Source organism: Populus nigra, chromosome 6 (assembly GCF_951802175.1).
Source record: "Populus nigra chromosome 6, ddPopNigr1.1, whole genome shotgun sequence".
Classification (NCBI taxonomy): domain Eukaryota; kingdom Viridiplantae; phylum Streptophyta; class Magnoliopsida; order Malpighiales; family Salicaceae; genus Populus; species Populus nigra.
In genome coordinates, this window is record NC_084857.1 from 15236786 (window position 1) to 15308874 (window position 72089).

At 32.7% G+C, this 72089-nt stretch overlaps 5 protein-coding genes across 6 annotated transcripts; 1 reads left to right on the plus strand and 4 right to left on the minus strand.

Moving 5' to 3' along the window:
• Positions 1-8591: 8591 nt before the first annotated feature.
• Positions 8592-12251, minus strand: LOC133696391 (ATP-citrate synthase alpha chain protein 1-like). 2 transcript variants are annotated; one of them, XM_062118571.1, is made up of 12 exons: positions 12091-12251; positions 11867-11973; positions 11343-11681; positions 11164-11244; positions 10931-10982; positions 10736-10850; positions 10435-10516; positions 10149-10244; positions 9948-10049; positions 9532-9648; positions 9005-9121; positions 8592-8886 (listed from the first exon to the last, which is right to left on the minus strand). In XM_062118571.1, exons 2-12 carry the CDS (start codon positions 11963-11965, stop codon positions 8815-8817), a joined length of 1272 nt encoding a protein of 423 aa, XP_061974555.1. In that variant the 5' UTR covers positions 11966-11973; positions 12091-12251; the 3' UTR covers positions 8592-8814. The 2 variants fall into 2 exon arrangements, with proteins under 2 accessions (XP_061974555.1, XP_061974556.1); XM_062118572.1 differs by having other exon boundaries at positions 11867-11968; positions 12091-12222.
• A 4241-nt stretch (positions 12252-16492) lies between these two features.
• On the minus strand, positions 16493-22028 carry LOC133697106 (uncharacterized). The gene is made up of 9 exons (XM_062119466.1): positions 21758-22028; positions 20943-21294; positions 20515-20548; positions 20055-20285; positions 18557-18646; positions 17801-17866; positions 17621-17712; positions 17486-17533; positions 16493-16945 (listed from the first exon to the last, which is right to left on the minus strand). The coding sequence occupies exons 2-9, from the start codon at positions 21257-21259 to the stop codon at positions 16828-16830; spliced, it is 996 nt and encodes a 331-aa protein (XP_061975450.1). The 5' UTR covers positions 21260-21294; positions 21758-22028; the 3' UTR covers positions 16493-16827.
• A 466-nt stretch (positions 22029-22494) lies between these two features.
• On the minus strand, positions 22495-28029 carry LOC133697105 (CRS2-associated factor 2, chloroplastic). Its single transcript, XM_062119465.1, has 6 exons — positions 27285-28029; positions 27064-27191; positions 26717-26942; positions 26069-26196; positions 24986-25133; positions 22495-23146 (listed from the first exon to the last, which is right to left on the minus strand). Exons 1-6 carry the CDS (start codon positions 27928-27930, stop codon positions 22746-22748), a joined length of 1677 nt encoding a protein of 558 aa, XP_061975449.1. The 5' UTR covers positions 27931-28029; the 3' UTR covers positions 22495-22745.
• A 7622-nt stretch (positions 28030-35651) lies between these two features.
• Positions 35652-37293, plus strand: LOC133696438 (axial regulator YABBY 4). The gene is made up of 7 exons (XM_062118630.1): positions 35652-35732; positions 35828-35965; positions 36146-36281; positions 36381-36429; positions 36521-36596; positions 36778-36870; positions 37216-37293. Exons 1-7 carry the CDS (start codon positions 35652-35654, stop codon positions 37291-37293), a joined length of 651 nt encoding a protein of 216 aa, XP_061974614.1.
• Positions 37294-51761: 14468 nt separating this feature from the next.
• LOC133696328 (uncharacterized) lies at positions 51762-53037 on the minus strand. The gene is made up of 4 exons (XM_062118498.1): positions 52809-53037; positions 52547-52652; positions 52372-52449; positions 51762-52092 (listed from the first exon to the last, which is right to left on the minus strand). The coding sequence occupies exons 1-4, from the start codon at positions 52875-52877 to the stop codon at positions 52049-52051; spliced, it is 297 nt and encodes a 98-aa protein (XP_061974482.1). The 5' UTR covers positions 52878-53037; the 3' UTR covers positions 51762-52048.
• Between the last annotated feature and the right edge of the window lie 19052 nt (positions 53038-72089).

Consider the following 72089-nt stretch of genomic DNA (forward strand, 5'->3'; position numbering starts at 1 on the left):
GAGTGAATTTTAATTTATTTATTTTTTAAATACTTTTCTTCGTTAAATGCACATTTTTTTTTTCTGTATCTACGTTCAACAACTGGCTTCTTTACACTTTAAAACTAGAGCAGGAGGCAAATCACAAGCAGCCTGTGTAGTGTTTTCTAAGTTTGATCACTACTTCATGTTGTGTTGATTAAAAACTAAGTTTGATGATTTGTTCTGTGCTCGTTTCTTTCAAGTTTCCTCTTTTTTTTTTTTTTTTTTTTCTCACCCTCAATTCCATGCCAAATCATTTAATTTTTCAAACTAGCCTTTTAATTTACTTTTTTTTTTAATTTAATTTTTTTTTCTATTGATTACCATTTGTTTTATTCGGCATGATTTATAAAATTAAAATATTTTTTCAATTTCATCCATTTTTAATTTTTTCATCTATTGAACTTGGTTTCCATTCTTCTGACTATCTTTCTTTTTTAATCATTTTCTTGATTTATTTTAATTTTTAATTTCATTCCTTATTCTTTTATTTCATTTAATCTTAATAGTAGATTTGGTCCTCATTTGATTGCTCCTTTTTTGTGTGTTTTAATACTTGTTATTTATTTATTTTATTTTCTAATTTTGTCTTCTTTCTCTTGATTGTTATTTATTTATTTTTTAATTTTGGATATTTGAGAATTTTACTTCATGATGTTTTTAGATTTGCTTTCTATGGAGTAACCTGGTTTTATGATTGAGGTCACCGGTTTAAAAAATAAACTTGGTTTGACTTCGATCTTTTTTATGTTCATTTTTAATATATATATATATATATATATTTAACCTACAAAATTATATTATTGGGCTTGTGGCTTCATGAGTTTTTCCACTTTTAGTTTTTTATGGGTTATCTTGATCTTATATCTCGGGTTGCAAGTTAGTTTAGTTTACCGTGGTTGACTTGAATTTTTTTTTTATTAACTTTGTTTTCACTTTTGTCTTTTATTATTTTGTTGGTCTAAAAGTTGACCTCCATTATTTTATTCAATTTCTTTTGTACGAAGTTATCTTACCTTATAAGCTATCCACAAGTTTGGTATATTGACTAAAGTCAGGTTTTTTGTTTTTTTTTTAATTCATTTTTTAACATTTAATTTGTTGGTAATTTTTTTTAATTTTAACTTATTTGAATCAATGACGTGAATCCTAAATTTCTCTTATTATTTTAAAAATATTATCATGGCTTGAGTTTTTGTTTTTTTTTATATATATATATTAAGAAAAATTTAAACTGGATCGGAACACTTATGTATACATAACAACCGAGCATCAATGCGACCTCAAATGCAATTTTTAATGAAAAGAGGGCTCAATGGTGCTGTTGCCATGTGCACTTGCACGACTATGTCACGGCCTCATGGGTTGAAAGGCTGGAAGAGAGAGGAACGCAATGCAATTTGAATGGATGGAGAGAGACAGAATGTGTTTCTTTTCCTGCAAACATATATGGTGTGATTTTAATTAGATGCAGAAATCTGAAAAGCTTACTTCAAAACGTATGGATTATTAAAATTAAATAAAAAAAAAACACTAAAAGCCTTAAACCTTTCACTATGGCATTTGAGAGGAATTAATGTGGATTCTTAATGTGTTTAATTTTTTTTGTCCTTGGTTTTTTTTTTAATTCAGTTATAAATATTTTTTAAAATTTTATCATTTTATGTTGGATTGATTAGTGACTCAGTTTGATAATTTATTCCGTGCTAGTTTCCTTCAAGTTTTTATAATCTTAAAAAATACATTGATATTGACTTGGTTCTTAATTTTGTAGAGAAGGATTTGTTCTAACTATTTATAAAAAATTAAATATAAGAGGATTGAAATTGAAATTGAAATGTGAGATGAAATCACATCCCTTTAATTAATGAGAAAATATTCCTTTTCTTTTTTCAAGTCTCCAGCTATCATGCTTTTTTTTTCCCTCTCAGTTAAACCCTTCCACGTTACATTGATTGATGATTTGACTCAATAATCTATTTCGTGTTGTTTAATTACAGAATTATAATCTTAAAAAATATCTTGATATTAAATTGATTCTTGATATTATAAAACATAATTTAATTTTGTTATTTGCAAAAAATAAAAAATTAAGGGACCAAAATTAAACTCATGACATGGCAACACCCCTTTTTTTTAATATAAAAATGGTGTCAATGCCTTAACTTTAATATTTTGTTCAAATTCATTATTGATCTTTCTATTTTGAAAATTATACATTCTACTTCATGATTTTATTTTATTTATATTTTAGTCACTGAGTTCGAAAAAAGAAAGAAAAAATCACTTGATTACGACTAGTGAAAAAAAGATTGTCGGTTGACCACATTTTAATAACAAAAAAGATCAATCTTGATGTAAATGAGTTCTCATTCAATGAGAAAAGTTCCGTTAAGGTCTTTCTAAACCTTTATCTTGCCTAAAAAAATATATCAAAGCTATAAGAATTTTTTTCCTGATTGGAGTTGCATTGTTAAGCCATTTTTGGGGTTTTTTGCATGGTTATCAAACCTGACCCAGGGGTTGACCCCGCCAAGAGGCCGGGTTCCAGGTTTCATGGGTCAACCTGGATCAACTCGGGTCAACCTGGAAAAAATTTAAAAAAAATATTTAAAGTTTTGATTTTTAATATGAAAAAATTAAGAAAAAAATTCATATGAATATAGGTTATAAATATTGTAAATAATGAAGTTTAAAAGAATATTTTAAAAAGTTTTTTATCCCATATTGAAAAGATACTATGTTATGCTTTTAAGTTGAAGTATTTAAATCAAAAAAGTTTTTTATCCCACATTGAAAAAACATAACTTTTTTCTTGTGAACATAGAATATATATACAAAATGACTTCAAATCTCACATTGAAAAAATATTTTTTTCTTGGGAACATAGGAGTATATATACTAATGGGTTTCAAATTTCACATTAGAAAAACAATTTTTTTCATGGAAATATAGAGTATATATACTAAAGGGTTTTAAATCTCACATTAAAAAAATAAAACACTTTTTCAATATCTATATAATGAGCTTTAAAAAGTGTTAATAACCAATTAAAAAATATATAAAAAAGAGGGGTATAGGAGAAAAACCACATTTAAAAAAAAAAAATTGGGTCTCACCCAGGTCGACCAGGTTTGGCCGGGTCGTTGCATCAACCGATCTTTTGGCAAACCCGGACCGGTCCAACCATCGGGTCTACCCGTCAGACCCGTCCGGGTTTACTAACTATGGTTTTTTGGGAGGTTCTGGGCGTATTTATTAAGTTTTTTTTTGAGTAAAAATAAGTTTAAAATGAAATTTTTAGGCAAAAATAGCAGTATCATGCATCTGAATTTTTTTGCCTTTTTATTTTAAGTTTATCTCATTAAAAATTACATGACTAAATATATATTATATGCATATTTCTTTATTAACTTTTAAATTTGATTAAAAATATATTTGATTTATTGTTTTTTGAAATAACATTAAAATTTTAGTTCTTATTTGAATAAGATTATAATTGTTTTTTTTTCTAAGCAAACATTCTTTTAAAACAACCTATTTTTTTTTAAAAAAAATTGATAACTAGTATACAAGCACTTGTCTTTATTATTATGTAATTAATTAAAAGATAATTAAAAAAAAGTAATTAAATCAAGTCAAATCCATGATTTAGAACTTATTTTTTTTATGGATGAACCCAAGTTGACATCTATTTATCTAATATATTTCAATATATAAAAAACAATAACAAAAAAAAAATGAGTGAATTTTAATTTATTTATTTTTTAAATACTTTTCTTCGTTAAATACTTATTTGAGTGGTTTGCAGTCAATAATGGAATTATATATATATATGCGCGCGCGTGTTTTAAATGAAAAACTACTATAAATATACTAATATATATTTTAGATCGGGTTGAGTTAACAATATTCATACCTTATTAGGTAAAAATTAAGATATTTATATCATAATTATAAAAATTGGTTTGATCCAGTGCGTTTTAATTGAAAAAAAAATAAAATTTTTTTTTTGACTAACTCGATAAAAAATCTAAATTAACCTGATAACCTGGTTCATCTAGACCTAATCTAGTTAATCTTGATTCTAATTGTGACCCTAATCCTAACCGTGATCTTATAAACTCTTTTTATTTTTATTTTTAAGGATTTGAATGGATATCTACTGAGGGTGTATTAATTATTATCCAGTTGCAAAGAAAATTGTTATTGTTCTAATAAAATAAAACGCATAAGGAGATATTATTAAATTATTTTAATTACATGATGTAGTCATGCCACGTACGAACAAATCTAAAGCTTATGAATAAGTCTTTTACTTCTTTATTCAGAAGTTGTTTGTACCAATCTTGCTCTCGCCCAAACATCACATGCCTATCTCGATCCAGTCTCTAGCTCAATTATTGGCCTTAAAGACTGAGTCTATAAGTAGGTTTGGTATTGTGGTAATTGTTATGGTTATAGTTTGAAAAAGGTTATTTTATAAAAAATATTTTTAATTGAAATTGGTTTGAAAAAATAGGTGTTTGGTTAAAACTATGGTTAAAATTGAGATTGAAGAAAAAGTAGTTTAATATGTTTGATTAATAATGCTTTTAAAATTGAGGTTATAAAATAATTTTAAAAATATATATTAATATTGATGATTTTTAATTTAAATATTATGGATTTAACTATTGCTATTATATCATGTAATAAATCATACTTTATATAAAATATTTTTTATTATTCCATGAAACCATTTATAATTCCATTACATACGAAATACATCCGATAAAAACTACAGTTTCCATAATATTTTTAGCATATAATAAAATTAGATAAAATATTATCAGGTATAAAATTCACTCTAAACTAGTTTTTTTTTTAAAAATAAATGTTAAAAAAATTAACACACTACTTAAAAAAACAAAAAAGGGTTCACGCAGGCAAGTGAACAGTGCAAGAGAATTGCACTGTTCACTATTTTTAAGTGAACAATGCAATTCTCTTGCACTGTTCACATGAACAGTGTACACTATATACTGTTCATGTTAATTGCACTGTTCATTGAACAGTGCAATTAACATGAACAGTGGAAAAAGTAAGAATTCGCTGCTTTTCTTTCACTGCGTTTCTGACGCAGAAATTAAGTGGGGCCTAGTGAACAGTAAATCAATTTTTTCCTTAACCAAACGGCTGCAAGCCGCAGAGCCAAACGGCCTCTTAATCATGACATGACCTAGACCCAGCTCAAGCCCATGAATAAGTTTATTTTGAGTTTGTTTATTTTTGTATTTAAAAATATTTTTGAAATTTTTTTATTTACTTCAAAATAATTTAGAGGTGTATAAATAATCGCTGCTATAATTTCTTTAGAGGTGTAGAACAATCAGTCCCTATTACATTTCTTCTGCACATCACAGATTGATCATTTCTTTTTATGTACAAGAAGTCTTTAGTGTATAAACAGTTCAGTAGCTATCCACTCCAACATTATCACTTGTCTTTGATAGAAATCTAAGCTAACAAGTAACACTGTTTTGAGAAGAGTAGGAAATTCTAAAGAGCAGAGTTGAATAAAAAGATCAATACATTTAATTAATTAATTGAGAATGCCTATTTAAAGGCTTACAAAATAACCTGACAATAAAAAAAAACTCTCAACAAACATGAGAGATTATTAGACTCCAAATGATAAAATTTACAGCTAATCTTGCAGCAGAATCTGTTATGAAAACAATAACATTAAGACTGATTCAAACTTTTTTATGCACTTATCTCTATCTTCTATTTTTAAGGCAGATTCTCATAAACAAATTATAACAATCCTTATTGAGATTTGCTTTAGACAAACCAAGTTTCATCATTAGAAATTCTAGCTTTGATCTAGGAAGTGCTTTAGTCATTATATCAGCAAGTTGAATATTGGTTAGACAGTAATAAACCTTTATAAGTAAATTCTTCTCAGCGTCTCTTATGGAGTGAAATTTCATATTGATGTGTTTGGTCCTGCCATGTTGGACTTGATTTTGAGCAATGGCAATGACAGACTTGTTATCACAATAAAGCTCAATTGGTGAGCTTTGTTTTTGGCCCAGATCAGCAAGCAACCTGTTTAACCATATAACTTGATTTGCAGCAGTTGCTAAGGCGATATATTCTGCTTCAGCTGTTGATTGCGCCACCACTTCTTGCTTTTTTGAATTCCAACAGACTGCACATGATTGTCAAGAAGTCTCATTTGATTTACAACATCCATTGATCTGCCAGAAAAATCTTTGATAGATTCATTGTCTTTCATCTTCATCAACTCAAATTTTCTTTTCAATACAAGGAGCCTAACAGTTTTAACTCTATTGCTATCTTCAAATTCACCTTGAAGCTTGTCCCATATTTGTTTTGGTGTTTTCAGGTTCATTATTTTGGTGAAAATAAAATCTGTAAGTCTAGAATATAGGTAGGTGATGGCTTTATCCTTCTTAAGTTTTTCTTCTTCATGCGCTTTCATCTGAGCAATTATAGGATTTGTTGTAATGGTGGTGGATCAAATTCAGACAATACAACATTCTATAAACCTTGAGATCTTAGATAAAACCTCATCTTAACAGCCTAAATATAATAGTCTTCACCATTGAATAGTGGAATTGCAGATGCGGTATTACTTAAAGTAGACATAAAACCTAAAAAAAGAAAAAATTACTAGTGTTTATACTCACTCTTACTATATTTAGCACTTAGAATACTTGCCTCACAACCCGTAGATATAAGCTATGATACCACTTATAGAAATCTAAGTTAAGAAGCAACAATGTTTTGAAAAGAGTAGGAAATTCTAAAGAGCAGAGTTGAATAAAAAAATCAATACGTTAATTAATTGAGAATGCTTATTTAAAGGCTTACAAATAACATAACAATAATAATAATAAAAAAATCTCAACAAGATTATTGGACTTCAAGTAATATAATTATAGAATACTCTAAAATGCGTGGGTTTTTCACTATAGCAGCAGTTTTTTTTTTCACTTTTGTTTTTTCTGTTTTTTACATATTATCACTGTGCACACAGTGCACAGTGAAACACTTGACTTTTTTTTTCATTTTTGTTTTCCTTTTTTTGTTTTTTTGGTTTCGCCTATGGGTTTTTTTTTCTTTTTTCTTTTAATGAATTTATTTTATTTAATTTAGTTTGTTAATGTGAATATTTTTTTTATTTAGTTATCATATTTTTATTACATAGATCTCGGGTTTGACGAGTTAACCTAAATTTTTTTTTTGTTTTTTTCCTTTTTAATCATTTTTTTCGTTTGACCCATCGATTTTTTTTTTCTATTTAGTTATCAAACTTTCATGACGCGAATCCTAGGTTTGACGGGTTAACTCAGTTGATTCAGATTTTTTTTTTCCTCATTGGTAATATGCTTATGTCTTTTGTTTTTTTAATTAATTTTTTTCGTTTAGTTTAGGTTGTTAATGTTCACTTTTTTTTTTCTATTTCTTTTATTGAATTTTTTTTGTTTAATTTAGTTTGTTAATGTGAAAAAAAAAATTTATTTAGTTATCATACTTTCATGACACGGATCTCGGGTTTGACAGGTTAACCTGGTTTAACGAGTTAACCTGAATTTTTTTTGTTTTTTTCCTTTTTAATCAATTTTTTTTCGTTTGACCCATCGATTTTTTTTTCTATTTAGTTATCAGACTTTCATGACGCGGATCCCAGGTTTGACGGGTTAACATGATTTGACAGGTTAACTCAGTTGATTCAGATTTTTTTCTTTTTCCTCATTAGTCACAGACTGATGTCTTTTTTTTTGTTTTTTTTTAAATTAATTTTTTCCGTTTAGTTTAGGTTGTTAATGTTCACTTTTTTTCTATTTAGTTATCAGACTTTCATGACACGGATCCCGGGTTTGACAGGTAACCTGGTTTAACGGGTTAACCCGGTTAATTCTGGGTTAACCCATCAATTTTTTTTCTATTTAGTTATCAAACTTTCACGACACGAATTCAAGGTTTGACGGGTTAACCCAGTTAATTCAGATTTTTTTTCTTTTACTTCATTAGTTTTTTTCTTTTATTGGTTTTTTTCTTTTTAATTAATTTATTTAATTATCATATTTTTATGACATGACCTTGCAGCCAGATCCATATTCAAGGCTATTGGGTCTGGTATTAGAGCTAGACCTACTGGGTCATGCAAGTTTAATATTATTATTATTATTATTATTATAAATATTACTTTTGAGTCAGGCGTTATAGTCACACCCAAGATTTTTAGATATAGTTTTGCAGAAAGACCTAACACTTTTAGATTTTATTTTTTTTTATACAAAAAAAATTAACCCGCAGCATCGCGCGGGTTATGTGACTAGTTTACAGCAAATCTTGTGGCAGAATATGTTATGAAAACAATAACATTGAAGATTGATTCAAACACTTTTCTGCACTTATCTCTATCTTCTTAAAATAAGGCAGATTCTCATAAACAAATTCTAACAAATTCTAACAGTCTTCACGGAAAATTAATAAAATGAGGCAGCCCTTGATCAACAGCTTATTCAACAACGCTCCCGCTACAACAGAGGATCGATAGCAAACACAGAAATAAGCAGCTCTTTATTATGGAATCAGAACCAACATCAGGTCAGAGATTACATTTTCATTTTGGTAAGCTTTACCTGGTCTATTATAGCTACCTTTCTATAATGGGATTTCTAGTAGAAAGAAAATGGTGCTAAGATCTGAGGCAAACTCGAAACTCGGTGTAAGAAACTGCAGGCAAAATACAGATTGATTCCTAGAGTTGATGACTTATGCAGCTGCGGTGATGCACTCGATTGCCTGTTTGCATATGCCAGTCATGGTTGCCTCCGGCCCGTAAACCTATGAGACGACATAGAAACAAGAACGACTGTCAGTTGTTAGTGTTGTTTGTGATGCTGCACTATTTTTTTACATGCACTGAAGGAAAAGGCCATGGAGATTTCCCACACATCGGTACCTCAATTGGGATTCCAATCTCCTCTCCAAGTGCCCTCATTTTTGCCAGGCCCGTCTGGTAATTAGGACCTCCTCTCCTCACATATATGCTCATCCTTGCTGCTTTCAGCTTCGATTCCTGATAAATGAAATACTATGATTATCAACAGTACATTCGAACAAGGAGATTTTAAAAAGACCCACAGCAGTTCAGTTCAAACCCTGTCTAACATACAAACCAAAACACAAATCCAGACATTCTTTATGTTCTCCATTGGTGAGAAAAATATTATGTTTAAAAGATTTGTGAGTTACAGACAGATTTTAGATTTTAAATGAAAATGTCTGGAATTTGCAGTTACAAGGTTGAGATTTCACAATAAAAAATTTGCGTTTGTCGAAGAAGGTTTTGAATTTCAATTGCAACGCAACCGAAGTTTTGGAACTCTTAAGTAAACGCAAGGCAATTTGGCACTGCATTGGTGTTGCCATTAAACTTGGGAATAAAAGAAGAATGAAGATAAGATAATGATAGCCAGACTAACTCACCTTCTCCTTCAGGGTTCGAATTATGCCATTAAATGTAGCAGCAACATCAGTAAAGTTTGCAATTCCTCCACCAATTACAAGGGCTCTCTTATGGCCATCAGGATCAGCAGTCGCACACTGTTGAAATGTCATGAGATTATTTGTACAGCCAAAATGAAATACAGAACACACATCTGAGGGTATATGGGCATCGGAAAATACCCTCCAAATCTTTCTTTTAAGATTGGTAAGCATCAATTTATTAAAAAATTCAAAAAGGAAACTAATCAACTATCCCAGAGCATTTTTATGCTTTGTTTTCAGAAAAAACAGTAACTTAAAACAGTATGAGGTGGTCAACTATGAAAATGGCAGTTCACTCTAGTGATGTAAAACAGTAACATGACACCTAAAGAGTGGAGAGAAAAGGTCCTTACATCAATTACAACTCTGGCATACCGCAAGACCTCCTCTTCATTGGGAGCTCCACTATACTCTGCATAGTTCCCAAGCTCGGAAGCATAGCCGAGATCTCCTACCTGATCAGCAAAAATTAATTGATATAAGAGGTCAATGCAAAGAAAAAAAAAATTGGTAGGGTTTCTGGCAATCCTGTAACCAAACATCTATAGCCATACCGTATCAGCATAGATGACACTTGCACCTCCTCCAGCCACCATAGTCCAAATTCGCCCCTTTGGATTCAATACCGTGAATTTCAAAGAAGCGCTTGTCTGAAAGAAAATTAAAGAAAACAATCATAAACATCATGATCTGACTGAAAATCATAAACATGATTAAAAAGTCTTAAACTCTAAGGCTAAAGAATAACCAAAATCATAACAATGAAATATGTTCTTGAATGAATTAACACAGATTTCAAGTGCAGTACAGGTCAAGGCATCTATCAATCTAGATTATTACCTTTTCATCTAGGCCATGAACAAAGCTTTCTGAAGGACTCATAACTCTTCCAAATGGCATTGGAAATTCAATGCTACCCCATCTGAAAAAGAATGTAGCTGGGTAAGATGATAGTGAAGATGGCAAGACATGTGTTCAATAAATTAGAGCATCAAATCACAAGGGCTTAAAACACTTGGTTTTATAAACTTTTATCCATGCTTTGTCTTGTGCATGTCTGTTCGAAACACCATCACCTCTTATTAATAAAAAAAGAAAGGAAAAAAAGAGAGTAAAGGTTCACTTAAGCAAATGAAAGTACTTTTTGAAGTTTTTAAAAGCTGCAGTGTCGTCCAGCTCGCCTCTCATATCCAACGGATAAGGCTTTCCATCAACAAAAGTGAAAGGGTTCATCTCCAGGAAAGTGAAGTCAAGATCTAGCAATAAAAGCTTAAGAAGTTAGCATAAAATTCTAATAGCCAAAGTATGTTATATTAGTCAGAGATCATCGGCATACCTTGAAAAAGAGCAAAAACTACTTGAATGAACTCCTCAATTTCTCCTTTTATCTGGATGGAAGAAAAAAATTCTGCGTCAATGATTCCACATCCAGAATAAAAGCCTAAACCAAAATGCCAACTACGAAATTAAACAGAATGATAGATAATACCACTGTCTATTTCGATAGCATACTTTCCGAAACAAAAAAAATATGGTGAGAAGGACCACTTTCTCGGTGAAAATTATTACCGCTGAAGGAAGGGTGGCAACAAGTGGAGCACAATCTCCCGACGTAAACGTTGCACTTGTTGGAACAAATATAGTCTTGACCTGTTCAACAACCACAAATCCCATTGTAAGAAACACAGCACTTAAGTACAGAACCAGAACAAGACACTTAATCTAAAATTCCCATGAAACAACAATACCTTATCCCAGTTCTCTTCGATTTCAATCCCTCCGCATTCCGAAAAGCTGATGCTGCACCCAAGTCTCTCCGAGACAATGTTTAGATAGAACTCTTGGTTGTGGGGGATAAAGGGTTCAATGATGAATGTTGTTATAGGTCCTTTGCATCCACCCATTTCAACCTCTTTGCCAAGACGCCCTTGGATAAACTCAGCAACTTGATCCAGATCCAGATCCAAAGCAACAAGGCCACTCTTCCCACGTTTCCCAAACAGCATGTCAGGTTTGACAACCAGTTTTGCCGATGCCAACCAGGGTTCCTTCTCTGCTAGCTCATTGAAATCAGTCGATTCCGTTACCTGAAACATATATACATAGTAAGGAACAGAAAAATGTAACCTCTGCAACATATCGAGTATGGGAATTTGTGTATTCAAATGCATAACATTTTAGAGATCTTCTGTAAGCCTTTGCAACATATCTAAACAATTAATGGATTAGTTTAAGAGGAAAAAAAGAAGATCGGGGCTAAGGAGGGACTGACTTGAGCAGATTTGATGGGCAAATCACGACCAGAAAACCTCTTGAAATGCTCCCTCAACAATCTCTTGGAGTCGTACTCTCTGATCTTCTTGCGTGCCATTTTCTTTTCTATTCAATACAACAGAGATATGAACATAAATTATTACAACCTCAATCACAAATACAAATGCATGGCGGTAATAGGGATTAAGGAACAACAAGCACACGGTAACTATTATTAATTACCTTTAAAATAGGAATGTGGTAGGCAGAGAGGATGACTTGAATATTCCGCCTAGCGCCTTTGGTCTTGAGTCTGCACTGCTTCCTGGTATTTATAGTTGCAAGTCCCAGTTTAACAACACAGAATTCTTAGTTAAGATCTCAAGTTAAATGAATGTTTTTTTTTTTTTTTCCATATATAGTATTTTTCCACCATATCTCCCGGTTGAATGAGAGAGCTCGAGTTTTAAAAATATTTTCGAAGAAATTTAAAATAAATTATTATTTTTTATTTATTTTAAATTAATTTTTTTATATATAGATTGTTTTAATAATTCTTTTTTTTAAAAAAAATATTTCAAGCAACAAAACTGAATAAACGAATGGGCAGATACGGCACCAGCCATCTTAGACCACAGTTTCAAACTACCCATATTATTTACAAGCATGGGGTCGTTTAGTTTATTAAATTCTCACAGATGTGGACGGTGATATCACAGAGGCTTGCTTCCATCCAAATTTTGAGAATTTTCAGTTCATGATTATGATATTTATGAGTGTGGTAGGATTATTTTTAAAAAATATATTTTATTTAAAAATATATTAAAATTATTATTTTATATTAATACATAAAAATAATCCACAAATTAAAATAAAAGTTTTAGTTTATTTAAGATATTGAAGCGGGACCTTCAACTACCTTTTAATGGAACACGTGGGCTGAAAAGAATCTTTTTACATTTCCAAGTACTAAGAACAAAAAGATAGCTTTCGGGCTATACGCTCCTTGACAAGTCAATAAAATTCATCAATTCAATTACATAGATCATATCAAATTCTGCTTGACTAGGAGTGAACGTAAATTTACTTTTTAAAATATTTTTTATATCAAAATATACTAAAATAATATATTTTTATTTTTTAAAAATTATTTTTGAGATCAGCACATCAAAACGATTTAAAACATATAAAAAAATTAAATTTTAACAAAAATAAATTTAAACTTTTTAAAATACGATATACACCCCATTTCCAAACAGACACAGAAACAGGATGCAACAAGTCAGTAGTCAAAGTTAGACTTAGTTTCAAGAACAACGTTGTTTGTAGTTTGACGATTCCATGGCCTTGTCCCTAAATGCAATGCAACTATCCTTTTTTTTTTTGTGTGAGCATGGGCTATGTTGTTAGGTGCAGAACTCTAAGATCAAAGAGTTTTAATACTTTAGGCAAAGTTCATGCATTTTCTTTTAGCTTAGATGAGAATATCATCAATTCCTTCTCCTATTATTAGTTTTTTGCGACATTGTAGTTCCATTCTTTATACATATAAAATAGTTTTTTTATTTGTTAGCCAACAAATTACCCGTCATCTAAAATTACTATAGCTCAATTCACGTGCTAATTCAAGTGTTTTACTGTAGCTCAATTCACAGTAAAATATGTCTTACGTGACAATAACATTATCTTTATGCCATTTGATCCAAAAATATTAAGAAAATTACCTTTTTACCCTTTCATCCAAAAAAATTATGCCTCTTAGATGGGGGTGTTGATGTCTTTTTTTTCATAATAAAATTACTCTTTTACCTCTAAAATCAACAAAATATAAAACCGTTGAGCAATAACTTTCTTGACTTTACATAAACTTTCATAGTAAAAATATGTATTTGCCTCTAGAGTCAAAAAAATATTGTTCTATTGGATAAAAGGGCTTTGGGGTTTTAAAATTTTAATGCATAATTACATATCCCCTACGACCTTGGCAATTACATCTTTAATATTGGAAGAGATAAAATATAAGCTTAGAATTTGAGGGTATTTTTATACTTTCATATGAGTATTTTGTGTAATTGTCGGGGTTGTTGGAAATATTTTGGTATTTTCACATTTGTTTTTGAATTTTTTAATGCTTAAAATTGTTGGAGCATGCTCGGTATATTTCAGCGCGTGAGTGGTGTATGTGCCATTAAGGCAATGCGCTTGATGCCACCCGATAGACTTAACTGGCCTTCCGTTGTCTTTCTAGATGCGTTGCTATGTTCTCTTCCATGTAAACTAGCGTGTGACAGTTTACAGTGGTTGAATTGTCACTTGTGGTCATTTGATTTTTTTCTCCTTTTCTCTCTTATAACATGTAATGTATATTATTGTCCTTTTTGTTTTTTAATTCTCAATTTCAATCCTCGTTCTATTACTTTCTTATTTTGTTTCTTTTTCATTTATACAAGTTTTTATTATTTTCAATTTAGTCCTTAAATTGTAATTTTTTATATGTTTTGTTTTTCATTTCAGTCCTTATTTTTTGAATTTGTAATTTTTTCCTTGGCACTTTTGTTGAAGTTTTTTTTCTTTCAATTTCATCCTTCAATCAAAATTTTTATTGTTTTAAGTTTGACCTCATTTTTTTGATTTTTTGATTTTATTAAAGCTATTTCTCAATTCAATTAAACCCTCCAATTAAAAACTTTTATCCCTCTAATTAATATTTTTTCTCACCCTCATTTTTTTTCCCTGTCATAACACAACCACAATGAACTAGCTTGATTTGGTCATGTATCTCTTTCATTTCCCTTTTATTATTATTTTCCCCGGTTGAGCCTTATTTGGGCTTGAATATATTAAATCTTAGACTAAATTAAAGAGTTACAAGAACAAATAAAAAGAAATGTCTACATGCGTGTAGGTTCCTCGTAGCTCCAATGACAACCTTCTGACGATGTCATTGGAATCTTCTTGGCAAAGGCTCTCATCTAGGGCGGCGCATGTTGACGACTCAACCACAACGTCATTAAAAGAGTAATTAGGTGTATTTGTGTAGGCTTAGGCTTCTAATAACTTTAAAGCTTAAGCGGCCGTTAGGTGTGTCTACCACTTTTAATGACGCTGAGAGCATGGGAGGATGCAAGAGAATACATGAACACCCATTTTTGTACCGAAGAAATAATTTTCTATATATATAAAGAAAATTACTGATAATTTAACTAAAATTAATCTTAAAAAGAGTAATTAATTACACAAAAATATTAATTTTGAGATTTAAAATAAAAATAAGAAGCCATGTCATACGGTGCATAAGCATTGGATGTTTTGAGAGAGGCTACAGAGTTGAGAAGTAAAAACTTTTAGTTCCTTGGCAATATACCAACCAGGCTTTTCTAAGTTCAAAAGGAAGGGTATTTGTGTGTAATTTTTGTACGGTAGGTAGTGTCGATATGATGTAAGAAAATGGTGTCTCCGGTTATTTGAAAGTAAATCGGTGTGCCGCATTAAAATGATGCTAATATTTTTTTTTTATAAAAAAAAGCAAGAAAAATTCACGAGTAGATCATTTATTTAAATGAATTCAATAATTTTGCATGTTGACTTTAATCTAAACCCCATGAAAAGAAAAATAAAAAAATAATTATGGAGAGAATGATATGACGCTTCCAACAATATCATAAAAAGTGACTTCCGAGTAACGGGAGGCGTCATACGTATTGTTGAAAGAGCATAGACACCAACCACTTTTGTTTTTTAAATTATTTATATATTTGTTAAAATACTAATTTATCCTATTCACTTTTTTTATAACTAAAAAGCCATAATAAAATTACAAAGAAATCCTTTAACGTCTGTTTTAATCTATTTTACTTTTAAGAGCAATTAAATCATTTCATTGTGTTAGGAAAAATATACAAACTATTTTGTCACTAATCAATTTAGTAATGTTCAATGGATCCCATGGAAAAAATGATATTACCTCCAATTTATCACTAATCAATTTGATAATGTTATTACCCCTGAAAACAAGCTTTGATGATTTTTTTTAAAAAATAAAACAATAAAAATATTGTTTCGTGTTTTGTATCTCATGCCATAATATTTTCCTGATGACTTGCGTTCTTGTTTATGGATGTAAATGAGAAGGGAGACTAATAGCACAATAGGAAAAACATTCAAACAAACCATTCTCAAGTCACATCTCCTTTTAGGACTCAAGTCAATTAAAATAATATAGTTTCAATTTGTTTTATTTTTTAAAAATCAAAACAATATCATTTTATAAAATCAACATATACACGATCCTGTGCGCAAACAAGATAGCATTAACACAAAAACATCATGGGAGGGTAATGGAAATCATCAAACAAGATGCATATGAGATTGTAATGAAAATCACAAAAGCGTGAGGGTAGGGCACCAAATTCATAGGTGATTTGGGGCACATGAAAGAGGAACAAGGTGCCATGCGAAGCCGCCTAAGGGGAGAAAAAAAGGGTATTGAAGAACTCAAATCGGGGTAGCTGATTACAAAAGCATTAAAGCAGGTTTACTGAGTGCAAAAATCCCTAAAAATGTCATAACATGCTGCACCATAAAAGAAAAACAAAACAAAAAATGATAGGATTGTGATGAATTCGGAAAGGAAAAGATCTCTACATGGCAGCAGTAAATTAGTGGCGTAGTGCCATATCGTTTCCTTGATGAATTCATCCAAGCACGTTTTGTTTAATACATCTCTTTCAAGAGATGCAAAAAAATGGTAGGTGCTTGACAATTTTTACATTTTTTTCTCCCAAAAATCTTACTATTTTGAGCCAAAAAAAAACCCGTACCGGTGCTGGATGCTGTGATGTCAAATCCACAGCTTCTCGTTCAAAAACAACAATTATACTATGTACCAAGCGAGGAGCCTGATTGATTACTCCAAAAAAACCCATTGTGTGCTAATAGCAGCAATGATAACGTCGTGGGCATTATGTACCGTCCTAATTCTCACTTCAAACCTTGATAGGAATCTGGAAATGATCTTGACAGCCAAATGTGCTTCAGCTTAATTATCAAAGCAAAGATGCCGTAGCATGGAACATGCATCAACCCCACGGCCATGTACCTGTACAAGTAAATAGCAGCAGCATGGATGGGTCAGTTCATCAGCATCAATGTTATACGCTGGCAGAACCAAGCAAATCTTTAATTGTTAATCGCAACAGTCAGCTCTGGACCTGCAGAAATGAGAGTGCTGCTGTGCTAACCTTCCGGAACTCTGCAATTCGAGATATCTAAGTAAACCTAAAACAGTTCTGCGAGTAAAATACCATGATTGCCCATTTGCCAACAATCACAATAGCTCGCCTACTTGAGACTAAGTCAACTAGAGCCAATGAACCTGAAGGTTCATATGACTTGAAAGTTAAAAAGGATGATTATTCTTTTTTTCTCAAATACCAAAATTGTCGCTTCCAGTTGCTAGTTAAGAAGTTTAAAGTCCAAGAAATCACATCCCCAAACGAAATCTCTTAGTTTGTCAAGGCATCATGGGTAAATTGTTTGGAGAAACAGCATCTTAAACTAGCTTGTACCAGGTTAGATGTTGGATGTATAAGCTTTGCCACATGGTAATAACAAAAATGATGAGTACATTATTACATACCATACGGGGGCATATGGCGATGACAAATCAAGAAAGGGGTACGGCCACCTGTAAGGACGGTATAGTCATCATGCAGAAAAACAAAAAGGATCATATGTAAATAACTAAAAAAGGCAAAATGACACAAGGCCTTACCACATTGAAACACAAGCATGGATGATCCACTGAGAAATGACAAATATGGATGTCCATAAAACAAAATATGCGATCCGAAACATGGGAAACCGCTGGAAGAAAAGGATAAATGTGAATTTGTAATTGACCATGAAGGAATTAGAATATAAAAACCACCAATGTTACAAAGGACAGGGTTACCATGCAATTCAAGACCGTGTCACCGAGGAGAAAAAAAGCGTTGACTGAGTGCATGCAAACATTCAGCTGCAGTTACAAAAGTAGACAATTTTCAAATGAAAGGAAAATATACTTGTTTTACAATACAGTGCAATGAATTGCAGCATATATTTCCTCAACACATGCTTTGATTATGGAGCGCACTTGACTAGCTTAATCTATAATCGAGACTTCAAATTTTATAAAAACTGCAACACAGGACTCATGTTATGTTAATTTCTTGAACATGTAGAAAACTAAAAGCAACTTCGTAGTTTAGAAAAAACTAAACAATTAAAGAATTTTTTAACATGTATCAAAGAAAATTGTTGTTATGCCAGAACACTTCTTTTCCCATTGTTCGGAGACAAAAATCAAGGGAAGGTCAGAAAACTATCAGAATTTGAAAAAAAAAAAAAAAAAACCATAAATTCTTTGAATTCATAAGCAAAGTAAATCATGTGCATTTAGAAAGGTTCACTTCTATTGGCCCTGTTCTTCCATGCAAATACAAGCATAAAAGCAAAAGTCAGGTGGTGTTGTAGCAAGTTTTCCAACAAAGAAATGAAACGCAGATTAATTTTCAGCCAATGAAGAAAATTAACTTGCCATCTTAGGTTATTTTTCATATCACCCATACTTGCTCCCTCCCCTTCTTCGCCCAAACCTCCCACCCTGCCACCATATGTACAACTCTAACAGAAGCAAAAAACCAAGTGGAGTGGTATGGATACTTACAAAATCAAGACTGAAATCTTTGGCTGATAGAAATGGATAAATAATGAACCAGAACACACAATCAGTGAGCACAACAGCACCTGCACACATCTGTTCATAGATAGAAAAGAAAAGAATAAGCAAGGCATTTCATCAGCTTACCTTTCATGCATGAGGCAACACCATTTAAAATGTATTTAAGACACTTACAGAAGCAGGCAGAAAATTAAAAAATTAGTCAAAAGAAAATGGGAAAATAATGGAGCACTAAAGTTGCATTAGAGCAAACATAACAACCATCCAGAATAAAGATAAGAGTAAACATAATAAACATCCAGAATAAAGACAAAAAGGGTATGATTATGTGCACAACTTAATCCAAACCGGTGGATTTCTGACCTGTGAGCAGGGTTAACAGATCATAGGCACTTAATCATCAGCACGCACCATCAAGGGTATATATCTTTGCATAATTCAAATCAGAGAGACTTATGGGTTCACCAAATACCAAGTACTTGTGTTATATATCCACAAATGAATCTTAGTATAACTTTTACTGTTTACAGACATGAGTTCCTGGTTCTTATAAGTCTAAACTAAGCCTAGCAATTCTAAAAAATAATCAACCGGAAGAAAAGTAATCCTATTCTAACTTCTCTTTGCCTTGGAGAAAATATAATTAGCTATGAAACTTCTAGTATGGATTGAGCCAACACCTTACAGATTAAGATTACTCATGGTTGAAAAAAGTTGTCTATTGGCTGGTAGTAGGTATGGAAGTACAGCACCAACCACAGCATTCCTACCAAATTTCCTTTCCTAATATCCACCATCAATAATTGGATCTCTCCACTTGAAGAGATGGATCAAGTTCAATGGTGGCCAGTATGCCTCTTCTGCATGTGCGTCAAGCATGTCAATAAAACAACATTTATTATTTCCCTTCTATCTATTTTTGTGAGAAATTACTCACCATTCTTTCACAAAATGACTGCGCAAGTGCTGTCACTTAATTACCAGAGCATTCCAGACCAAGAAATATAAATGGTCTGAAAGCTATCTTTGTGAATTTTCAACAATATGGTCTTTGCCCAACAAACTCAAAATCCCTTAAGCCATACACTTTCTATCTTTCCATAGTTCTGTTGAACAAGTGTCAGAACCTGACCCTTTTGGTGATGCTTTAGATCTTGATAAACAACTCATAAAGATCATCATACAATACTACTACTCTCTCTCTCTCTCTCTCTCTCTCTATCCCTCTCCATACATACATACATATCTATATACTTATCTATCTATCTATCTACACACACACACACACACACACACACATATATATATAGATATATATTCCTCATTTTCAAGTTGAGACTTTCAACAGAAACATATAAAGAGAATCAAGGCAAATTACCTCCTCATGGAAAGAATAAAAGAAACACGAGAGCCAAAAAATAGAAAATCAAATGTTCATTGTTCAATTGAAACTAAGGAAGCTGATTGTTAAACAAGAACTTACCTGAAAAGCAATTTGAAAAACATAGCCCCACGAACTTGCAATTTGGCGAGTGCGAGGTTCTTGGCTGGTATCTAAACTTTTGTCTGAGGTGGATATATTCACAATTTCTTCTCCAGGTGTTGGAGCTATGTAAGTGCCTCGTTCTGCATCTAAAGTCTCATGATTCACCTGATCACCACCCAATACACAGCGATAGTAGCAGCACCCATAAATGGAAACTGAAGATCCCATCTGCAAATTGAATTTCAGAGCATCAGTAACTTATGCAAACTGAGATCGATCAAATTAATCTTCGAGTAGCCACCCTTTATCCAAAACCTAATGAATTTTGGGAAACATTGATATATAAATGGCTCTTATACAGTTATACTGACACTCGTATGTTTCTTCAGGGTTAACTGAAAAGAAACTATTCCTTGGACATCATCAAAATGTATAAACAGATCTACAAGAGAAATACCGCAAAATAGATTGTCACCAAAGCAAATGTCCACCTGCACAGTGAAAGGAAGAAGAGGAAGGAAAAAAATCAGATATGCAATGAGAAACAATGACAACTTCTTTTCTTTTTCTTAGTTGCTTATAAGGATAAACAGCAACACCATTGTTGCCACAACTGTTTGTACATCTAGGGAGGCTTTCAACCCCACCTAAAGGAAAAGACTCAAAGAGTTGGATGACCAATAGAGTATGTTCTAGCAGATAATTGGAAATCCATATGTTCAACCTGTGCTCCATACAATTTACAGAACACTTAAACAACATTCTGTACAGATAACCATCATACCCGCATTTTAGAGAAATCTTCAAAATGGTTCTCCTATTCAACTTGTATTGAAATATCTTTGAGTAAAATTAAGATGAATGCTATAAAGGTCAGTGACTTACTGAGTATAAAAGAAAAAAATGCCCCCTCCATCAGTGACCACATTTGCTGTGATCAATGATAAAAGAACAAAAAAGGCGATAATCCTAAACGCAAGCAGCCAAGCCGGATGGATTGTTTTCACACAAGTATTCCAAGCTTCATCTTTGTACAGAAACCCTGGTCTTTCTTGCTGATTTTCTCTCCTATCCGATTCCTTAGACCCTTCATTTTTCCATATTAGAATTGCTGCTAAAACCATAGATATTAAAATAAAGAGAGCGCAAAGGAAGAATCTCCAGTTCAACCAGTAACCCGGTAAGGTTGTATCAGCAGTCATGATTGGCTGCCAAGTATGCGTATGCTTTGAGGATCCTGATAAGAAACTCAACAAATTACTCAAACTTGCTCCACTGATCATCATATTTTACGACTAGATTCAGTTTTGAAAATCAAAGCAAATTAGATGAAGCTGTAAGTTCCAACTTCCAAGATATTAAGATACGATTTCACATTTTGCTAAACAGGTAAATCACAAAAAGAAAAAAAAACCTAAACCCATCCATTGCAAGAAAACCATCGACGTAAAAAAGAAAAGGGACCACAAGAATCAAATGAAGGGAGATAAATTTGCTAAAATATTTTTGTGGGGATTTCAAATGTAGATGAAAATAAAGACTCCAAGCAAGGAATAAAATAAAATAAAAACTCCCAGCAAGCAAGGAATGAAGGATGCTACTACAATATATGGAAAAAAAAAAAACAAAGAGAGATTCTTTGCTTTATATGCAATTTAGTTTTTATTAGATCAGAAGAGACAAGCGTCTTTGAAACTTACAGCTGAGGGATAGAATCAAGAAGATTCTTAATTTGCTTATTTCTCCTCCTTATCCTCCTCCTATTCTCTATCTGCACACTTTCTGTAAGGACATGACATAAACAGCAGCAACGTAAAGGATAATCAGTTGGTCGTTTTTGCTTCGCTACTAGTCTCCTGTCTTTTTAATGGTCACGGGGTGGGGCAGCGTATGGAGAATCGCAAGGCGGTGATCGGAAGAGACAAGATTTTGATTGATTTAATTTTTTTCTCGCTCTAATAATAAACAAGATATTCTAGAGGAAAGAAACCCGGCACATTTAAGTTGTGATTTTAGTAAATTATGTTTTAGTCCCCAAAATCTGAAGCTAATTATAACTTAGCTCGTTTATTTAAAACTCCTACAACTCAATCCCTTTTCTTTTCTAGACCATTGTCTTATTAAAACATAGATTGGTTTACTTGGAAAAATCTTGAATTATTAAAACATAAATTATTAGATATGATAAGAGGATTTATCATGAAAATTATTCATAAATCCCACTATTATGTGAGAAAGGGGAGTACAATCCTTGATATATTGAATAATTTCTAAGTTTAGGGACTAATGTATAATTTACTCTTCTAATTCTAGACGGATCCGACCACCGGACCTCCGGGAACGAGCAGGTAAGGGAAGATACTAGTTTGACACGTTTTCTTTTTTCTTGTTCTCGTGGAAACAATACAACCACAAATAAATACAGCCATAAGAATCCTTTTTGGCTTAGAACTCCATTTTTATATATAGTTTAATAAATATTTTTCATCATAAATAATTTAATATTCCGTTTCTCTCTCTTTACATTGGGGGCAGCGGAACATTTTTAAGAGCAAAAGGAAAGGCTACAAATACACACAAGAGACATTCAGCTGAGGAGGAGGACAGCACTTGCCATGCAATAGCATTGCCTTGCCCTTGCGAGCAAGAAAGGTTGATAAGCACAGCAGACAGATACTTCTTCCATTTTCATTTTTTATCGAGCTTCTCTGGTATCAGATCAATGGATAATGATCCCGGAGGGGCTGAGGTTTCTAGCTCTTCAAAGGATTCGCTATCATAGTATTCATCATCACTATACATGTCATCTTCAGAAAAATTTTCACTATGAGAATCATCTTCAAATGTTGAGATTGAGTTGCTGCTACCACCTTCACTAGACATAACTAATGCAGGGTAGGAGTGTTCCGTGGCCTGCGAAATACCCTCAAACTCCTCTACTTTTGTCAAAAGAGCATCAGGACCAAGATCAATCTCATCTAGCAAAATTGCCTTGTTTGACTCAAGTGCATGCTTCCACAGGAGCATCATTTTAGGGCTTGAGCTCACTATTTTGGCATCAGAGTTATCACAATCAACATCAGATTTGCCTGAAAATAACAGTGAAATAAACAAAAAGGAGATATTAGAGCTGTAACATTGTGAAATTAGCTCCTAGACATGTAGGATTACTATTATTAAGTTCAGGGGAACAAATAGACAACGGCAATTTGCCAGATTATCAAGCAACAATGTCAATCGATTATTGTGGCTTGAAAAAGGATTGAGATGCATTTCAAAGATACAAAAAAGATGAAAACGACCTCCTAAAATGTGGAGAAGAAACAAAATACCATGTGAACCCAGATTCCAATGTTCACCAGCAGTTTGTGGCTAGTCAACCAATTCTATGGTTGCTCGATAATTAAATGCACGTCTGATCATTATTTGCAACTAGGGAGGGGAAAAAACGGGGAACAAAACAGATTGCAAAAAGAGGAGAGAAACTGCATAAGTGGGTTCCTCCTCCCTCAATAATATGATGCTTTCAGGAACGCAGTTTCTAGGAAACTGCTTTCTGACAACAATTGATATGGACCTTTTTGAATTTTTCAATAACAATTGTCTGCCAGATCAAGTGGGACAGAGCTTTTCCTGTAAATAACCAAGTTCTAGAGGCCATAAGAATTTTCCTAGATATTGCACACCTTGAAATCATCCTAGTATTCAATTACTGTTCATGAGATTCACTATCTTCAGACATTGCTGTGATAAGTCCCAACTTCCACGTACCAATTATCTGAAAAGCTACCATTACAGCATTTTGTTCTCCTATCTAACAATTGCACAGCCAACAGAATCAGTTGAGAGTTGCACTGTGAGATAGGACCATGAACCATGTCAAAATCAAGGCTTCCAATTTCAGTCAATATGCAAATCACATGTTCCAAAACTACTGGTGGAGATGAAAATTGATTAAGGCTTCCAATTTTAGTCTAAACTAGCCAACTTATTCCCGCCATGCTGCTGCAGGTAGGATTAAAAGTTAACTTCTAATGCATAAAAAGGAATGGACAAGCATTGTTAATGTGTTTTCTAGCATCATGAAAAAAATTAATTGTGAATCAAAAAGTTGATGGTATTTTTAATAAAATAAATAAAAAATTATATGCATTTCTTTTTTTTAAACAAAAATATTTAAGATGGTGATGATGAATTGGAGGCCAAAGAAAAATAAGGTCTAGTGCTTGGCCTGCAATTTAAGCCCATATGCTTGGCCTTCTTTTTCTTTGATAGGGCGGATGATTGTCCACCTTATTAAAAAAAAAAAAAAACGCAATAGACAAAATGTCGCCTGTGACCTGAAAACACCTTACAGACCTCAACAGACCCATTTTTAGTCCCAAAAAAATTGATCAATCTATAATACTTGGATTATTTAACTTAACTCAACCTGTTAAAGTCAAATAATGTGAATATTACAGATGATAGCAGATTAAAAAACCCAATAAATGGATATCACGGGTCGGGTTTTTAAAACCCAGCCAACTCAACCCAACTCATATATCTTTTATTTTTTTTTTGTCTTTATATTTGATAGTTTAAGAATTCAACATTTATTTTGATTTTATTTATAAATGTTTTGGTTCCAAAGTTTTTGTTAGTGGTTTTCTATTAGACTTCTTTAACGTAAAAAAATGACATGTTTCTTTGCTAGAGGGGAAGGGAAGGTAACTATGACGGTGCAAAGTATGAAAATTAGACTTAACATTGAGGTACCATGACACCTACAATCTATGTTGTTCGTCTGCCTCTAAATACTGACCTATTAGAAATTACTGTTGCAAAGTCTAGTATCCTTGTTCAAGTTAATAGGCAATATCAGTAGTTGTCTTCTAAAGTCATGCAAATGCAATGTGGCTACTCCCAGTCTCCTCTCTAACACATACCTGAATCATCAGAACCACTTGCAATATCTAATTCAGCAGGAAATGAAATGGAAGGTCGAGCTTCTGGATACATTGATTTCCAGTCTTGTCCCCTCCACATCAGTATCTGCTCATCTTCAAAAGACAACAGCACACAAGGGACCAAATCCTGTCAAGAGATGAAAAGGGTTCAGGAAACTTCAACCACATTATCCAGAGGCCAGAATAACTAGGACATGCTGTAGGTAAGGAAATCAAACATGAGTAATCGATGTTCAATATTCAACATATTTTTCTACACTTGCACAGCATGCTGTAAATTCATTGATGCTCTAATAAGTGCCCTACATCCATATGACCATGTCCATGTCTTTAAGAGGTTTGCCAACTCCATTAGAACAACAAGATTTGAAAAAAATTCCATGCCACTAATTTATCAGCTACAGACAAGCATAGTGGAGAAAAGCTTTCATGCAATGAGCAACTCCAACCAATGAGAAGATTGTCAGCTTTGCAACCCTGATTCAAGGCCATCGGTGGGCTCTGCTAATTTTAAATTTGCTTAGATCTTTATCTCATGAACAATCATTGCTTTTGCCAAATTGAGTGGCAAGGGTAGGCTGAAGCTTTCATACAGGTTCTATTCTCTACGACTAACAATGAGGTTAAGACCATATATTAATCCTACTGAAAAAAAGAAAAGAAAATAAAAGGTCCTCGTTATGAAATTTTGCAAAGTACTTCACAAAACTTAGTTCAATTATTGAATGCTATCACATGATCTTACAAACTTCACAGCTATCACACAATGGTTCACAACGATTTTAATACTTGACAACAGCAACTTTTTTCTTTCGAAGCAGAAAGAGATGCTTCCAATGAAAAGCTAAGAAAACAGGCATATCAAAGAAAATATGATCCTGTTTTAATTCATAGCCAAATTAATCAGCCAACTATTCATATTAGATTGCCCTTTACATATGATTTGTTTGCGGGAGGTTTCCATGTAAATGTCCTCTTTCCAGTTTTTATCTTCTTTTTTTTCAGTGCATACATCTTGTCCCTAACTTTATATGCAACAATGTTTTTGCTTTCATTGATTACCTTAAGCTTAGCACCCAACTTCTTGTAATCACTAGGTTCCATCCCTTTGCAGTCAACCTTCACCAATGGACTTCCTTCAAAAGCAGTCCTAACATCTCTTACCAATGTGATGTACACTCCATTTTTTGCTGCAATTTGCATAACAAAGTAAGATATTTGTAACAATTACTTGCGAGTGAAAAAAAAAATAGGAGGAGGAAGGGAGGTGGTATTGAGTTTCAGTGATGGACACATCAACTTTGTCTATAAAAGGTGCATGCATATTAGTATACTCCTCACAACAGAAAAAGTTCAGTGTTTATGAGGTATCTGCAAATGTAGGATACCTTGAGAAAACCATATGCCTCAGAAGAGAAATCAGAACACAAAAAAAAAATGCAAAATCTAAGAGAAAGTAACATAATAATAACTTTTTTTGATAAAAAAAAAAAACATAATAATAACTTTTACTTCTAAAAATCTTACATTAAGAAGGCAAAAATTCATATATGTATGGGAAGTGGAGTGCCATAGCCATCATTGCACCATTGCTTTCAAACAAGAATAAATTTATTTTGCCATTTTACACATTCAGAAAATAATTATTGATAACAAGGGCAACAAAGTAGCTAGGACATTCCAATATGAAAGATGAAATGGGTTATTTACCTAATTTACATATCGGCAGAAGATTCTTCCCTTTCTTCCGAAATTCATCTGCTTGAGCTTTTGTCAATCCTTCAGGAGCTTCTTGAATAAGTTTTGGGTAGACCGGAGCAGCTGGTTTCCAGAGCATTACCGGGTATTGCGGACGAGTTCGGTAGTTGTAATTTCTGCCACGAAAAAGATAAACTACGCCACCAACTCGGTGAATGATCTTTCCTCCAGTTTTTTCCTAGCATCAGAATAAAACAATATGCATAGTATCAGGCACTAATGACTTGCAAAGTTCATAGCAATATGCTTAAACTGATATTACATAGCATAACAACACTGACACTAAAAAACACAAGTACCTCCAAATGCCGGCAAACATTATCCATATCTACAGTAGGAACACCCTTACAACGAACTTTACAAACCCGCCTTCGCTTCCAATGTGAGTGTACTAACTCCAACATATTATGAGTCAATCCATCCCTCCCTGGGGGCCCGCCCACCAATTCAAATCAATCAATCCAAATGCAATACAGAGAAAGAAATGCTATGAATATCATGTTTTAAGAAAGAAACTCACCGAGATTAACCTGTCTATTATCAGACAAATGAGGCTTAATAAGCAGTTTAATCTCCCAAGTCTTCAAAGGTTCCCCGAGTATCTCCTCCCTGGATTTCCCTTCCTCTGGAAACTTCCCGAACGGGTAAGGGCCGGGCATTTCCACATACTTGACCCCTTTTTTACCTGCTGGAGGCGGATTAAACGAATCGAAAACCGGAATCTTCTTCTTGCTGGTTTTCAAGGGGGGTTTGCCAGTCCAAGGTCGCGGCATTGTGGGTGGCGCAAAGGGCAAGAAAGCCGGCTCCCGGATGGCCAATGGCTTCACTTTAGGAGTCTCTGAGTAGCTGAATTGGAATTCGAATGGAGCCCCTGGGAGAAGATAGGATACACCGGAGTCGCCAACAAGGACAGAGCGGTCACCGTCTGACGCGATGACCCCACCACCATCTTTAACGGGCTTGTAGTACTTGGTTCGAAGATGGGGGATTTTGAACGCAGGGCTGGCAGAATTTTTGGATTTTTTGAGAGGAGGAGGGTATTTGGGGATGGGAATGGGAGGTGGAGGAGGAGGAGAAGGAGAAGAGGAAGCAGTTGGGTCCTTTCCGAGTGGAAGCGAAGAGAAGAGGTTGAGACCTGGCGTTGGCAATGAAGCCACAATCGCCATGTATTATCTCTTCAAGGGATTAGATTACAGAGAAATGGAGAGGTTTTTCTTGGGTTTTGTTATCTGTTGCTGCGACCTGCAGAGTGGAACATAGAAAGCGAGCCAAGATATTATTATATCAAGATTTTATATATTTTAAAAATTCGTTTAAAACTTGGGCCTTTCATTTTATTTTTCCAATTAATTATTGTTTTATTTTATTTAAAGAAGAATAAAATGAATAAAAGAGAAATAGATAAGACTGTGATTAAAAAATTTTAAGAAAAAAAATAATCCAGACATTACTAAAGGTTTTTCAGCAGGAAAAAAAGTTAAAAAAGGTGTTGATTGATTTATTAATATTACCTAATTGATTTAATAGATTTAAAAATAATAAAAAGAATAAGTTGTTCCAGCTTGATATTGTCATGAATTCCTGACTATTGCACGAGAACAGATGCATCTTTGAAGTTTTTTTCCTTTCCAATATTTTTCTACCGGAGCTTCTCTCATTCCTTTTTTGTATAGTATAATGATGCAAATCAAACAATCATTAAAAATACAATTGGATTAAAGAAAAATTCAAAATGATTTTTGTTTTTAAAATATTAAAACGATAACATATTAGATCGACTCGAGTTAACTTGTCAAAACTATAATGTAAATAATGAGATTATGATAACCCCGTGTAAAGTAAATCAAAACAAATTTAAAGAATAATTTTCAATCAATATAATATCAAAAAAAAATTTATTAAAAAGAAATTAAAAAAAAACTCGAGTCAACTCAGGTTAGCATACCAAACTTACAAACCAAGTTATAAAAATGAGATAACTTTATAGAAAGTAAATCAAAACAAATTATGAAATTCAATTTCCAATAAACTTAATATTAAATAATGAATTTAAAAAAGATCAATGAAAAAAAAATTCAAAAACAATATTAATCAACTAAGATTAACATGTTAAATTCAAGACCTAGATAATATTCCAAACTTATATTCTGGATTGTAAAACTAAAATAATCAGTAAATCAAAACCCAAATACCAATTAACCAAATTTTTACCATGTCATTCTGGTCAATTTTCCTTCTATTTTTAACAAAACTCAATCCAATGCTAGATCAGCCAGCCGAATTAAATTGGGTTTTAAAACCGTACATAAGATCACTCAAATTTATATTTAGTTTGTTGGCTATTAGTAGGTAAAATATATTTTCATATTTGTAGTTTGATCGACATTCCATTTGCACCCCTATGATTTAAGATTTTTCAATTTTACTCTTATAAATTTTTTAAATTCTCAATCTTGTCCTTTATTACTGAAAAATTAACAAAAAAAACACTTTTATTCACTTGAAACCCAAAAAGAACTCACAAACCAAATTATACTGGATTGAATTCAATTCAATTCAATTCAATTCCAGATAAAATTAATTAAATTTAATTATATTGTTTGGAATAGCTGTAAAATTAAATTGAATTAAAAATCTTTATTATCTTTCTCTTAATTCAAAAATCATTTATCTTTGTTCAAAAAACATTTATTTTTGTTAATGTGAAAATAGAATCCATAAATTATTTTATTGAATTTATATAATATTAACTGTATAGTAATTAAGTTCTCCCTGTAATGAACTTATGCATTCAATTTGATGTACCATTATAAAAATATAAAATATTGTGTATTTATTTTAATGTTAGTGGATTAATAATTAAAACTATTATTATGGTGAAAACATAAAAACCATTAATATTTTTTATTTTTTAAAATTTATTTTTTATATTTACATGTTAAAAAATTCAAAATTATATAAAAAATTAATTTAAAACAAAAAATTATTTTTATTTTTATTTATTTTTTATTTTTTTAAAAAAAGCTTTCTAAACGAGTCTTGCTCACGTAAAAAAGACTAGCCTCCTTCAAACTTTTAAACACGTGAAAAGCCAGGTCAATTCGTTATCATTGATTTTACTAAATATGTGTTTGGCAATAAGATAGAAGTATTTTTTATAAAAACAAATATTAAAATAATATTTTTTAAAATTTTTTATATCAATACACTAAAATTATTAACAACAATTAAAAAAATAAAAATAAAAAACACTTTAAAAATATATTCAACCGCAAGAACAAAACACATCTTAAAGTGAAATACTCATCCATAAAAAAAATAATCAAAAAAGTTAAAGATCAATTGAAACTCTAATTAACTTTCCGTCAAAAGCACGACCTTCGTAGACAATGATTTTCTTGCAAGTGAAAATGGACAAGTATAAATGAAGTGGTAAACTAGACTGGTGGCATGGAATGAGTTGCTTGCCGGCTCAAGTCTTTTCTAATATAAAAATGATGATATCACTTTTAAAAGAGTAAAAATATTTGGTATCCGAAGCATTAATTCAAATATATTAAATAAGTTTGGAAAATTTAATAATATAATTATAATTTTTTTAATTTTAATAAAAAACAAAAAAAAAAGATAACAATAACCAATAAAAAAATAAATATTTTTCAATATTAAAAAATGATATCCTCTATTTTTAAAAGATATTGATGATTTTATTTAATATCAAAACAAAAATTCAATGAGAACAAGATAATTTCTTAAAAAAAATATCTAAAAATCAATTACCAATAAATAAAAGTTGAAGGATAAACTCAGAAAAAATCAATTTTAAAAAAGGATTAGAAAACCTGAATGTAATTTGCATGCCAAATTAGCGGTCTACTTGTGAGCTCGGAATAATTCTATATATAAAAAATAAATAAAACAATGGAGGTCAAGTCCTAAAATAACTAAACAATGAAAGATAAATTTGAAAAAAAAAAGACAATTAAAAAAAACACTAAAACAAACCAGAGTCAACTGAAGTTAACTCAACTATTTTGCGACTCGAGATATAAGATATGAATAACTTTATAGAAAGAAAAGCGACAAAAATATTGAATCCAAAGGCCCAATAATGTCAATAATTAAAAAATATATATATAAAAAAGATCGAAGTCAAATGAGGTTGATCATCGAAACTCGTGACCTGGATTATGAATCAAGTTACCCCACAAAAAACAAACTTGCAAAATTCATAAAGAAAAATCCTCAATCATCCAAAATTAAAAAAACAAAACAAATAGTAATCAAAAGAAAATGATGACCAAATCTAGCATAAAAATTAAATTAAAAAAACAAGGGATAAAATTGAAAAATAACATAAATCAAGAAAAAGATAAAATAACAAAAAAATAGCAATTAAAAGAGTGAAGATCAAATTTGATATAAAAATTAAAGAAAATAGTATAATAAGAGATGTAATTGAAAAACAAAATAAATCAAGAAAGTAATAGAAAAAAGAAGAATCAAAAGAATGATAACCAAATATGATAAATGAAAAAAAATTAAAGAATGATGAAATCGGAAAACAATTTCAATTTTATAGGTTATTTTAGATAAAACAAATAGATATAAAAAGAATATAGACCAAATCCAAATGAAAATAAAATTGAAGGGCTGCTTCAATAAATTGAAAGGCTTGACGCAAGAATTGAGAAGGAAAGAGAAAAACAAATTATAGACACTAATCATGTAGTTCATTCCATACACGCTCCTCTTAAGTAACAAGAGGCCATTGGGGAGATTCCAATGCCTCTCCTAAAGCTAAGAATTTTTAATAATATATATATTTATTAAAATATTATATTATCCCGTAATGAACCTGATATAATAAAAAAATCATGATGAAAATACGAAAAACCCCTTGAAAGCCAGTTCAACAAATTTTGCTTTCAAGAATACTTTAATCATTTTACTGTTTTGAAAAGGTAAAAAAAAAAAGACTAAAAAACCCCTATATTTCATTTCATTTTTTTTATTTTAAGAGTAATTAAGTCATTTTACTATGAAAAAAGGTAAAAGACCAACGTACCCCCATCCTATCTGATAATATCAATTGAACCACATAAAAGATTATTTTGCCCCTTGTTCTTCCATTGTAGTTTCTACTTTCTTGTTTAATTTAGAGCCTATTTGGTGTTGAAGAACATTTGTTTTTTAAAATGTCTTTTACTTGGAATGCATTGAAATAATATAATTTTTAAAAATATTTAACATAAGTTATTAAAACAATATGAAAATATAAAAAAAAATTAAATTATTTTAAAAGTATTCTAAATAAAAATTATGTATGTTAATAAACTACATATTGTGTTACGAGATAGAGGAGGCTTATTGGCAAGATAAGTGTGCAAAGCAAGTAGGCCCAAGAAAATAAGATATTAGGTCCAACAAATCAAGTTTCTTTTCAGCAAGTCAAAGCAAAACAATCCAAGAGAAATGTGAGTTACAAGATAAAGTGATAAAATATTCTATTATTATATTGAAATATTATTTTTATTTTTATTTATATGATATTTATCAGTATAAATATATAATTAATGAAAAAATTGTTATTGTTATTGTTATTATTATTATTTTATCTAGATTCACCTTACTTTTTAGAATAGCTTTTTAGCATAATTACAGTATTAGTATGGAATTAAAATGAGCTGACCACAATCATTTGATTAAGAGCGTGTTTGGCAGTGTGGTTGCGGGTGTTTTTTAAATAATTTTTCGTGTCAAAATGCATGCCAATGATTTTTTTCATTTTTTAAAAATTATTTTTGACATCAGCACATTAAAACGATCCAAAACGTACAAATCATATTAAATTTTAGCAAAAAAAAATTAAATTTTTTTAGGAACGCAGTCGCTGCCGCGTTCCCAAACACCCCCTAAACCTATTGTTGAAATCCAACAACATAATTAATAGGGGTGTTCACGGTTCGGTTCGGTTCGGTTTAGACTAAAAAAAACAACCGAACTGAATTTTACTATTTTGGAGAAATATTAACCGAATCGGACCGGAAACCGGTTCAAACCGAGCCGGTCCGGTTCGGTTAAATCCGGTTTTTTTTGGAAAAAACCGGGAAACCTAATCCCTTCATGAAATCCGGTTTATAAAAACAAACTTTACTGCTTCAGCAAAAGTGAAAATGCCAAGGTTCAGACAAGACAGAGCTCCAATCAACTGCACTTCTGCAATTTTTGTAAGTGAAGCATTACATTCAATAAAACCTACTTATCAAAGTGGTGTTGTTCAAAACTTCAGATTTCGAAACTTCACTTCTATCTCCAAATTAAAACTACAGCAGTCACTTTGTGTTCATATAAGCTGGAGCTATCAAAGATTCAGATCATGATTCGGACAAATGTTACTAGTGAAGTACAAGTGATGCCTCTTAATTTCTAAGGCTAGCAAGTGCATGGTTCATAGAAGATGGTTAGACCACATTGAAGAAGATTGAAACTAAACCCATATTTGAAGACACCAACAAAATGCAAGGGAGCAGGACTAACGCACACCAAAACATAGCCTAGAAATTTACAGTGATACACTTATCAATGGAGGAGCCTTGTTGTTCTGCTACAAGCCTGCAAGTGAAGAGAGAAGCCTGAGGTTTTCTTCGGGAGATGCAGAAGGGAGAAGAGGAAGGATGCAAATTGAAGGAAGAGAGTTAAGAGACACTGAGACAGATACGGAAGGGAGAAGAGGAAGGATGAAAATTAAAGGTGAAGGAAGGGCATCTGTGAAGAGACAGATGCGGAAGGGAGAAGACGATAAATCGTCTTTGGCTCTTTGCTTTTTGGTGTGGGCGGCGGCTTTTCAGTTCAGAATTGAATTAGGGTTAGGCATACTGAGTTACTGTGGTATTTATATTACCGGTTCGGTTCACCGGTTTAAGTGGTCAAACCGGAACCGAACCGAGCCGGCCAAATTTTATGGTTTTAAAAATGGTTTAATCGGTTTTCTATCTCGGTTCGGTTTTCTCGATTAATTTTTAATCGGTTTTCTCGGTTTTTTTTGTTAATTGGTTTTTTTGAACACCCCTAATAATTAAAGCCGATAAAGATTACTTTATTGTAGTGATATAACCTTTGATAATTATTGAGATATATATTGATATCTATAAAACTCATAAAAAAATAGTCTCAAGATAGTTTTAAGATATTTTTTTTAGTATCGAATAATTAAAAAATATCCAAGCATTTTCCACAATGATTTTGGCCTTACAAGGCAATTGATTAAACCTACTATTGATGGAAATGTAGCATACGGATACCTGCAAACTCTGTGTAATTAATACATAAATAAAACGTTAATCAGATTGGAATTAATATATCTGATCGAAGCTTAATATATATATATATATATATATATATATATATATATATATATATATATATATATATATATATATGTTTGAAAATATTAATATCGTAATGACTGGATATTGCCGATATTGTCCTATCATCTTTATGCTGAAAAGTGGTTGTTTTGTCGAACATATATTTACTTGCAACACGCCTATATGTGGAAGTATGGAGAGAACATATTCATTGTAAGAAAAAGATCCTATAGTAACTCACTCATGGACTGTGATATTTTTGTAAATCTTGAGGATGTTTTTATCTCTTAATTTAAGAATTTATGTCAATTAGCTTAATTTATCCTCTGTTTGTTTTCAATATATTTTTACAAGTAGTCTGATAAAAGGGCTGGATTACCGAATGACAGCAATATTGACATGCTCGGCGCAGGCTAGGAATAACAGTGGTAGCTGTATAGCAATAACTCAACGTATCATGACTTAATTTATTCGCCAAAAATTGAAGACTCAAGATTTAATTTCACAAATTTATTATCGAACGATCGATCACTGTATTTGTGCAGGCAATACAATTGTCCCATTCGTCTTCTATCTGTAAAATTTTTCAAAATTATTTCTTCCAGCTCCAAAATCTCAAACCCCATCTGCTAGAGCTAACGTGCAAGCACATGCACAGGTCACCAGCAAAAGGGAAGTTCGAGTTATATTGTGGGATAAAAGGAAAGGAAACTGGCAAAGTAGATGTGAGACATTAAGGAAGGAGCAGCTTGAAAGGAAATAAATTATGGGATGGGAAGTAGCATGAACAAAGAGAGCACAGAAAATGGGAGGGAACCCTTCTCCTTGTCAATTATTCTTACCTTCTCTCAGCAAAGCCAAATGCTAAGATGCCTCCTTTCCATCTCCATACACTCTTCTACAGACCTACCCTCCTTCCTGTAATGGTAAAACAGCTTGTTGCACTCTCACTCTCTCTCTCATGAATGATAGAGCTGCTCAACAGAGGTGGAGTAAATAACAAAGAAAACAACACATGAAACAAATAGACATGGTCAGTTCCATTTACTTACCATCATAGAAATTTGGACCACTCTCTCTCTTAACCTCAGATATTGAGGTTGAAGTTTCCAAGGGTTGTTTTTACTAGCGTTAAACTAATCTGAAATCAAGAAAAGTATGATCAGATAGGAATTCTTTAAAGTAAACGATCAGACAGGAGTGCTAATTATCCTAATTAAGAAGGTCAACAGACAACATTGATTTATTGTAATCTGTGGCAACAGCCTTATGGAAAGTACATTATGTACGCATAATGAGACTATGCACCTCAGTACATTTAATTGGCACAACTCATACGTTAAAAACATGTCTAAAGCCTATAAATTCTTCCAATCTATAAGAAGACCCCCGTACTTCTCTGTGCTTCTTCTCTCTCGCTCTCTCTCTCTCTCTCTCTCTCTCTTTCTCTCTCTCTCTCTCATGCACAGGGAGACACAGACAGCCACAAGCACCTAGCAAGCTAGTCACCTACTAAAATGTCAACATTGAACCATCTCTTTGATCCTCCGGATCAGATTTGCTATGTACAGTGTGGTTTTTGTACCACCATTTTACTTGTAATGCACTGCATCTGCATAGAGTTTCACTAAATATTAATATCCCGTGCAACTTTTAATTATCTTGTGTTTTCACTCTCTCTCAAATTTTGTAGGTAAGTGTTCCATGCAGCAGCTCATCCACGGTGGTGACTGTGATATGTGGGCACTGCTCCAGCCTCCTCTCTGTCAACTTGACGAAAATCTCTTTTCTCCCTTTCAATCTCTTAACTTCTCTCAGCCATGATCATGAGGTATATTACTTCTCAATTCATCAGGTTCTAGTAATTAACATATCCCAGTTGTTAGTTTTTCTTCTCTTCCCCTTTTTTATTTTTCCTGAGAATTTATTAGTAGCTAGCTTAATTTATATATTAGCATATTGAAGTTCTTTTATGTTCAGTGGATAAATCTTTAAACTTATTCCCCTCCAGCAAAAAGAACTGCTTAGTCCAGACGAAGTCAATGCTCAAAAAGGCTTAGACACGCAAAGTTCATTCATTGCAATCTCTTCTGACAATGATGAAGATATTGATAAAGTTAATCCAGTGAATCGTGTCATTAATAAACGTAAGTTTAACAAATTTATCGAGTCATATTATAGTAAATTTCTTGTTAATTTTTTCTACTTAATTATTAGCTAATCAATTGAAGTATTTATCTCTACAGCCCCGGAGAAAAGACAGAGAGCACCATCTGCTTATAACTGCTTCATCAAGTAAGAAATATTAGTTAAGATATTATATTAATTAGTACATGATCGATTTAGCCTTGATATTACTATGTTCTTACAAAAATATATTTAGCAGAGAAGAGATTAGAAGGCTCAAAACTGAAAATCCAAACATGACTCACAAAGAAGCCTTCAGTACAGCTGCAAAAAATGTAAGTTCATTTTCTGGAGTAACCAATAATGAGCTAGCTAGGTAGATTTCTGAGACTTAATCATGCACACAACCAAATCGAGGGAAATGAAAACGAGCTAGTAAATTTCGTTAAATAACTCAACTGATTTAAAGTAACATATTGTATTTTAATTCAAATTGTCGTGTTTAACTCTTTTCAGTGGGCCCATTGCCCCCATGTCCACTACAAAGATGATGGAGAGAGCATTGGCTTGGAAGAGGAGAACAGCACATGGTCCTCTGATGCAGCTGAGGTATATAGCTAGAGTAGCATTATACGTGGAATGTTTTTTCTTTCTAGGAATGAAAATATTGTGCAGAACATGCATGGCTCAGGGAAATTTTTATTAGGTTGCTAATAATTGTTAATACACACACACACACACAAGAGGAAAAACAGTTCAGTTTTTGAATCACTATTCCAAATCTAGTCACTTTCTAGCTAGCTAATTTCTCCAAGTTACAACTACATCTAAAATTTATGAAATAGCCTTTTGGGGTCATTTTGAACGCGCTGTAAAGACTTCTGTGACACTTGACTTTTGTAGTATTTTATGCCACTGAAGTGGATGCATGACTTTCTGTTTGAAAAGTTTCAGGTCAACATAGAAAGCAAAGGTTTCCATGAAAGAAAGGTTCCAAGGCATTACATGTGGGCAAAGACACCCTTTGAATGATCGAGACTTGTATAAACTGGAAAAAGAATAAAATTGTTTCTCTTTTAGGGTTTGGGTTGGGTTTAGATCTCATGTCCATTTAAGGTAGATGCTCTCGGGAATGAATTCACTGCAAGTTGTGAAAGACTGACTGACTATAAGAAACTTAAGGTTTTCAAGGTTTTTAATGATATTGGATCGATGCATGTTCTGTCGCAAGGACACCAATTCACTTGAATGTTGATCTAGCTTGCTCTCTGATAAGATTGACTAGCGATTTTTTCTATAAATTTTCAACTAAACCCATCACTCCTATACTCATCTGTCATCACCAACCTCCTCCTCTCTGGTTTGGATAGGGTCTGGCGGAGAAACCTTTCCGTCGTTCCGATGCTCGGTGCAGAGATCACAAAATTACGTCCATCCAAGAAAATTAGTGCAGAGATTTGGCATAATAAGTCACGTTTAAAATTGTGAAATTAAATTAAATATATTTTAAAATATAGAGATATGTCAAAATTAATTAGTGGTTTATAAACATGAATTATTTAAAATCTATTCTGTATTTAGAAATCATATAAAGAAACATGTGACGCTAAGGGTTGGCATGGTTATTAATGAGGTATACATGCTCATTTTTCTTAATGTTTTTGAATTTAAATTCTTTTTAATTCATCATATTGATATGAAAGGGGAGTATTTTCAAGGTCGTTTGAAAAAACAAATAGTTTTAATTAATATGTAAATTGATATACTCGATCCCATCCCACCTCTCTCTCTCTCTCTCTCAAAACCATCACCCTACGTGACATCAGTTTTGTCTCTAATTTTTTTTTTTTGCACGATTCTCTTTCTCTTCCTATTTCTCTCTCAAAGAATCACCACCGTATCATAAAGACATTCTCCGGCTAAAGAAAAGGTCCTTCTCTCTTTCCCTCTTAACAATTTCGTGATAATTTTAATGTAGGTTTTATGATTTATTATTTTGTGTAGGTGTTGCCATTATTCTGTTGATGTATTTGTCTATTTTTTTTTTAATATAGAAACTCTAAAGGTATTCTGTTTTTTTCTTGCATTTATTGAAAAAATCCGTTTGTCAAAAACAGTTTTAAGTTTTTTATGGAGCCTGTAATACATAATACTTTAATCGTTGAATAGACCTGGACGACCGACCCCCCCTTCCCCATTTCTCTTTTTTTTATGCATTCTTTATGCAACAAACAAACATCCCCAATTTTAGGACAACTCAACCTTTTACAACAAATTCAGCCACAATAACACTTAATTTATCAGCATCCGTGTTATGATTCAAATTTTATTGAGTGTTGTTATCTATTTTTGGGTTCCCAGATAAAAATAAAAAAGAATACAAAAAAATATATCAAAAACATATTTGAAAGAAATCCAAAAAATAATATGAGCGAGAAAAGGATACTGGAATGCTGAAAAATAGCCACAATTGGTTGAAGAGATTCAAAAATGCAAAAGAGAAAAATTTAACAGTATATTTTTGACTGATGAGAGCCTTGTTAACAAAGAAAATTCAATTTTTAAAAAAATATATTCAAAATTAGATGTTTATGGCCTCAATTAAATTTTATCTAAGGTTTAATTGAATTTATGGACTGTTTGATTGCAAGAAAAATTAATTTAGGCTTTTATTGGAAGAAATTAAAGTTCTATGGTTAAATTACAATTTTTAAGAACTGATTTAGTCAAATCATGGGCTTAATTGCATAATTCTAGAAGTTTGATGGCCAATTAGGGACTTGATTAAAACAATTCAAAACCAAGGACTAAATCGAAAAAGGAGCTAAAATCAAGGGATCCAATTACAATTCATCCGGGGGCTTGATTACAAAATTATCAAAACAACCTGGGACTGAATCAGAAATATTCATTTGAATTGTGAAACGACGCCGTTTTCTTAGACACTATTCATCACCATCTTCAAAGCAGTCGTTTCGGCAAATAGGAACCGTTTTCAGTAACAAATGCCATAGATTATGGTAACGTTTCACAACTACTATTTCTCTACCGTTACCACTGCAATAATAATGGTCCTGAACATTTTCATTATAAAAAATGCATGCAGTTTTGGCTATAAAAGGGAGAATAGAGAGGAGTTGGGAAGAGGAAAAGGAGAGAAGACGCGAAGAGGAAAAAAAAGAAAGATAGAGAAGGCATAACGAGTAGTACGTGAGGAGAAACAGAAGCACGTAGAAGGCAGGAGGAAGAAGAAGAAAATACAGAAAAAACCGAAATAGCGTCCCTCGCTTACCACCACCTGTTTTCCTCTTCGCCACAACCAGCAACACCGTTAGCACCAGCAACACCTACACGAAGCCACTACAGAGAGGCAAGAACACTGTTGATGGGAGAAACAAAATATAGAGGAAACAAACAGCACGACGAAGCAGAGGTGAGAAGAAAGAGAAGCAACGTCTGCCACCACAGCCGGCTGCCGCGACAACAACACCATTGTCATCTTCTCACCATCTTCCTCCCTCTACTGCAACACCTGTGAAGAAGAAGAAGAAGCCTGCGCGTCTACACATACAGGAAGAATAACAGCAAACACTGCCCACCACTGTAAAGAAAAGCCACCGTCTGCAGCCGCCAGTGCCACCTTAAACCACCATCATTAACGACATCACCACCATTAGAAGCAGAAGAAGAAAAAGAGAAACAGGAGACACAAGCGGGGAGAAGAAGGAACACAAAAAAAAAAACAGAACAGAGAAGGAACAGAACCACTGCCCAACATCATATAACTGGCAGCTCCAACTCCAGTAAGAATGGATGACCGCCAGGTAAGCCTCCCAAACAGTTTGTTTTTGTTTACTGGGTCGGGCAGTGCTAGCTCATAGACGGACCAACAACTAGAAAACACAACAAGATTTTAGATTTTATCAGGCAATAAAACAATGCAGCTTACCTTGGGTAGGGCGTATTTGGGGTGCTAATACCTTCTCTTTACGCAACCAGTCCCCGTACGCGATCTCTAAGACCAGTTAGGGTTCCTAGTGACCAAAATATTAGGTGACGGCTCCCATTTCATTTTTCCACAGATAAAAAACAAGAATTTCTTATCTCCTTATATTTTCTAGATTTGCCAGATAGATAGAATTTGAGGGTGGATGTTTTCGCCGCGACGCCGCACACGTGCGACAGAATGACAACTCCACTGGGAACCTTGTAGACTAAGCTTTGTTTTTGTCTGAAACTGGGCAGGTGAAGCTTTATGGTAAGGAACCAACATTCACGGAGGTTTCTCTTTACAAAGCTAGAAAATATCTTTACAAGGAAGAACAGTAGAATATTGATCTCTATTTTGAACCTGACATTTTGTGTTTCTCTATATAATTTTGTATCTTATTAAGGAAAATGTATTTTTTAAAAAACATTTGTTGGCTTATGTCACTTGCAATTTGTGTAGACTTGAAGCTGAACAAAAAAGACCGAAAAGGATAGGTCCAATGGCATACTACTCGGAATGGGTGAAAGCATGGAAGAGAGACACTTCATAAGAAGCTATTCAGAAGCATTTTGAAGAGACCGGTGAAGATGAAAATGCTCAACTAATTGCAATGTTTTCCCATCAAACAGATAGAGAATTTCGCATAATGATGGGGACCGATGTTCGTATTCGTAGAGATCTTTTAGCAATGCGAATGCGAGAGGATCTAATAAAGCAAAGTATCTAATCTAAAGCTGATAAGTTTGTGCTTTATCTATCTTTTGATTTTTATCACAGTAATTTATCTTCTTGATCTAGATGTGAAAATTATTTGTTTGTGTGTGCATTTCTCTATGATGTACAACAAGGGAGGAAAGCAAAAGAAATGCATAGAAAACCTAGAAATCCACCAAGTAATCCTTGAGATCCACAAGAGGCTTTCTTGAACCGAATCAACATGGAAATTAGGATTCTTGAGATCCATAAGGATAAGGAATATGCAAGTTACTCAACTTTAATACAAGAAATGTCTTTCTAGAACAACAAAAAATTGTACGCACACGTGTGACAAAATGACGACAGAATGAGCATACCTTATTAGTGAGGTATGCTCATTTTTCTTAATATTTTTGAATTTAAATTCTTTTAAATTCATCATATTGATATGAAAGGGGAGTAAATTTAAGGTCGCTTGAAAAAACAAATAGTTTTAATTAATATGTAAATTAATTGACTTGATGATACTTTCACGGTAAAAAAAGAAGAAAGAAACATGCACGCTAATATAATATTGAATTGTTTATTTATTATTATTAAATGACATATATATTACATGAACTTAAGAAAACTAAATTATTGGCATGCATTTAGTTATAAAGCAAAAATTAGACTTCTTATTAAAAAAAAATATGTGAGAAATCCAAAATTTCCCTTCAAGAGAACTAATATTCCATAAAAATTTCAAAATATCACCCAAAATTTCTCTAGAAAACCTCATTGAAGACAATTATAATTCAATTTTTATGTTTGCTGCATATCTTATATACTCCCATCACCACCTCTCTTTCTCTCTCTTTCAAAACCATCACCCTCTGCGCCGACGACATCAATATTGTCTCAATTTTTTTTTTGCACGATTCTCCTTCTCTTCCTATTTCTCTTTCAATGAATCACCACCGTATCATAAAGAAATTCTCTAGTTAAGAAAATGGTACATTTTTTTTAATTCCTTTTCTCTTTCCCTCTTAACAATTTCGTGATTATTTTAGAGTAGGTTTTGTGATTTATTATTTTGTGTAGATGTTGCCATTATTCTATTGATGTGTTTGTTTATTTTTATTTCTTAGAGAAACTCTGAAGGTATTCTATTTTTTTCATACATTTATTGAAAAAATTTGTTTGTTAAAAACAATTTAAGTTTTTTATGGAGCCCTTTTTATGTAATACATAATACTTTAATCGTTGAATAGACATTAATATTTGATCCTATTTTCACAAGTTAATTGATCTTAACCAATTGGATATTTGACTAATGAAAAAAATAGTTGAATTTTTGTTTTATCTAAAATATTATCTAAAATTGAATGGTCTTTTGTCAATGTGTATGTGTGATATTTTTACCGATAGAATGACCGATAAAGTTATAAATAAGATAATTCAATTGGTAATGTTGTCAGTAATATTTAATTTATGACCTGGGCGACTGACCTCCCCTCCCCTATTTCTCATTTTTTTATGCATTTTTTATTCAACCAACAAACATCCCCAATCTCAAGACAACTCAACCTCTTACAACAAATTCAGCAACCACAACACTCAATTTATCAGCATCCGTGTTATGATTCAAATTTTATTGAGGATTCTCCACTTTAAGTAAGCAAATCTATCTTTTTTTATTTGAACTCAATTTTAAAATGTTGATTATTTTTGCATATTTTTTTGTACTATATGTATTTTGTTTATGTGTTTACTTGTTTTATAGTTTTTTCTCATACAAATTTGTTATATAGATTTATGATTTGTACAAGTTAGGGTGGTTTTAGATTTTATAAATTTATATTTGTTTGTAAATTGATGAAATTTATGTTGAATTTTTTACTTGGATGTTTTGTGATAAAATAAATAATGGCTTATTTAACGATTCCGTTTTATATTTTGTCAATTTTATTGTTGAGTTAATTTTTTTGATAAATATATAGAAATTTGAATATATATAGATAATTGATAATGAATTAAAAGTACTATTAAAATAGATTGAATAATTTTGAGCTAAATCAATATTTTTACAAATTATTTAGTTAACGTAGTTTATTAATACATGTTGTTATCATTATTTTATATAGGTTTGATATAAGTAATGGATGATCGTTCATGGATATATAGAGATTCACCCTAAGGGTTGCGGGTGATGGATTATTGTAATGGGGTTCAAGATTTTATTAATTATGCACTATCTAATCTGAGAAATATTAGTGAATGGGGTATTAGATGTCCATGCAAGAGGTGTAAAAATAAAAATTTTCTCAATCCAGATGTTGTAACAATGCATGTTATACAAAAAGAGTTTATAGAGAAATACTTATGTTGGTATGCACACGAAGAACTATATGTTCCTCACGATACTATGGTAGAAAGGATGATTGAGTCAACTTCTAGTTCTAGCAACGTGCATGAAGTTGTAGATAATAATAGTAATCCTTATAGAAATATAGTTATGGATACGATGCGAATGAATTAGGGTTATGTCGTTCAATGTCCAATCATAGATAAAGAACTTAATGCAGATGCGACCATGTTTTTTGATCTTTTGAGAGATTCTAATGAACCATTATGGGATGATTACACAAATCATAGTTAATTATTGATTGTTACATAAATGTTCAACATTAAGTCAGATAATGGGTTAAGTGAGGTCGATTATGATAGAATTGTTGAATGGATGAGAAACATTTTACTTGTAGGGAAAAAGCTGAAAGAGAACTTTTGTGTTGCCAAATCCATGATGAAACCTCAGTCTAGGATACCAAAAAATTAGCATGTCTTCAATGTTCTACATGTTGTATTACCTTGAAAATACAGAGTTGACCAAGTGGAGAACATGTGGGAATTCTTGTTATAAATCATGTTTGGCAAGGAAATGACTCTTGTCGCTCACAAAAAACTTAAATACTTTCCAATCACACCTAGACTACAGAGGTTATTCATATCATCAAAGATTGATGAGCAGATGACATGACACCAATCACATGATGCGATGGATGGAGTGATGATGCACCCTTCCGATGGTGAAGTCTAGAAACACTTTAATAGTGTGCATTCCTAGTTTTTAGTGGATACAAGGAACATGCATCTTGGGTTATGTACAAATAATCTAATCTATTTGGGTCATTTGTTGCTTCTTATTTTTGGTTTGACCTATAATTGGATAAAACAAAATATTTTTTAAGAGTTTCTTTATTGAATGACGAATCTCTTCTGCCATAACTTTGATGCCATGCATATAGAATAAAACATGTTTGAGAACATTTTCAACATGGTTATAGACATGAAGGGGAAGACAGAGGACAATATTAAGGCTATAATGTATATAACTTTGTTTTGTCATTTTAAAAATATGGAGTTGGTTTATGTTGGATCATAGATCACAATATCCAAAGCCAGTTTTACCTTAGACAATAATGCATAGTTACTTGTCTACCAATGACTTAAAAGTTTATGTTTTCCTGATGGACATGCCTCAAACATATTAAGGTTGGTGAATTTAAAGGATTGCGTATTATATAGAATGAAGAGTCATGACTGCTATATATTTATGTAAACACTCATTTCATTAGCTTACCGGGATTTATTATTAAAGAGGATATATATGAGATGCACTCACGAAGATCAATCACTTCTTTAGATATATGTGTTCTAACAAGTTGCAGACACAACACATGGAGAGGCTTGAAAAAAATATTATCTAGACAAATATAGATACTTGAGATGATATTCCCTTCATTGTTTTTTGACTCGATAGAGCATGTACCTAAACATTTATCATTTAAGGAAAAAATTGGAGGCTCAGTCCAATATAGATGAATGTATCCATTCAAGAGATTAAGGTATACATATGTATCATAATTAAAATTTTATTGTCTCTCTTTGAATATTTCAAAAAATTCATTTAATTCTATATAGGTATTTGTTCAACCTTAAAAGAAAAGTAAACAATAAGGCACATGTTGAGGCTTCGATATGCGAGGCTTATATTGTTGAAGAGATCTCAATATTTATCTCATACTATTTCAAGTCTCAATTGAGAACAAGAATCAACCACGTTACAAGATATGATGATGGTGGGGAAGTGCCTTTGATGGAAAACTTGTCAATATTCTCCCATCCTAGACGACCCGTACAAAAAAAATACCATGAGGGGAAGATATTTATCAGAAATAAAATTCAAACAAGCACGTAAATATATGCTATTTAACTGCGATAAACTAAGACCTTTTATTTAATAAGTATACTACTTAACATGTTGTTTTCGAATAATTTATCTCTTATAATATAATAAACTGATATATTATTGAATTTCTTGTAGGTGACATCGTCAATATTTATCGTCACAAAACTCAATTGAATCCCAAATCTTTCGATTATAAGATGAACAATTTTCCACTTGGTTTAGATTATATGGAAGTATTGTTTAATTATTCTTATCTCTTGGGATACTTAATTTCATTACACATTTCTCGTTAATTGTTCATAGTTGCACTTCATGTACCAAGTTTATCAATCAAAAGGGAATGCTAGTGTTACTTTGCCTTTACTAAGTCTGGGTCTTGAAAAAAAAATGAAGTGCTATAATGAGTATTTCGTCAATGGACACGTATTTCATACTGAAAAATATAGGCAGGATAGAAAGACATATAACAATGAAATTTGTGTTAAGAGATCAACTTCTAATAAGTTTGAAGTTGACTATTATGGAAAGTTGAAAGAGGTCATTGAATTGCAATATCATAGAGAGCAAAATAAAGTATTTTTATTCAAATGTTATTAGTATGACACCATTGATAGAGGAAACAAAGTAGATCTCTATTATGGTTTGGTCAAAATTAGTTTAAAAGCTAGACTTCGTAACGTCGACAATGTTTTTGTTTTTGCTAAGTAATGTCAGTAAGTTTATTACACATACAATCTTTTTTTTAGAAAGGATTGTTCAAGAGTTGATTGGTTATTTGTAGTGAAAAATAAACCTAGAGGTGGTGTCGAGGTTGTTTAGGATGACAACAATTAATTAACTTAGATGATGCCTTTCAACTTGGTGAGTTACTTGATCCATATTGAGTTGCTTCGTCTAATGACTTAGAAGAAAATTCAAATTTTATCATCGTCGAGAATATTTTCATTGATGTTTACGCTGAAGAGTTGAATGAATGTTGTTACTTCTTTTTGGGACCCCGCATAAACAAAAAATCAAAAAATTGATGAGAAAATCCAAAACAAATAAAAAAATTTGGAAGAAAATCAAAAAGATATATAAGTGAGAAGAGTATATTAGAACGTCAAAGAAATTGCCGAAGACTGGCTGAGGGAGATCAAATATACATGATTAAAATTTTCATGACAATGTATTTTCAACCGATGAAGGCCTTATTAACAAAGAAAAATTAATTTGAGAAAAATTCAAAATTGAATGTTTAAAGATTTAATTAGAATTTTTCAAGGTTTATTTGAATTTATTGAGGGCTTAATTGCAAGAAAAAATGATTTTTAAAGTCAATTTAGATTTTAATAGGAAGAAATTAAAGTATGGGGGTCGAATTGTAATTTTTACGAGTTAATTTGATTTAATCGAGGGATTAATTACATAAATATTAAAGTTTGATGGACAAATAAAGACTTGATTAAAGAAATCCCAAACCAAGAATCAAATTGGAAAAGACACGTGAATATAGGAGCTGAAATTAACCAAATCAGGGGTTAAATTGAAGAAATTGAAAGTTTGTTGGTCAATTGAGGGTCAAAATACACAAATTCAGAACCAAGAACCAAAATAAAAAGATGACCAACGTAAGTGTTGACATTTGAGTTTCGCAGGGGTTAAATTGCATGCAATTAAAAAGTTTTTATGTCAATTATGGGTGTATGTGTCACAATTAAAAGAACAATAACTAAATTATAACTTTGCCAAATCCCAAATTAAAAACCCTAATTTCTAGGGTTTTAACCCAGACAACATGCGTTCAACCTTTATTCATTTTTTTCATTGGCAGTTCACGATGATCAAGTTGACATATTTCTAGAGCTTGTTCTGGAGTTCTAGACCTCCAAATGTTATGAGAATTTTTGAAAATGGAAAGGAACATCCCCTTTACAACCCTATTTCCATGAAATTAAACGTTTATATCCTAATTATTCCATAGAAGTCCCTAACATCTTGTCACTGATCAATCATGAAAATTAGCATTTCTGCATGTTGTACTACCTTGAAAATGTTTAGCTAACCGAGTGCATGACATGTGGGCATTCCCGTTACAAACCTAGAACTGGCATGAGCGTGACATATAAAAAACTTAGATACTTCTCAATCACGTCTAGACTGCAGAGGTTATTCATATCACCAAAAACTGCTGGCACATGACATGACACCAATCATATAATGCGATTGATGGAGTGATGATGCACCCTTCTAACGACGAAGCATGGAAATACTTTAACAGTGTGCATCCTCACTTTTCAGTTGAATCAAGGAATGCTCATTTTGAGTTGTGTATAGAAGGATTTAACCTATTCGGGTCATTTGCTACTCCTTATTCTTGTTGACCGGTTATACTTATAATTTACAACTTACCACCGGAGATGTGTATAAGGACAGAGTTTATATTTTTATTTATGGTAATACCCGGTCCAAACAGTCTGAGCTGGAATATAGATGTTTGTCTTCGATCGTTGATTGAAGAGTTGACGCAGTTGTGGTCCTTCAGGATTTTGACTTATGATATATTGAGAAAATAGAATTTGCTTATGAGGGTAGTATTGATATGGACTATCAATGATTTTTCAGCTTATGGAATGGTTTCTGGTTGGAGCATGCATAGAAAATTAGTATGTCTATACTGCATGGAAAACAACAAGGTATTCACGTTAACAAACAAAGGTAAAGCTTCTTATTTTTACTGCCACCGATGTTTCTTGCCAACAAATCACAAGTACATAAAAAACATAAAGGATTTCTTTGTTGGTGGAATTAAAGAGGATGTTGCACTCCCGTGTCTTTCTGGTGAAGAATTGCATGACTATGTATCAGAGTACGGCGACATTGTGTTTAGTTTTCAATCTGGTAAGCAGAAGTTTCCTGGTTTTGGTTTGACCCATAGCTGGGTACAACGAAGTATTTTCTAGGAGCTTCCTTATTGGAAGACCAATCTTCTCTACTATAACCTTAACATCATGCACATAGAAAAAAACATGTTCGAGAACATTTTCAACACCGTTATGGATGTGAAGGGGAAGACAAAGGACAATATCAATGCTATAATGAGTATAACATTATTCTGTAACAGTAAAAATATAGAGTTGGTTTTTGATGGGTCATGGTTCGTAAAACCAAGAGCGAGCTTTGTGTTAGAGAAAAATACACAACTACTAGTCTATCAATGGTTTAAGAGTCTACATTTTCCCGATGGACATGCCTCGAACATATCAAGGTTGGTGAATTTGAAGGATTGCAGATTATATAGAATGAAGAGTCATGACTGGTATATATTTATGCAAACACTCATTTCATTAGCTTACCGAGATTTATTGCTAAAGAGGATATGAGATGCACTCACGAAGATTGTCTAGACAAGTGGAGAGGCTTGAAATAAATTACCGGAATTTCTGTAGATATATGTGTTCTAACAAGTTGCAGACATAATAAATGGAGAGGCTTGAAACAAATATCGTCTAGACAATATATAAACTTGAGATGATATTCCATCCATTATTTTTTGACTCGATAGAGCATCTACCCATACAGTTACCATATGAGGCAAAAGTTGGAGGACCAGTCCAGTATAGATGGATATTTCCATTCGAGAGGTTAGATATTACAAATACAATGTAATTCGTAAAGTATTTTCATTGTTTTCTTAATTAAAAATATTTGTTTAATTCCATGCAGGTATTTGTTCAATCTTCAAAAAAAGGTTAAGAACAAGATGCATGTTGAGGCTTCGATATGTGAGACCTATATTATTGAGGAGATCTCAACATTTATCTCATACTATTTCAAACCTAATTTGAGAATGAGAATCAATCGCGTTCAACGACATGATGATGGTGTTGAAGTGCCTTCCAGTGGGAACTTATCAATATTCTCCAATCCTGGACGACCCACGCCTAAAAATGCCATAAGGGGAAGATATTTATCTGAAATAGAGCTCAAACAAGCATACAATTATGTTATATTTAACCGTGATGAGCTGAGACCTTTTATTTAGTAAGTATATATACTATTTAAACTTTGTAATAAACGTACTATTTATATATTGTAGCATCATAAACTCATTATCTCTTGCAAGTTACTGTATTTCATTACAGAATTCTTGTTTACTATTAATTGTTGTACTTGATATATAAGGTTTATCAAATGGGAATGAGTGCTAGTGTTTCATTGTTTTTACTAAGCTTGGATCCTGAAAGAAAAGTTAAGTGCTACAATGAGTATTTTATCAATGGATATTTGTTTCATACTAAAGAATACGAGCATGGAAGAAAGATATATAACAGTGGTGTTTGTGTTAAGGGATCGACTTGTAGTGAGTTTAAAGTTGACTATTATGGTAAATTAGAAAAGGTCGTCGAATTGCAATATCATAACGAGCATAATAGAGTGTTTTTATTCAAATGCTATTGGTATGACATCATTGACAGAGGAATCAGAGTAGATTCCCATTACGGTCTGGTTAAAATTAATTCAAAAGCTAGGCTCCACAACGTAAACGATGTCTTTATTTTTGCAAAGCAATGCCAACAAGTTTATTACACATATACTACTTCCTTTAGAAAAGACTGATCAAGAGTTGATTGATTATTTGTTTTAAAAATGAAACCTAAGGGTCGTGTCAAGGTTGTTCAGGATGAGAACGAAAACACAAGTGTGAGAGATAATGTCTTTCAATAGTGAGTTGGTTCAACCATATCGAGTTGCTCCATCGATTGACTTAGAAGAAAATTCAAATTTTCACGTCTTCAATGATAATCTTATTGATGTTGACGCAGAGGAGTTGAATGTTGTTCTAAACTCCAGCGGATAAGCACAAGACGATGAAGGTGATGATAATGATAAAAACATTGAAGATTGCGATGAACCCGGTGATGATTCAATTAAAGAAGAAGAAAAACAAAATTCTGACTAATGTAAAGGAATTTTTTATAATGTAATATTATGGATGAAATTTTGTATCAAGAAATATTTATTTTATAATTGTTATGTTCACTGTTGTTATTGTGTTGTGCGTGCAATTTTCAATTTAAGTGTTTGCAGGGAGGATAGATAGAGACAACACAAACACAATCTGTTATGCACTATGCACATCACTGATGGATTTACAAACGAACTTATGCCGTCAGTATTTTCCAGAGAGTTGTAAAATATTTACTGTATATGCCAAAATCACTGATGAAATTATTCCGTCGATGATTTACCGATAGCAACACAGATGGAATCATTCTGTTGGTATATTTCAAAGGGTCTAGAAAAAATTATTGCTTATGCCACTATCACTGATGGGAATATACCGATGAAATTATTCTGTCGGCATATTTCCTGTGAAAAAAAAAATTTTATGTTTATTTTCCATTTATAAAACAATCAATTTTTAATTTTTTTTACCAAAAGAATTAGCGACAGATCATCGAATTACTGACAAATGTTATTCTGACAAACGTGTTCCATCGAGAAATTAGTCGGTAAATTTTACACCGATGGAATGGTAATCTTACGCCGATGAAAAAATTACATCGGTAAAACTATTAAATATTATAGTGAACAACATTGGCCTTTAGATCGTCGATGAAAATTCTATTGTTTCAATAGAGTTAGGTTTCCAAATATCCTGAATATAAACCGCACGTCGTTGCATGGTTTTCAAGGTTAGTATTAACTTAAATATTTTTTATGTTAATTTGGACCATTTATTGTAATTACTGAAATTTTTTTCTTCAAGGTGAAATTTGAACGGGAGGGGGCTGATAATAATGTTGCGAGGAAGGTTTGGGAGAATCACCCTTCAATTAGGTAAGATCGAATTTAAGATATTTTTTTACTCCAAATATTAAAATTTTATTGTTCATTTACTAACAAATAATTAATTTGTACCATATAGGTTGCATGATTTTTTGTACGAGGCGCAAAAGAAAGCTAAATTACATGCAGAAAAAAAAAGAGCTTTCAGGCTAGAATAACGTAGTAGTCTGAAAGGATTTCAGACTATCGTACGATTTAGAGGCTGTATGAGTAGAATTATATACACACACACTCTACAACTTTCAAAATATCTATAAATAATTAATTAAAAAATTAAAAATCATTTGGGTAGAAGAAGCATATAAATTAATTAAAAAATCATATAATCAACAACAAAATTTTCATTGGTGATTGTAACTAATTCATAAATCAACAATGAAAAATCCATTGCTGATTCACAATAATAGGCGTGTTTGACATTTAATCAGCAACAGATTGTCAGTTGTTATTTGTAAGCAATGGGTTTTTCGTTGCTCTTAAATCAATAACGGTAAGATTCATTGATGATAAATCAACAACGATAAATCTGTATGTGATATTCTTTGTTGTTGATTCCGTTGCTAAATGTTTTCAGAAATGAATTTTAATTTTATTTTCCATGGATTAAATAGTTGCTAATAGCCCTATTTTTTTAGTAGTGGTACCAGTCATTTTTGATCTATTTATTTATTTAGATTAATTCTCTAATATTTATAGAAAAGAAATACTAATGGTTTTCACAAAAAGAAATGAAACAAAGAAAAGAAAACATTGATATCCAAGACTTTCATGTATCTTAATACTTTTTTTTTTAATTAAAGGAAAAGCTAGTCCCCGGAGGAATTACATAACCAGGGTTAGTAACCCTGTAAATGTCCTCTTATTTTTTTTTTCATGTATCCTATTAGATCACATTCCACTATAATACTGTAGTTGAGGGCTGAGGGCATGTTCTGTCCAAACCCTAGTTATAATTCATCATAAATATAGCTTTTATACCCACGTACTTCCCGATGATCATGAAGTATTTGCAAGTCGTCCCATCATGGACTTGAATTTTATATTTCCCTTGTTAATCTCAACTCCCTTCGAGTACGCCTGCCTGAAAATTATAAATACGAGTTGATGTAATTCGCAATATTTTTAGCACCATACATCTGCAGATGTAAGGTTATGGCTGCTAAAGCTAGCTTAGTTATCAAGAAATTAATGGAGTACATGGTTTTCGAGCATTTTATACTAGTAAATGTATATGCATGACGTCTAGCTAGAATACTTGACAGTGGCTTACAGTCCTTAATTCTCGTACATATAAATAATTTTGTGCAATTAATGAATTTCTTTAAATGACTTGTAAGTTCTGGGGATAATTTGCTCTTACTCGTGAAATGCCTTGGAGAAATTGAATGAAAATATGCATGAAAGAAGTCCCTATTCTCCTTCTGTAGTTCTCTCCACACTGCAAGAAATACATTCATATACAAGTCAAGTATATTTATTAGCTAAAGAAGCCAAAACTATCGTGAGAAAACCAGTACTGAGATCGATCAAGTGACCTGTAAGTGTAACAAGTGGATGAACGCTAGCATGCTTAGCCAGTGCCTTCACGCATTGGTCTCTACTCATGTGAAGGAGCAAACATCTCTCTATCAGATGCTGAACCTGTTATGTATACGTCCGTCCAAAACAAAAGCACAGTAAATCTGAATTAAGGTAGTACTCCAGATAGTGCAAAATGCAAGTACGAATATTCTTCAAGATATAAAAATTAAAATCTACGTGAGCTGGGGGCTGAGGGGCCGGATCGCACCAACTTACCATCCTAATGTAGCTATGTGGGTGGCAACGCAAGCAAGGAAGACGATGGTGGTGGCCGTAATGATACATGTTCTCCTAGCTAGCCGTTAACGGAAGGGGACAAAACAGAGGAAACTAAGGAAGAAACAAAGACTAGCTAGGAAGAGAAGGAAATACAGGACAAGAAACAAGATGCAAAAAGCGCAAGGAAGAGAAAGGAAGACATTTGGAGGTTTTTATATCACAGCACATCTGTACCAAATATATAAAGAGAGTGATTGTTATCCTCAGATATCCAAGTGAAGGGCCAAAAAACCACAAGAAACCCAAATGATAGATTCACCTCATCTTCAGAAGATAAGAGAATTGATTGTAGTTTGGAGCCTTAAAACATGTTGGATTTTCGTGGCCTACCTCGTAGCCACTCGATCGATGTTCAAGCACCACCTTGCATTAAAAGGACGATCCTCCCTAGCTGCCTAAACCGGGTCCTACATTCTTCAAAGGCCTGCGAAGGTTCAGTGGTTCTTGTTGCAAAATCGTGCGCACAAAAAGTCCAAAAAATAGGATTAACTATAGAAAGACCCCTCTCACCTGCAGGGTTGTTATCAATGCTAGCAAGTAGCATCCATCAATTTTACCTTCAGAGATTATTATCTGGTAGTATAGTTACGAGTGTTTTTTAAATAATTTTTTATGTTAAAATACATGCTAATAATATTTTTTCATTTTTTAAAAATTATTTTTGATATCAGCACATCAAAACGATCCAAAACGTACAAATTATATTAAATTTTTTTAAAAAAAATCAAATTTTTTAAAAACACGGGTTGAACCGCGTTCCCAAACGTTCCCTTAATGTCATTGAGGATTTTCAATCATATCCTTCCATTTGTTTTCCGTCCAAAATCGTTGATATATGAAAAATCTTTGAAGAAAGATCCTGATACAAGAATGAGATAAATAAAATCCAAGACTCACCAAAATTTAAGTGAAGAATATTTTTATTTAGAATTTTTCTCTTTCTACTTGTATCTTTATTTTTAAAAAAAGTGAATTCCATTGAGTGAAAACTTTAAGATTTTAGTTTTTTGTTAAATTTAGAGTGAGATTAAAAAAAGTTGGTAATGAAAGATTGAAAAAATAAATACTAAAACCTAAAAAAATTAAAATTTAAACTTCAATTTTGAGTTTTAATTGGATTCAATTTTGAGTTTTATTATTTCAACCGTAAATTTTTATATATTGTTTCAATATTTTAAGATTAAATGAGATTCAAAATACTTAGTTTAAATTAACACTTTCTTTTTTATCATTATTTTCTATTCTTAAATGATAAATTTAATTAATCTTTAAATTCTAGAGCTTCCACGTGGGTTTTCAATGGATTTGGATGGAAAGTAGATGGAAGATAGAATTGAAAAACTAAGATAATATTAAGGTAGGATCGAAAGATGTGATAATATTTGAGTATTTTTGGATGTTGTTGGTTAATGTTGACAACAACCTCAATGTAGTCTGAGGTGTTAACATTATTGCAATCCTAAACCACTAAACAATTATTATATTATAGAAAATTAAAAAAAGAACACTGTATTCTATTGTTCACATGATTATAGATTATTGTGGATTTATTGTGTATTTTTTTAACTTTAATTATCAAACTTTTATTTTAACGATTTGATCCTAAATTGAAGGTTGATTGTTGATGGTTTTTTAGGTAATGAAAGCATTGAAAGGAGGATCGAAATGAAAAATGCGGTCAATTGGGTGGTGTCCAAAGTTTACACAAGAAATACATTTTAGTCCTTCATCTTTACAAATAATATAATTTAGGTCCTTTTGAATGTTTAAGATTCAATTTTGATCCAAAACTTCATTCTCCTTAAATTTTAGTCCATGGTTAGAGAGATGCGAGAGAGGGGCTCGTCAAATTCTGATATTAGAGAGAGAAAATCAGCATTTAGAATGATTTTGTCGTACAAAATTATCGATCTTAGTACCAATGAGTTGCATTTGTTGAAAAGGGTTCCACTTAGATATTTTTAAACCTTAAAATTACCTACAAATCTAAGGTAGGGAAGAGTTTTGGTTTTGTGTTTTTGTCTGTTTTTTAGGTTTTTATGGTCATCTATGAGTTTATCAAGGTGTTTAGGGTCAAAAATAGGTTTCTAAGATAAAAAAAAAAAAAAAACAAGAACTCTGATTTCCTGGCCATTGGTAGCTGGAATCTAGGGAGTTCCAAAAAATGTGTTATCTGTTTTAGTTTTTTTTATATAAATAAAGTGGACAACCCATGAGCTTTAAAAAAAATCAAAGGGTGTGCAAGCCCTTTCTTAATGGGTCAGGCACCTGGTCTTTTTTTTTTTTAAATAGTACCTTTTTTATATGTCTTTTTCTTTAAAAAATAATTTTTAAATTTATATATATCAGTTACCCATTTTTTATTATTTTTGTCGCATGTGGACACACGACGTCAGGGGTCATGGAGTCGCCACCTAGTTGTTTAGTTCAGTATCACTAGGAAATCACGGTGTACTAGTTTTATCAGAAATTTCAAGGGTAAATGACTGGTTGTGACTAGAAAAGGTATTAACACCCCTAGCACATCTTACCTAAGGTAAGGTGCATTGTATGATCTGAATGTGGTTTAAGGGGTTTGATGGGTTTCTAACCAGTGAAGTTTATGGCTCGGGGTAAAGATTCACCTGTGCGAATAAATCTAGTATTTTGAATTTATTATGAGCTCGTGTGCTCAAGTGAATTCTTATGGAAATGATCCATGTAGGAACCCTGACAAGGTTCACCTATCCTAGAAGACGGAAGGGTTTTTCACAACTCGTATGTTGTGGTGAAAATTACCCCCAATTAAAATTAGTAAATATTCAGAATAATTCTGAGAATTTTCTTGTCAATTTATGATATTAAAATATCAACCTATTTATAGGTCCAATATTTATACTAGAATTTTAACCATTAATTCTCATTAATTTAACTTTTAGAGGTTATTGAAATATTGATCAATTTCTCATGGATTCAGTAAACTGATTATTAAATCCAAAATGCATGGAAATATAATTTTTTTGAATTTTGTATGAAAATACTAAAACACCATGTATTTTATTTTATTTAAGTAAGATATGATAATTTTTATTTTTAAGAGATTGCCGTATGCAATTTAAAATAGAAATTGTATTTTCAAAGGAAAGATTTTTTGTTGTTATTTTTTTTTTTGGAAGGGAACCAATTCGTTTAATATTGAAAAAGTGCCTTGCGTGTAGGTCACAAATGCAAATATTAAATACGAGAGGGTAAAAAAAGTGAGGAAATAAAAATTAATTGTAAAATTGTTATCTGAACCTTTGAAAATTTAACTAAAACCACGTTCGGCAAAACATGATAATATGTTTTAAATCGAACAAGATATTCAATAGTGTCTAAATAGTCCAAATATTATACAAAACAATAAACATTGGGTTCCCAAATTTCATAATTTTAGTAATTTATCCAAAAATAATTTGAGTTCATAGATCAACCTTCCGAGGTGTTTAATGTATCCAAGATCTATTGGAATTAAGTTGGAGGTGTAGAAACAGTGGCGGCACGTGGTCTCCACTGTTAATGAAGCAAGAAAAACATTGGATCTGGACTAACTTTTACTTGCTTTCTCCAGTGCTGGCAGTGAGTATAACCGCTACCTACAAAAAAAAGCAAGACTAAACATAAACAATCAGTTTATTTTCTTCTCTGAAACTGTTTCTTTTTTATATATATTTTTAACCACAGTTGGATCAGCTGAAAGAGGGGTAGTGTGATTCTTAGCTGGAAGAAGAGTTACTGTTGTTAGTTGCACTCCTTTGTTGCTCTTGGTTAGAAAGAAAAAAATGAGGTTACTGGATTTTGCTTCATTGTTGATGGTGGATGCTGGAAAGATGATTCTTAATCGAGATAGAGGCTGCTGAAGAAACAGAGGAAATTGTTGGTCTGTTTTGGCTTTTTTGATAAGAGGCAATACTGGATGGCTGGACGATAAGCTTGTAGTTGAAGATGGAATGAAACTGAGGGGCTAAGGTCTATGTTTCTGCAAGGAGGAGTTAAAAGGAAAACTATTGATGATGATGGAGAGAGATGACAAAGGTATGGTCTGTGTTGGTGTTTTGGGTTAATATTGAATTGGTGGTATGGTGGAGCTAAGGGAATGATTCAGGTAATGTTTGGAAGAAATGGATGGTTGTTCAATAAATGAGATAGAGGGGTTCTGTGTAGGTGAGAGGTTGTTGGTGTGTGGAGAGAGAGGATTTTAGTGGAGGATTAGGAAACTATGGTTTGAACAGTGGTGGTTGTAAGCATTATGGTGGTTGGCAACACTATCGACCGAGGAGTTGTTGGTGTGGAGGTTGGTATTGTGCTTTTGGTTAGGGAAGATGATGGTAGCTTTTTTTTTGTATGGTTGGCAGCTCTTTTTATCAAGATAGGGTTAGGGTATTGGTTAATGTTGGCTAACGACTTGATTTAGGTATAATGGGTCTAGGGTTTTTTTTTGTGTTTGTATGGGTGTGGAGAGAGCATGTGGGAATCACTTTTTTCTTTCTTTCTTTTATTTTCTAGTTCCCCCCAAAAACTCTCTCATAAAATTCCTCTTCCCCTTTCTGTGTGTGTATAACCACTCATTTATAGGTAAAATTTTCTTTGGCTTAAAGACAAAGCAAACCAAGATTAACCATTGGATTTCAAAAATGAATTGTTATCACTCATTTGATAACTCGGAGGCAAAGCAAAAAAAAATCCATAGATTAAGAGAATTAATTGTGGATCATCTAATTAGAAACTGGGTTATTTGGTGAGAGGGTTTTCAATTTTAGAATTAGTCATTCCCATTGATGCAACCATATTATTCAATAGTTTCACCCACATTTAACTAGTGTTTTGCCTATGTTTTATATATAAAATGCCTTGATATTCTTTGTTTTATGTTTTGAAGGCACTTTTGGATGAAAGATGCAAAAAGGAGTAAATTGGAGATAATTGGCAGATTTGACCTTCAGTCGATGTTTTGTGCAGAGCGTGAGCTCTAGAGGTTGAAATGAAGTGATTCCAGTGGAATTAAAAAGATAACATCCATACCTTTCTGGACATCTAAGGCAAGAAAATAAAATAAGGAAGAGCATGGAAATCGCAGCCTTCAAAGTCAAATCTCGCAATCTGCCAGTGTTGACCTTTGGCCATTCCAACTTGAATATCTGGAGCTACAGAAGTCCAATTGATGCAAACTCAATTTTGTTGGATTCATGACTCAAAGTTATATAAACGCTCAAAATTGCAGCCAAAACCGATGTCATATGAGGGAGATATGATTTTTCAAAGATGACATCTGAATTCTACCAGCAAACAGGTTTCGTGAAGAAACGAGTCCAAATGACATTCCAAAGCATTTAAACCGATATCCAAGTTTTTATTTCAGCAATTTAGCTCCTCTAAATCAAAGCTTGAAGATTTCATGCAAGGCTATTTCTCCTTTTTAGGAAAATAGTTATTGAAGTACTTAAATGTAAACAGTCTACTTAATGGAGGACTATTTTGTAAAATAGAGACCTAGGGTTTCCTAGGATATAAAAAGAATGAGAGAAGAGAAGGGGAGCAGCGAGCCAAGGAGAGAAAAACGCCCCCTTCCTCTAAGAAACCCTAAATTATGCATTCTTTCTTCTTTTTGATTAGTTGTTCAACAAACATGCAAGGCTAAACACTTTTTCTTGGTTGCAAGGACACGGAAACCTTCGGATTTCAAGAACTGTGAGATTTATTTTACCTTTTCTTTTCAGTTTATATGATGAATATGTTTGTTCTCCTATGCTTATTTTTCCTATGATTGTTTATTTTAATTGCTAGAGCGGACTCTAAGTTATTATTGTAGACAATCTATTGTTAAGTTTGATATCAAAACCGGAGTTGTGGTATATGAACTTGTGAAGCAACTGAGTTTAATAATTGTGGCGGATCTACGTTATTAATCTTAGGGAGAACATTCAATCAAATCAAACATAGACTGCGGACAGTTATGTTTTCTTGATTAATCAACTTATCTAGTTCTTAAGGCTGCCATTGAATTAAATTACTAGTGCGGACACTATAGTTGTTTGATGGTTAGGGCTAGTTATACGGCGGATCCGTTAACTAACCAATGTTAAGAAGAGATAAATATTCAGAATATAAATTGATGTTTTGTTTCCATGATCAGTTCTGATTTCTGTAGGTGGATGTGTGCTTGTGACCAAGGTTTGTTCTCTTGATAATTTTCTGATTTTATTAAATTTAGTTTGATAGTTTTCTGTTTTCTTTTGCTTTAGCCTAGATAACGTCCAACCCCCCCCCAAATTGCATATCATCTAGCATAAAAATCTGACTTGAATCTTCCTCGTGGGATCGACCCCTTGCTTGCTCTATACTATCTTGTGTGTTGTGTTTGAAGCTAGGGTAATTAATTTGTGCGACCGCGACATCGCAACAAATTTTGGCGCCGTTGTCGGGGAAGTAATTTTAGTTGATTCTTGTGCTATTATTTTTATTTGCTGTGATTGTTATTTCTTTTTCTGAAAAAAAAAAAACAGAATTTTTGTTTGCTGCGGTACTGTTCATTACGGCAGCGGTACTGTTCAAAACAGATTTTTTGGTGGAATTAGGTATCAGCCATTTGTTTCCTGAAGGGAAACGACGTTCTAAACAGGACTAGTGGTAAACCACTAGCCCCACCCTATCGAGGCCAAATTCCGCTATTTTCTAGGGTTTTTAGGCAGTTTTTGTTTTCCACCGTAGGATTTTCGTATAATTTGCATTGTTTTCGATCTCTTGTGTGGTTGGTTTATTTTGAATTTTCTTGATGATTTATGCCAGTAACCCGTTCTACTAATCAAATTCAAGTGCATTTGGATCTCGAAATAGAAAAAACTTTACGCAGGTTACGAAAGGAAGCTCGCCTTAACACCATGGCTGTTGCACGACAACAAACACTCAAGGAGCTTGCTGCTCCTAACGTGGAAAATCAGCCATTGTGCATAAACATCGACAATAATGTAAACTTGTAGCTCAAATCTGGTTTTATACATTTGCTACCAACTTTCAATGGTCTTGCAGGAGAAGATCCTCATACTCATCTCAAGGAATTCCATATGGTTTGCGTTGGCATGAAACCGAATGGAGTTGATGAAGAACAGGTTAAGTTGAAAGCTTTCCCTTTCTCTTTAAAAGGGGCAGCAAAGGTATGGCTTTTCTCCATTCTCCCAGGTTCAATTGGAACGTGGAATGGCATGAAGAAGATCTTCCTTGAGAAGTATTTCCCAGCATCTCGAGTTGCCAACATAAGGAAAGAAATATGTGGGATTCGACAATCTCATGGAGAGACACTTTCCGAGTATTGGGAAAGATTTGAGCAACTGTGCATTCAATGCCCTCATCATCAAATACCCGATCAGCTGCTCATTCAATATTTCTATGAAGGATTAATGCCTACTGACCGTAGTATCATTGATGCTGCAAGTGGAGGGGCATTGGTAGATAAGACACCCGAGGCTGCACGCCAATTGATCTCAAACATGGCAGCCAACTCGAAACAGTTTGGCACTCGTGGAGACTTTGCAAATAAACGAGTAAATGAGATAAGTATTTCTAACCTTGAGAATAAAGTTAATGATCTTACTTCTCTTGTGCGTTCTTTGGCTTGTGGCAATGTACAGCAGGTGAAAGTTTGTAGCATATGCTCCTTACAAGGACATGCTTTGGATATGTGCCCAATAATGCAAGAAGACTACATTGAACAAGCTCATGCAATTGATGGAGCATTCAACGGACAGCCCCAGCGTAAATATGATCCCTTTTCCAACACGTACAATCCCGGATGGAGAGATCATCCCAACTTACGCTACGGCAACCCATCCCAACAAGGCAATCAAGGCCGACAGTTCCATCCCCATGGATTTCAGCCCCAACAAAATTATCAAGCAAGACAACCCCCTCCATACACAAACTCCAATGTTATGGGGTCATCATCCAATGATGATCTTCGTGAGATGATGAAAACTTTGGCTTCTAATACTGTTACCTTGCAACAAAATGTCATGTCTTTTCAACAGGAAACAAGGTCAAGTATTCACAACTTGGAGAAGCAAATGGGGCAAGTAGCTTCAAGTGTGGGGAAATTGGAAGCACAAATGAATGGAAAATTGCCCTCCCAAGCATTGAATCCAAAAGAGAATGTTAGTGCGATCATGCTGCGAAGTGGGAAAGAACTTGAAGAGAAAAGGTCGAAACAAATTGAGATGGAGGAAGAAGAAGAGATAGAAACTGAATTGAGTACAAAAAAGAAACATCCTTCTCCTTCACAAATTGAAACCACGACCAACACTCTAAAGGTAAGTCCTCAATCAATGACTTCCAGTTTTAAAATAATTCCACCCTTTCCTGTGAGTTCTTCTAGGTCAAAGAAAGAGGACAAAGAAAAAGAGATTTTAGAGGTTTTCAAGAACGTAGAACTCAACATTCCTTTGCTTGATGCTATCAAGCAAATTCCCAAGTATGCAAAATTCTTGAAGGAGTTGTGTACTACTAAGAGAGCTTTCAAACTGAAAGGTCATGAAACGGTAAGTATGGGTGAAGTTGTATCTGCCGTTGTTCAAAAGAATCTGCCTTTGAAACAAAAAGACCCAGGTGCGTTTACTATCCCATGTGTTATTGGTAATGCTAGTTTTAAAAGAGCTTTATGCGATTTAGGTGCATCCATTAGTGTTATGCCCAAACATGTTTATGATTCTCTTAGTCTTGAGCCTTTAAATAAAACTAGCATTGTAATACAACTTGCGGATCGTAGTTTTGTTTACCCACTTGGTGTGATATAAGATGTCCTAGTTAAGATTGATAGTTTGGTCGTTCCATGCGACTTTTATATTCTTGATATGGAACATGATTCTTGTGATTCATCAAACAGCACTCCTATATTGTTTGGGAGACCATTCTTGAAAACTGCCAATACAAGGATAGATTGTGGTAAGGATACTTTGTCTATGGAAGTAGGAGATGAAAAGATTGAATTTAATTTTCATGATGCAATGAAATATCCTTATAGCAATGTTTATTCTATCACATGCTATGACCAAGTTGATAAGTGTGTGCAGCAAGTTTTTGATTTTGATTGTGAGGATGGATTAAGCGTAGCTTTGAGCTATGGCTATGATTTTACCGAGATAGAAGAGATGGAGAGGCACATATGTGTTCCCCAAAACGTGCACGAATCAGCATTGGCTTTGCAATCATTGCAAACTGTTCCCCATGGTAATGTCTTTGTTGATTTAGTACTCTCACATAAAAAGCTTTTGCCATCTATTTTACAGGCACCCGAGTTAGAATTGAAACCTTTGCCCGATAATTTGAAGTATGTATTCATTGGAGACAACAATACACTTCCCGTTATTATAGCATCAGGTTTGACAAATACGCAAGAGGAAAAACTTGTGAAATTGTTATGTGATCACAAGACGGCCATTGGATGGACTTTAGCTGACATCAAGGGCATTAGTCCCTCAATGTGTATGCATCACATACTATTGGAGGACAATGTGAAACCAACAAGGGAAATGCAAAGGAGGTTGAACCCGCCTATGATGGACGTAGTGAAAGCTGAAATTTTAAAACTGTTAGATGCAGGAGTCATTTATCCCATCACGGACAGTAAATGGGTTGCGTCAATCCATGTGGTGCCTAAAAAGACCGGAATCACGTTGGTGAAAAACAAAAATGATGAGCTCATTCCTACTCGCATCTCGAGTGGATGGAGAATGTGTGTTGATTACAGAAAGCTAAATCTTGCTACACGCAAAGATCATTTTCCATTACCATTCATGGATCAAATGCTTGAACGCCTAGCAGGTAAGTCTTTTTATTGCTTTCTTGATGGATATAGTGGATACAATCAGATTGTTATTAATCCTGAGGATCAAGAAAAGACTACATTTACATGTCCATTTGGTACATATGCATATAGGAGAATGCCCTTTGGTCTCTGTAATGCACTTGCAACTTTTCAAAGATGCATGATGAGTATTTTTTCTGACTATGTTGAAAGAATAATTGAGGTTTTCATGGATGATTTCACGGTGTATGGTGATTCTTTTGATAAATGTCTAGAAAATTTATCTTTGATCTTGAAAAGGTGCATTGAAACTAACCTTGTCTTAAACTATGAGAAGTGTTATTTTATGGTAGAACAAGGAATAGTTCTTGGGCATGTTGTGTCTTCACGTGGATTAGAGGTTGATAAAGCTAAAATAGACGTTATTTCATCATTGCCTTACCCCTCCTGCGTGAGGGAAATTCGTTCTTTTCTTGGCCATGCAGGTTTCTATCGACGCTTTATTAAAGATTTCTCAAAGATTACAGCACCCTTGTGCAAACTATTAGCCAAAGAAGTGGATTTTGTGTTTGATCAAGCATGTAAAGATGCCCATGATGAGCTTAAGAGGCGTGTCACATCTGCCCCTATCATCCAACCACCAAATTGGGATGAGCCTTTTGAGATAATGTGTGATGCAAGTGACTATGCGGTAGGGGCTGTCCTTGGGCAAAGAATTGGGAAGAATTTGCATGTTATCGCCTATGCTTCCCGCATGTTGGACGGTGCACAATGCAATTACCATACAACTGAGAAGGAACTTTTTGCAGTGGTGTTTGCTCTTGAAAAATTTAGGTCATATCTACTTGGTACAAAAGTCATTGTTTTTACTGATCATGCAGCTTTAAGGTATCTTTTGAAGAAAAAGGAGTCCAAACCAAGATTGATTAGGTGGATCTTGCTTTTACAAGAATTTGATCTTGAGATCAAAGATAAAAAAAGGTGCCGAAAATCATGTGGCTGATCACTTGAGCCGACTAAGGACTGAGGATATGCAAACCGAAACAATAAGAGAGACATTCCCCGATGAGCAGTTGTATGTGTTACATTCCTCTACAAGACCATGGTATGCTGATTTGGTGAACTATTTAGTCACCAAAGAATTCCCTCCAGGTTTGTCTACATCCCAAAAAGACAAGTTACGAGCTGATGCTAAATATTATTTTTGGGATACTCCTTATCTGTGGAAATTTTGTGTGGATCAAGTAGTTAGGAGATGTGTACCACAAGATGAATTTCATTCCATTCTTACCTTTTGTCATTCTCATTCTTGTGGTGGGCATTTTGGAGCAAAAAGAACGGCCCACAAGGTACTTGAAAGTGGTTTTTATTGGCCTTCTATTTTTAAGGATGCATATCATTTTTGCAAATCATGTGAAAAATGCCAAAAAACAGGAAATATCACTCACAAGAATCAAATGCCTTTAACAAATATTCTTGTGAGTGAAATTTTTGATGTTTGGGGTATTGATTTTATGGGTCCATTTCCTTCTTCTTTTGGCAATCTTTATATCCTTCTTGCTGTTGATTATGTGTCCAAATGGATTGAGGCGAAAGCCACACGAACTAACGATGCTAAGGTTGTTTTAGATTTTGTCAGGACTCACATAGTTGACAGGTTTGGAATCCCTAAAGCTATCATTAGTGATCGTGGCACTCATTTTTGCAATCGTTCAATGGAAGCATTGTTACGCAAATATCATGTGACTCATCGAACTTCCACAGCATACCATCCTCAAACGAATGGCCAAGCTGAAATTTCAAATCGAGAAATCAAGTCCATTTTGGAGAAGACAGTGCAACCTAACCGGCGAGATTGGAGTCTACGACTTGGTGATGCACTTTGGGCTTATCGGACTGCTTACAAATCACCTATAGGAATGTCACCTTATAGGATGATTTATGGAAAAGCATGTCATCTACCGGTGGAGCTTGAACACAAAGCTTTTTGGGCCATTAAAAAATATAACATGGATTATGATGCTGCTGGGATTGCAAGAAAGTTGCAATTGCAAGAGTTGGAAGAGATTCGAAATGATGCTTACGAGAATGCAAGGATTTATAAAGAAAAGACTAAGAGTCTCCATGACCGAATGATTACAAGAAAAGAGTTTAATGTTGGAGACAAAGTCCTTCTTTATCATTCGCGTTTGAAACTTTTTCCTGGAAAGTTACGCTCTCGTTGGATTGGACCATTTGTTGTTTCTAATGTTTTTTCTTATGGTGCAGTTGAAATTACAAGTTTAGAAACCAACAAAGTACTCAAGGTCAATGGGCATCGCTTGAAACCTTTCTATGAAGGTTGGACGACAGAACTCACCGCTTCTGCGGAGTTAGCTGAACCAATCTATGAAGAATAAGCATGCAACATGTCGAGCCAATGACATAAAACAAAAGCGCTTACTGGGAGGCAACCCAGCACAAAAAAAAAAAACAGATTTGCTTTCTTTTTCCCTTGTCTTTTATTTTTCGCATTTTACTTTATTTTTGTCATTCTCCAATATTCCTTTTCTTTTATTTTAACATTGAGGACAATGTTATGTTTTAAGTGTGGGGGTATTGGGAGAATGTTGGTTTTCTAATTTTGGTTTTCTTTGTTATTTTTCAAAATAAAAAAAAATTATGTTTGATCTTTTGAACTCCCATTGGTTTTTGAGAATATGAGTATTATGTATGAGAATTAGTTGAGATAGATGAAGATATAAATCGAATGAAGGAGTGTGCATGCAAGTTTTAAGGTTTAATTGGTTTAGGGATTGACTTTGAGAATATGCCATGTTGACTTTATAGTGTTATACCAATGCAAGCTTTTGAGCCTTCAACATTATATTCTTTGATTGTGCCTTCTTTCAATGATATGTATCTTTAGAACTTGCTTCATATCTTGTTGAGATTACATTCATATTACATACATACATGAAGATGATAAAGGCATTAGGAATTTTAACCATTTGAGCCAAAAAGCCAACCTAAAGCATATTATCCTTAGTAAACCCCTTTTGAGCTTGTTTATCTTTTCTTTGCTTTATCCATGTATAAGCCTTAACTTTATATATGTTTTCCTTTTCCCTTGGCCAAGGATTAGTAGAGCATATACTAGTGATATTTCATGGAATTATGGTTGGAAATTATGTGAAAAGAAAGAAGAAGTGATGTTTGATGAAAAGATGGGCAAAGTTGCCAAAGGTAAAAAAAAAAAAAAAACAGAAAAAAGAAAAAGAAAAAGAAAAAAAGTGTTCCTTTATGTTCTTAAGATTTTATATTGAAAAAGCTTGAAATCAAAAGAAGTTAAGCATTGGTGATTAAAGATGGAAAATTTATGTGCTTCGATGGAATAACTTGTTTGAAATATCATTTTTCAGAATGCTCTACTTTCTTTGGTTTGAACCTTTTTCTTTTACTCTCTTTTACCTCACCTTTACCTTAGCCCCATTACAACCAGAAAATAAGACCTTTTGATTCATGCATTGTTTGTAATATGTTATTAATGGAGATGAGATTGAAGAGCAAGCTTATAGTAGAACATATTCATTGATTGAATTTGAGAGATTTAAACACATAAGCCCTAAACACGTGAGTGTTGGAGTGTATATCAATGAGAGGACCTATCACTTTGGCATGGCATAGATTTCATTTAAATCCCGACGATTAATTAAGTTTTGAAGTTTGCATGTAAATAAATTCATGAAAATTTATACTCTTTATCCTTCTTAATTGTGTTCTTGTTTATAATGCATATATTCTTGGATATTGATGGGAGATTAGAAGATTAGTCATAGTGATTTCATTTAATTTAACTTCAATTTGGTTTTACATATCCTTTCTCGAGGACGAGCAAGAGGTAAGTGTGGGGGTATTTGATGCAACCATATTATTCAATAGTTTCACCCACATTTAACTAGTGTTTTGCCTATGTTTTATATATAAAATGCCTTGATATTCTTTGTTTTATGTTTTGAAGGCACTTTTGGATGAAAGATGCAAAAAGGAGTAAATTGGAGATAATTGGCAGATTTGACCTTCAGTCGATGTTTTGTGCAGAGCGTGAGCTCTAGAGGTTGAAATGAAGTGATTCCAGTGGAATTAAAAAGATAACATCCATACCTTTCTGGACATCTAAGGCAAGAAAATAAAATAAGGAAGAGCATGGAAATCGCAGCCTTCAAAGTCAAATCTCGCAATCTGCCAGTGTTGACCTTTGGCCATTCCAACTTGAATATCTGGAGCTACAGAAGTCCAATTGATGCAAACTCAATTTTGTTGGATTCATGACTCAAAGTTATATAAACGCTCAAAATTGCAGCCAAAAACGATGTCATATGAGGGAGATATGATTTTTCAAAGATGACATCTGAATTCTGCCAGCAAACAGGTTTCGTGAAGAAACGAGTCCAAATGACATTCCAAAGCATTTAAACCGATATCCAAGTTTTTATTTCAGCAATTTAGCTCCTCTAAATCAAAGCTTGAAGATTTCATGCAAGGCTATTTCTCCTTTTTAGGAAAATAGTTATTGAAGTACTTAAATGTAAACAGTCTACTTAATGGAGGACTATTTTGTAAAATAGAGACCTAGGGTTTCCTAGGATATAAAAAGAATGAGAGAAGAGAAGGGGAGCAGCGAGCCAAGGAGAGAAAAACGCCCCCTTCCTCTAAGAAACCCTAAATTATGCATTCTTTCTTCTTTTTGATTAGTTGTTCAACAAACATGCAAGGCTAAACACTTTTTCTTGGTTGCAAGGACACGGAAACCTTCGGATTTCAAGAACTGTGAGATTTATTTTACCTTTTCTTTTCAGTTTATATGATGAATATGTTTGTTCTCCTATGCTTATTTTTCCTATGATTGTTTATTTTAATTGCTAGAGCGGACTCTAAGTTATTATTGTAGACAATCTATTGTTAAGTTTGATATCAAAACCGGAGTTGTGGTATATGAACTTGTGAAGCAACTGAGTTTAATAATTGTGGCGGATCTACGTTATTAATCTTAGGGAGAACATTCAATCAAATCAAACATAGACTGCGGACAGTTATGTTTTCTTGATTAATCAACTTATCTAGTTCTTAAGGCTGCCATTGAATTAAATTACTAGTGCGGACACTATGGTTGTTTGATGGTTAGGGCTAGTTATACGGCGGATCCGTTAACTAACCAATGTTAAGAAGAGATAAATATTCAGAATATAAATTGATGTTTTGTTTCCATGATCAGTTCTGATTTCTGTAGGTGGATGTGTGCTTGTGACCAAGGTTTGTTCTCTTGATAATTTTCTGATTTTATTAAATTTAGTTTGATAGTTTTCTGTTTTCTTTTGCTTTAGCCTAGATAACGTCCAACCCCCCCCCCCAAATTGCATATCATCTAGCATAAAAATCTGACTTGAATCTTCCTCGTGGGATCGACCCCTTGCTTGCTCTATACTATCTTGTGTGTTGTGTTTGAAGCTAGGGTAATTAATTTGTGCGACCGCGACATCGCAACACCCATTCCACAATTACAAATAAGTCACTAAAAAAATAACCATTTTTTCTCTTTTTATTTTATTTTTTTATTTTAAATTCTTTGGAAAGGACGTTGCAAATAACTTAAAGACATCAAGAACCTATTTTTTGGTTTTTTTTTTCAAAAATACGATCAACAATTGGGTAGTAACAATTTTTTTTTGGATCATCTAGCCTTTTTTTTCAAATAGTGATTATTATTTTTAATTATTTTGTATGTATTTAATTTCTAAAAAGGTTAGTATGATTCATCTATACCTTTTTTATATATTTTAAATAGATGGGCTTTATTTTAAAAATAAAATTTTTTATTTTTGGATAATATTTCGAATATGTGCAACATAACATATATAATATTTTTTATTTTATTTTATTCAATTAATTTTATGTATATGTCGGTTTCTATTATCATTTGATTTAATAAAAAAAACTATTTTAATAAAAAAAATAATTGAACATAACCGGGTAAATAGTCCGTGTTTCGAGATTAAATATTTTGATCTGTATATGCCTCTCAATTTTTCCAGTTTTGTTTTTAGTTATCGTTAATTACTTTGTTTTTCATTTATTTACATATACGATTCTTGATTTATTTAATTAGATATGCGGACAAGCTTTTTGATTTATATTTAGAGATTTTTTATGTAAAAAGCACGTTAAAAAAGTATATGTATTTAATTTTTTTATTGGTAAAAAATATATTTGACTCACAGCGGAGCGCGTGAAATACAAGGGTTGTGTTTTTAACACAATAAAAAGAAAGAAACGAAATTACGAATCGAGTTATAAAAAAAAAAAAAAACAATCAATCATCCTCTCGTATTTACAAATTCCATCTCATCAAATATCTTCAACTGCAGCTCATCAAGCCAGCCTTTTGGTAAATTTCTGTTTTAAAGTCCTAAATCCATTGACTCCTCTTCATATTTCTCTTTCGGCATAGAACAAATTCCACTGGAAGCAATCAAATTGTTGTGGCAATTTGGAAACTTAACGTTTTATGTCAAAACTCTAATTAAACAACCAAAATAATTTGAAGATAAAATTGATACTTGCTAAATTCATAATATATATGTCAAGAAAAACAAAACTTGTTTAGCCTGAATAATTTTATAAACATAAATGGTTGAGTAATTTGTTTCTTGAAAGCAAGGATTAAAATCTCATTACTCTTCAAACTATGACCATCCACTAGGTTGGCAGGGGACCATTGCAAATTTTGGTTAGCGCAACACTATTTGTTTTTATATTTTAAAAGATTTTTTGAAAAAAATTAAATGTTTTTTAATTTTTTATTTATTTTAAATTAATATTTTTTTAGTATTTTTAGATTATTTTGATGCATTAATATAAAAAATAATTTTTAAAAAATAAAAAAATATTATTTTAATATAATTTTAAATAAAAAATATTTTAAAAAACAACTAAAACAAAATAGTAAGTTTTGATTTTTCCGACAAAACAAAAGCAAACAAAAGACGTGTTGAATGCGAAATCCACCATTGCCTGGTCTTTTGACGATGCCCAAAATGATTTGTACTATGCGTGAGTGCTCTTTGGTCGATAGCTGGTGTCTCTATGCATGAAGGAATACATAAGATCGGACAACGTTATATTAATGTCACAATTACTTTGGATATTCTATTCTTACCACCTCTTGACACGTTGTTGATTTTTTAAAATTTAAACTATTAAATTCGAAATGAATGTTGAATGATAACCAATTTATAATTAATGGTGGAATTTGAAATATGATTAGTTATTTTCCTTTTTAAATACAAAAAGACATGAATCCATTTGAAAACGACTCAAATTTATCATTTTGAGATTAAAGACATGAATACCCAATACTGCCTGCCATCACATTTTTAGCCTACAATCGATCGGGTATTAAACTAATAGTTTATAATAAGATTATGCAATTATCTTTTTATTTATTTATTTATTTATTTTGAAGCCTCATCTACCAATTGAATTCAAAATATCGAGATTCCAAGGAAATCCGAGTACAATTTGCGGAAATCCGAATATAATTTGCGTTAAACGGAGTAGCTTAATTGTTAGGATTTCGATTAATGATATATTGAATATTGTCATTGCCCCTTAACCGGGGAGGATTATTGATGGATTGATTTAATAAATTTAAAAATAATAAAAAGAATAAGTTTGTTCCAGCTTGATAAGTCTAGATCATTCTTGCTATGTCAATCATTTTATTAGTAATGTAATCATCAATGAATTTATAGGCAGAAAAAGCACACCAAACAAAAAAAAAATTGTTTTATTTCGTTGGTATTTTCATTCGTGAATATAACATTTCACCAATAAAAAAGACTATTTGTAATTCTATCGATGATTCCGTCAATAATTAAATAGTGGCATTGGCATTTCTATTAATTCTTTTTCAACTCTCTGAATTATACCGACAAACTTAATCTGTCGGTAAAATTGTCAGTAATTTAGTTAAAATATTCTTTTGAAAAAAATCTAATAAACTGAGTAGAAAATAATTTAAAGAAATTAAATTAAAATTAAAATCAAATATTTATTATAAAAATTTATCAATTCAAATACAATTCATCTAGAATAGAGGGGTTGAAGAAGGAGGAAAAGACAAGTCTTTATCGGGATCGTGGGGCCAATAACAGGAAGCATATGCACCACTTATATGTGATTTCAGCTTAATGTACATTCGCCAGAGTTCGGTTGTCTTAGCACTAAGTTGTTCTGTCTCAGCAGTAAGATGGATCGTTCGAGCTTCAACTCATTGGTTTAAAATTGCCTTGAACTTTAGAGATTAAGTGCTTCAAATCGATTGCGAGCATCAACTCATTGAAACACTTCGGGTTGTCTGCAAGTCCCTTATCATAATGTTTGAGATACCGTAAACCCGATTTATATTAGGTCCATTAGAAGATCCTGCTTTCAACCATAGTTCTGGATCGAGTTTCAGATGGATTGAAAGATCATTCTTGTATCTTTTCTGCAACCGGGTGTTATATGTTTCATGAAAAAAAATCAGCAAATTCAAAAAAATAATAACCTAAGATAACAAATTGTTGAAATCCAACATACCACAAACTTATGAACTCGGATAATCATGAGCTATCGCACCCTTTTTCGACGATCATCATTTCACATGTGTGTTTCTACAAAAATCTCCATCAGTCTTGGTTCGTATTCAAGAAGCATTGCTTACAAGAGAAAATTATTGTTAGTTAAATATATTCATTTAAAATAACAATTTTCAAAAATTTGAATGTAATAAAAAATAATCTTACCATCCGCTTTTCATATGAAACAAACAGAATGGATCCGCCAATGTAAGTTGTAATGGAGCCATGAATCTCCTAGTTCCGATTCTCCGGACCGGATTGGGACCTTTGCACAAAATGTTCGGACATCACATACTAAATATATTTGGCCGATATAGCCCCCAAGATGTATGGAGGTCTGAACTCCTTCCAAACCGCCACATCTTTCTAGCCTAGAGGCTCTCTTTCTTTAGCATATTTTTTGGTTTTGTTTTAGCCTCGTACTAATAATATGCAACTTGTATTGTAGAAATTAATTATCGATTAATAAATAAAAAATAAAATTTAAACATTTAAAATAAAAATATTTATTTTGATTTTAATCTTACTTGATTGTGTTGTGATGCTCCCAAACCCTCCTGGCAACAACGTTGTCTACCCTATCCCATTAAAAATTTTCCTTGAATGTCAAATTTATAAAGAGAATTAGTTCATTAATATTAATAAACTAACCAAATTAACATAATAAAAAAATTAGTTAAGTATATACTAACCTTGAATTTTCTGAATCACGCATTAATAATTGGTTTCCATTCAGGATTTTTGGAA

Coding starts and splice junctions, on each gene's coding strand:
- LOC133696391 (XM_062118571.1), bottom strand. CDS start 11,965: ATGGCACGCAAGAAGATCAGAGAGTACGACTCCAAGAGATTGTTGAGG. Junction 10,983..11,163: donor TTGCCACCCTTCCTTCAGCG/GTAATAATTTTC, acceptor TCTTCCATCCAG/ATAAAAGGAGAAATTGAGGA. Junction 8,887..9,004: donor AGATTGGAATCCCAATTGAG/GTACCGATGTGT, acceptor GTCGTCTCATAG/GTTTACGGGCCGGAGGCAAC.
- LOC133697106 (XM_062119466.1), bottom strand. CDS start 21,259: ATGACTGCTGATACAACCTTACCGGGTTACTGGTTGAACTGGAGATTC. Junction 17,867..18,556: donor AAGATTTCAGTCTTGATTTT/GTAAGTATCCAT, acceptor TTGTAACTGCAG/CTGAATGTTTGCATGCACTC. Junction 17,713..17,800: donor ACACGGTCTTGAATTGCATG/GTAACCCTGTCC, acceptor CTTTTCTTCCAG/CGGTTTCCCATGTTTCGGAT.
- LOC133697105 (XM_062119465.1), bottom strand. CDS start 27,930: ATGGCGATTGTGGCTTCATTGCCAACGCCAGGTCTCAACCTCTTCTCT. Junction 26,943..27,063: donor ATGTTTGCCGGCATTTGGAG/GTACTTGTGTTT, acceptor TTCTGATGCTAG/GAAAAAACTGGAGGAAAGAT. Junction 26,197..26,716: donor TCTGCCGATATGTAAATTAG/GTAAATAACCCA, acceptor TGCAAATTGCAG/CAAAAAATGGAGTGTACATC.
- LOC133696438 (XM_062118630.1), top strand. CDS start 35,652: ATGTCAACATTGAACCATCTCTTTGATCCTCCGGATCAGATTTGCTAT. Junction 35,966..36,145: donor CTCTCAGCCATGATCATGAG/GTATATTACTTC, acceptor ATTCCCCTCCAG/CAAAAAGAACTGCTTAGTCC. Junction 36,282..36,380: donor GAATCGTGTCATTAATAAAC/GTAAGTTTAACA, acceptor TTATCTCTACAG/CCCCGGAGAAAAGACAGAGA.
- LOC133696328 (XM_062118498.1), bottom strand. CDS start 52,877: ATGTATCATTACGGCCACCACCATCGTCTTCCTTGCTTGCGTTGCCAC. Junction 52,450..52,546: donor TCCACTTGTTACACTTACAG/GTCACTTGATCG, acceptor TATTTCTTGCAG/TGTGGAGAGAACTACAGAAG. Junction 52,093..52,371: donor TTCTCCAAGGCATTTCACGA/GTAAGAGCAAAT, acceptor TATAATTTTCAG/GCAGGCGTACTCGAAGGGAG.